The sequence below is a fragment of the Paramisgurnus dabryanus genome, chromosome 14 (genome assembly GCF_030506205.2).
Source record: "Paramisgurnus dabryanus chromosome 14, PD_genome_1.1, whole genome shotgun sequence".
Classification (NCBI taxonomy): Eukaryota; Metazoa; Chordata; class Actinopteri; order Cypriniformes; family Cobitidae; genus Paramisgurnus; species Paramisgurnus dabryanus.
Window position 1 is genome coordinate 13,168,527 of NC_133350.1, and position 72,089 is coordinate 13,240,615.

The 72,089-nt window shown below is 35.0% G+C and overlaps 5 protein-coding genes across 5 annotated transcripts; all 5 read left to right on the forward strand.

Annotated features, from left to right (window-relative positions):
• The first annotated feature begins 11,006 nt into the window (after window positions 1-11,006).
• On the forward strand, window positions 11,007-17,222 carry LOC135740686 (F-box only protein 2-like). The gene is made up of 6 exons (XM_065259165.1): window positions 11,007-11,089; window positions 11,617-11,679; window positions 14,854-14,956; window positions 15,054-15,146; window positions 15,225-15,354; window positions 16,833-17,222. The coding sequence occupies exons 2-6, from the start codon at window positions 11,643-11,645 to the stop codon at window positions 16,971-16,973; spliced, it is 504 nt and encodes a 167-aa protein (XP_065115237.1). The 5' UTR covers window positions 11,007-11,089; window positions 11,617-11,642; the 3' UTR covers window positions 16,974-17,222.
• A 6,015-nt stretch (window positions 17,223-23,237) lies between these two features.
• Window positions 23,238-27,198, forward strand: LOC135740689 (F-box only protein 2-like). Its single transcript, XM_065259168.2, has 5 exons — window positions 23,238-24,009; window positions 25,399-25,501; window positions 26,399-26,491; window positions 26,569-26,698; window positions 26,845-27,198. Exons 1-5 carry the CDS (start codon window positions 23,973-23,975, stop codon window positions 26,983-26,985), a joined length of 504 nt encoding a protein of 167 aa, XP_065115240.1. The 5' UTR covers window positions 23,238-23,972; the 3' UTR covers window positions 26,986-27,198.
• A 2,427-nt stretch (window positions 27,199-29,625) lies between these two features.
• On the forward strand, window positions 29,626-35,203 carry LOC135740688 (F-box only protein 2-like). The gene is made up of 6 exons (XM_065259167.2): window positions 29,626-29,705; window positions 30,656-30,710; window positions 33,337-33,439; window positions 33,562-33,654; window positions 33,733-33,862; window positions 34,825-35,203. Exons 2-6 carry the CDS (start codon window positions 30,674-30,676, stop codon window positions 34,963-34,965), a joined length of 504 nt encoding a protein of 167 aa, XP_065115239.1. The 5' UTR covers window positions 29,626-29,705; window positions 30,656-30,673; the 3' UTR covers window positions 34,966-35,203.
• Window positions 35,204-40,888: 5,685 nt separating this feature from the next.
• On the forward strand, window positions 40,889-44,583 carry LOC135740687 (F-box only protein 2-like). Its single transcript, XM_065259166.1, has 6 exons — window positions 40,889-40,978; window positions 41,415-41,469; window positions 42,615-42,717; window positions 42,819-42,911; window positions 42,993-43,122; window positions 44,200-44,583. The coding sequence occupies exons 2-6, from the start codon at window positions 41,433-41,435 to the stop codon at window positions 44,338-44,340; spliced, it is 504 nt and encodes a 167-aa protein (XP_065115238.1). The 5' UTR covers window positions 40,889-40,978; window positions 41,415-41,432; the 3' UTR covers window positions 44,341-44,583.
• A 4,205-nt stretch (window positions 44,584-48,788) lies between these two features.
• LOC135740690 (F-box only protein 2-like) lies at window positions 48,789-57,102 on the forward strand. The gene is made up of 5 exons (XM_065259169.1): window positions 48,789-48,845; window positions 52,063-52,165; window positions 52,266-52,358; window positions 52,437-52,566; window positions 56,749-57,102. Exons 1-5 carry the CDS (start codon window positions 48,809-48,811, stop codon window positions 56,887-56,889), a joined length of 504 nt encoding a protein of 167 aa, XP_065115241.1. The 5' UTR covers window positions 48,789-48,808; the 3' UTR covers window positions 56,890-57,102.
• The last annotated feature ends 14,987 nt before the right edge of the window (window positions 57,103-72,089 follow it).

Here is a 72,089-nt window from a genome sequence, read left to right on the forward strand (position 1 = left end):
CGGTATAAATCTCTGTGTGCATTAACCACTAATTACCTCTGTATGTCGTATAATCATTTGAAAGACAATAATATTTATGTTAGAGTTTGGGCCCTATTTTAACCATCTAGTGCATGGTGTGAAGTGCATGTGCACTTAGGCCATGTCTAAATCAACTTCTGCTAGTTAAACATCGGAAATAATGAAAAATTGTTTTGGATATAACGTACAATAAACGAATCAGAGTCTCATCTCTCATCTCCCTTAAAAAGCCAGTTGTGCTTGCTTGCAACATGGTGGAAAAAGATTGAACACTTCCCAAGAGAGGAAACCAATTGTGTTTGTCATTACTTCAAAAAGGTAATTCTAATACATTCAATGAGTGTCCATTATGACATGTAAGCATTTTATGTACACTCGTTCCCTTCTCAGGGAACAACAGTTACATACGTAACCCGAGACATCTGTCAAACACAACTATGCAAAAAAACATTTTGGTATGAATCAACATTCGCATACAGAAGATATAAGCATTTAAAGCCAACAGTTTAGCACGTGTGCTTAAAGGAACAGTATGTAGGATTGTGGCCAAAACTGGTATTGGAATCACACAACTGGTGGCCAATACACAAAATGACAACATAAACATCGGTTGAGGGCTGCAACTCCACTTTTTAAATGACAATATCCTGGCCAGACCACTGTTGTCAGTGATATAAGTATTTGAAATGAAAATGATTTCTTAATGTCTAGTGACATATCAGGGCCATTTTATGATCAATTTATATAAAATTCTTAAATACTCATTTAAAAAGTCTAGAAAACTTCTTGCATAAAATAGATTCAAGCACTTTCAATGACCTGTGTAGATGTATGTGGATTTTCAAAAACTTCCCAGGGACTTGAATTGTTCCCCCAGATTCACAAACTTTCAAGGATTTTAAGGACCCGTGGGAACCGTGAATAATAATCTTTTATATTTTAATCTTTCCTGCGCCATTGACTTTAGACCAGCTCCTTGTTGGTCAATGGCACAATCGTTTTCATTTGCCTCAAAATAGCAACGCGCCAACAATGTGCCTGAACACAACTCATTTTCAGACCAGTAGCCCATGGGGGAACAGATGGGCACAAGTGCATTTGCCATTTAAACAAAGTGACGCTGGATATGAAAATGATAACTGTATCGGGATAAAACTTGCAAAAGCTAGTGGCTCACATCCTGCTGGTGTCTTCTAGGAATAAAATAAAATCTTGAATCAAGAGACCAAAAACGAATTTTCTAGTGAAAGTCTGTTATTTTAGTGGGTCAGTGGCATGTTTTAAATGGAAGAGCTCAAACGTGGATTGACAAAGAATCATGGTCAGATTATAATGTAATGTTATATAAAAACTGTACACATGTAGTTATAAAATGTAATAAAAAATTTTTATTCTAACACATAGAAAACAACACTTCAGAATTTATGTTTTTTTGAAGACTGAAAGTGCATCACCAAATAATAAAAAAGCAAGTGATTATGATTTTGATTCTGATTATCCTATAATCATTATCATATAACTAAAGTGAGATTTTAAGTTAATTTTTTTTACTTTTCACAGTGTAATATCTGTTTATCAAAACAAACATTGCATGTCATAAAACATTTTGTTCATCATAACTGACAAACTATAAGTAGTGATAATAATAAAATCATATCAAACACTAGGATTCAACATAATATAAAATAAATTAATTCTTCATCCATGTGTATGCACCAAGAGTAGCTTTGTGACGATACACTATGTACTTTTTAGGTGTCATTATAGCTTTGTAACGGTTAAATAAATACTGATCAACATCTGATATGATTGCACACACATTCAATTCAAGCCTGAGCACCAATACAAGCAAACATTCTCCAAAACATTGTGGTTTATATCATCGTCCTTAATCTATTAACTGAATCAGGAGCTAAGCTCGAGATGTCCAGGAGGACTGAAAACCTGATTTAGATGACAATAATAATCATAAAAATAAGTTCTTGTTCTTGTAATTAACTCACAGCTAGTTTTTAAATTGTTCTAACTTGTTTTTCCACATCATTTTTTATTTTATTCAATCATAGACACTGGTTTGCACAAACTCTTAAAAACATTTAACTTTTTTATTTACACTTGTCAGGTTGCAGCAGACAACTAGTCTTAGCATTTTAACCAAAACGCCTTCTGATTGAAACAGCAGGTAAGATAATGCTAGTGAGTAGAGTCTATTTTGACCTACAGTCATGACCAATAGTGTTGGCACCCTTGGTAAATATAAGCAAAGAAAGCTCTAAAATTATTTTATAATGTTTCTTCATTTCTTTATTTTTTTCTTGAAAATAATTTTTAGCAGTTTAGAAAATTAAATAGTTTATAGACAAAAATATATGCACTACAAAAAATTATTTTCAAGAAGCTTTCAGTTTGGACAGCTCTTACATTTATTTTAGTCTAGGACTAGTCTTCAGGGAAACCACCCAATGTTAACAAATGAGACCTTATCATAGGTGTGATTGGCGAAGGACAAAAAAGCAGGAAAATATACGGCACACCTACCATGATGTGGCTACATACATATGCACGCATACACGCACATACACATATAGATAAAATGAAATACAGTTGAAATATAATTTGGCCTCGAAATTGATCGATCTGAATGGCGAATCGTCAATCTGCGTGGGCAAGTGCCACCCTGACCATTATATAGCCTTGCCACTGCATCAGACTGAACAAAATCATTTTGTGCATTTAAAGGTAAATATATCAATGTGGTGCATTTTGAGAGTTAAATAAGTGACCACATCTATGAGGATTTTTATGTTCTTGTAAACAAATTTGTGCCCTTTTAGTAAAATCTTTGGTTGCATATTGTAATAATAATAGGGCACACAAACCATATACACAACTTGATAAATGAGATTCGCCATTGGTCAAAACATGTTTAATGTTTATAGAATAATTAGTGGGGGCATTTAATACAGATTAATTATTGATTACAACATTTGAACGCTGAATTTAAAGTGGATACTGTAACATTTAAGTTACTTAATTCAAATGATGTTGTGACTTTCTGGAAAGGCAATCAAGTGCATTTGTCTTTTGTATAGTTCTTTTGGCAAAGAATCCAACAGTAAAGAGCTTCGCATTTCACAAACCAGATCCACGAATGTTTGTGTTTGTCATTATATTATTCTGTAATCGCAAGCGTTACTGCCAGATTCACCAACCATTAAGAGAAGCAAACGTACGTGTGTGTTCGCCAGGATGACGTTTGATTTGATTTGCGTATATGCATGCGTTAACGTATGTGATTACAGAATAATATAATGCAAGCAAACTTTTTGACAAAAAAGCAACTTTATATTGATATCGCGAGACAGCATTTCACCTCGATGAGAAATCTGATATTTACATTACTGGCATAGCCTGATTTAAAACGGACAGTTTTGTCAAAGCAGCAAACACCTGGCAGGTTCTCTTAAATTCTTACTAAAATGCTGTTTGTCTCTGCCTAATCCTTCTATCCATGCCCAGCACCACTGATTTAAGTAATTTATCAATTAGGTCGTCTGCTTCATATACTTACTCTTCATCCTGCTGACAAAGTTAACTTATTATGACTTCTCCGCGGCCGCGCGGCATCTGCAGCTAGATCTCAGCCACACCTCAAAGACCCCTCCCTATTCTACTTCTTATTGGCTGGTTTGTTAGTTTGGTTGAGAGTGAAATATGTCTTCCTCTCATATTATTTGTAGGCGAACACATGATTTTTTTTATTCGCAGCCACTACCACACCACACGCCGGAGATCCGACTGCAAGCTTAGTGAGCTCTGCTTTGAATGAAGTTCCATCGTGACAAATAAATAAGACTACTTGCGGAGTGATATGCGGTCATTTATAACGGTGCCTTATACACACACACACGCACTCAAAAAATGGATTTGCATGATTCACGAAAGCCTCATTTTCAGGTCGGAAAAGCCGGAATTCCGGATTTATCCGGAAGAATCACACCCCTGCTTATATTAAAGTGTGACCAATAATTGCATAGGCTTATAGAAATATTAAGACATTTTGGGGGCTTTGTGATATCTCTATAAAATGACTTTTTGCAGTTTGGGATGTCTGTGGTTGTGTTTTAGTAAATGAATGTTTGTGTGACTATTTCTATAGTATTACCAGCTAACTTGAAGCTATCAGACAAATAGCTTCCTGATGTGTGTAAACTAATTTACTTTAATGTAAATGATTATATTGACCATTCACACACGTTTTACTTGAAGCTTTATTTGTACAAATAACATAACACAAAAATCGATCTAAATTTCATCAGCTGGTTGCTTCGCCTGGCTGAGCTTCTTCCAAAAGCGTCTGCTAAAGGTTTATGTTTTATTAACCAACAGATGGCGATGTTTTCATCATTTTTAAATCTAAGTCGGATACAGCCATGAGTCTCAGTTCTTGACTTTTTTTCATTAGTAAATGTTGTCCCTGAGCACCGTAAAGACTTCCCTCATAAAGGTTTGCAACTTTACAAAGTAAACAATGATGGGGAAACACGTAGCCTCTTTGCTAATTAATACACAAAATACCATTGCTATGCTACTACTGCAGTTGTACCCACATTCTGGACACTGAATATAACCACACTTTTATTTCTTCTTTCATAGGTGACACACACATTTACAGGTTATGGTCCTGGTCTATGCTTCATCTCTTTTGAACATGGTGGTCAAGACAATAAAAGTTGGAAATGGAATAGGAGTCACTGGAAGTTCTGTCACCATACCCCCAAAACCTAGCGTTATCGTACAATTACACCGAAAGTGACAGGAGTGCAAACCATAGACTGTAAAAAAGATGAAGCCAAAAGTACCCGACCATGATCACCGCCATGTTACGTAAAAACATCAGTTTGGAGCCAAGGCATGCACAGAAGGAATCGTCCGTGGAGCCAGAGGCGGAGCCGTGGTATAAACTTCCGCCCAAACGCTTGCGCGTCCAATTCAACCACGCTAATCATAACGACACGCCCCGTTTCAATAGCATCAAATTACTCGCTAAAATAAAATTTATCACAAAAATGAACAACTAAACATATATCAGTGTGATAACAACTACCTCAAAGGACCAAAAACATCTTTCGGAAAATATTGGAAGTGTAATTAATTATTATTTAATTTAGAGTCCCATTTGTTTGCATGGAGAGGGTGGGGTTTATGACTTGTATATGATGCTAGAGCATCTGTTTCTCAAAACGGCTTTACAGGGGGTATGGCTTAGCTAAATGAACTGTAAATGAGCCCTATTGTGTCCCCCAGCTGGAAAGAAGAGTCCCTTTCGTCTCGATTTTCTCGGTTTGAATATTTCTGAGTTCCTATATTCAAATGGCCACAACTTCTCCAAATCTTATCAGATTTCCATGTGGTACACATCGTTGGAAAGCTTAGAAACTGCACTTTCAGAATAACTGAATAACTCAAAATGGCCCAGATCCAACTTGTGTCCCTGCTTTCCGTGACTGGTCACTTATTAGTTTTCTTTTGTACTGCAAGTCAATGGGTAGTTTGAGAAATAACAGTAAAATCTACTTCCAAAGATGTAAACAATTGTAAACTTTTCTTGAAGTACAAAATAAATATAACACATTTTTTTACATACTGTATGTACTCCTTTTATTGAAAATAATAAGTCATGGAAGCCGGCGCCTGTGTATTGTCCATTTGCATCTAGATACTTTTGCCTAATGTGCCACATAACACAGCTTGCTATGACCATTCTGTTGCCCTCCCCCAAACGCCCATGTTGCCAGAGCACGAAAGTCTGTAAGAGCGCTGCTCTTTGCCTGGTTCCTGGACCTCATCGACTGCAAACATGTCATTCCATGCAGCACAAGCAAGACGCAGAACTACCTTATCCAGGATGTAGAAGTCCTTGCGTGGTAGTTTCCTAATGCAGCTGTCTGGAGGCTGACCACAGCAGAGTCTCTCAATATCTGTAGGCATGTCTCTACAGTTTGAACACACACACCAATGCATACGTCAGGCTACACAAGGTATTTGAGGATTGTCTTGCAGTGCAAGGAGATCAAACAGCAGTCCAGGTAAACTGTCTAGCACTAATTGAAGCAGAGCATCTCTTTGGTCTGCTTCAAGTGATTGTAGTCTGGCCTAAGATGCATAAAACAAATTTGTCAACATAGTAGTCTTATAAATAACAGTATAAATAATAGATAGTGTACACTATCTCCCTCGTCCACGGCCCCTCGCCCTTGCTCTTCCCCCGGCTCTCCCTCGTCATCCTCATCTTCCTCTCCCTGTTTTGGGTGGGGCCTCGGAAGATTCTTCAAGCGGCGAACAAAATGATGACTGAAAGTAAAGCCATAAACATCGGCATAAAAGTGGATATATAATGCATGTAAATTGTGTAAGTTACAACATACTGCGGTTATTTGTATGCTTCAGTTTGTTTGTCCTTTTAGACATTCATATATGTGTATTATTAGTGATTTATACGCTTTTATATATTATATATATTTATGCATTTGGCATACGCTTTTATCCAAAGCGACTTACAGTGCATTACAATTTTAGATACAAATGTGTAGCCTATTTATTATTAGAGGCTTATATGATTTTAGATTCTAAATCATAGTTTACTACAGGGAAAACACAAATAAGATGACGTAAGTCCGATCTAAAAATAAAATGAATCCAAAACAAGCACAATGACAACTTCTACATCTTGCTCCTGCCAAACGACTGTCATGCACAGTTTATCTACAACCCTAACTAAACACACCTCAAGCAAACAATAAACGTCTTCAGCATTACTTGGTCTATTCGACTTACCTGATCAGACATTGTTTTCTGTTCAATGTGAAATTTATTTATTCTGTGGATGTCTTCTTTTCCTTTGTGACAGTGCGGCGGAGCATGTGGCCTCTAGGGGCACTAGACGTAAAAAAATCATGTCTAGCGGCCCCTAGTGGCCAAAAAGTTCTGCAGTGTGCCTTTAAGTGATTTTGTGCATAAAAACTTTGAAACTTTTTTTTAAACACAACACTGCAAAAAATTATTTTCAAGAAAAAGAATTCTAAGTATTTTTGTCTTGTTTTTAGTAAAAATATCTAAAAATAATCTTAAATTAAGATGTTTTTTCTTGATAAGCAAAACGAACCAAGAAAATTAGTCTAGTTTTTAGACCAAAAATATAAAATTCAAGTGATTTTGTGCATAAAACAAGCAAAAAAATCTGCCAGTGGGGTAAGCAAATTTTTCTTGAATTTTTCAGTGTTAGTGTTTAAGAAAAATGTTCAAATGTTCAAGATTTTTGCTTACCCCATTACCCCACCAAAAAAAAGCAACTTAATTTAAGAATTTTTAGATATTTTTACTGAAAACAAGACAAAAATACTAAGATTTTTTTTCTTGAAAATCATTTTTTGCAGTGTAAGCTATGGAACTCTCTTCCAGCTGACATACTTTAGAGACTTTAAAATCTCTTCTTAAAACATTCTATTTTAGGATTGCTTTTACTTGATTATTGATTATTTATTTATTATATTTTCTGTATTTTAGTGTGTTGTTTTCTCTGTAAAGCGCTTTGAGAAAGCCACTTTTAAAGGCGCTATATAAAATAAAGGTATTATTATTATTATTATTATGCGTAAACTGTTTTATTTTATCTGGTAAAGCCCATAAACGGCGTCTGCAAAGAACAATTGGCACAGGAAGTCTATGTTTATTACCCAGATTTTGTGTTGCATGTTAACACCTTATAAGACACCTCCAATAATAAAAAATAAAAACGTGAATGCGTGTTACATTATTTAGTTACACAAACACAGTGGCTTTGTTCATGTGTGCATGTCCCAGGTGTGAAAGATAAATGTCACACGTGAATCGCAAAGTAAAGCATAAAAATCTGTGCTCGACTCATGCAGTTGGCAGAGAAACTGTGAAAAAAAGCTTGTGTTACATTTCCAGGTTCTGCAGAGTGCAGACATGAGAAGAGATATAACAGTATCTCACAGGCAGCCATGTCCTCGTGCTCCGAATCGCACACACCAACAATGAGTGAGCAATGGCAGGTACAATGAGCTGCAAAGTAGTGTTTGCCAACTCTGGCCAATTGCATAAACCTTTAAGACTAGCCTTAAAAGTTAGTCATGAATTTTTTTCTTCAAGACTGATCATACCTGTTTTAAGTATATTACATAGAAAGGTAGATTATATTAAATTATATTATTAAGCCAGAATGGGCAGAATACAGCTATTTATCTAAACCAAAAACTTTTGACATTTCGCAAATTACCCCAGATAAATAAATAACAGGAAGTGCCACGGCAGGAAAGTTAACTTGTGTTTGTGAGAGAGAGAGAGAGAGAGAGAGAGAGAGAGAGAGAGAGAGAGAGAGAGAGAGAGAGAGAGAGAGAGAGAGAGAGTCATTCTCCACCCTGATTGGCCGAGAACACATAACAGGAGATGAGATAAAAAAACATGTGTAACACACAATCACCTTTTTATTATTTATTATTGGAGTACATCATTGAATACAAAAATGGCACGGTCTCAATATAGCAACTGTATATCAAACTGTGACTCACATAGACGTAGGATCCACTGCTAGATCAGTGGGTATAGAAGCCTTATGATTGCAACGCCCATTATTTGAAGTGTCAAAATTATTGTACATTATGGGATTTTTTTTCAAAATTGATCATACAGAGGTAAAAATAATGGTGCAAAACGACAATTAACGTAGCCTATGTCTGGCAACACTGATCTCAATCGCAAAATTCTTCCAGTGGACTGGAACATCCGTTCCCTAAAAATTCCCACAATGCAACGCAAAAACCAGTAAGCATTGATGGTCCTTATGTTCGCTTACTGGAAATCACGTGACCTTTTCTGAAGCTTTTCAACCCAAAATCGTGCGAGCCAACCCAATAAATTTCATCAAATGTGACATATGTCAGGGAAAACTACGAGTCGAGTCTCATGCGAATGAAAGGATATTTAGAAAAGAAGAGGAAGACAGGGTAGAGAAAACACAATAAATCCTCAGTCCACTGGAGTTGAAGGATACCACATGTGGCGTCCAGCGATGTAATCCTCACTGAAGGCAGGAAATCCGAAGGAAATGGTAAACCACAAAAATCTGCATGAAAGTCTCAGACAACTGGAAAGGCTGGTGAACTGCCCAGCTGGAGAACAGGACAGAGTTCAGATGAGGACAACAACACAGTCACACACCGGCTGTGGATCCCGGGCAGATCTGAGGCATCCAAGACAAGACCAAAAGAGCAACAGAAACTACGAACAACTGACTGGACGCGTGACTACGATCGACCATGACAATATGAGCGCGTGACAGGAGACAGAACGAAGGACTATAAATAGAGATAGGAAACAAGACACAGCTGGCGGATGATTATAGAAACGAGCTGGAGGGGCAAGTGCACATGTGAGGAACCGTCACCAACAGTTTTCAGTAAAAAAATTCGAAAAATTCTTAAATTAAGATGCTTTTTCTTGATGAACAAAACGACCCAAGAAAATAAGTCTAGTTTTTAGACCAAAAATATCACATTTATGTGATTTTGTGCATAAAGCAAGCAAAAATTTCTTGAATTTTTCTTGAATTTAGTGTTTAAGAAAAAAGTTCAAGATTTTTTTGCTTACCCCACTGGCAGATGTTTTTGCTTGTTTTAATCACAAAATCACTTAAATTTGATATTTTTGGTCTAAAGACTAGACTTATTTTCTTGGGTCGTTTTGCACATCAAGAAAAAGCATCTTAATTTAAGAATATTTTATATTTTTACTGAAAACAAGACAAAAATACTAAGAATTTTTTTTCTTGAAAATCATTTTTTGCAGTGCACATCACAAATTTATTTTTTAGCATTAATTTTATGCAGTTTATTCAGGTTTGGCATATGATGTTGGCATTGTTGTTTCTCCCAATGACAATTTTTCTAATTTTATTGCTAAAAACACCTGCATTGTGTTAAGTGGATGGCAAGCCATGGAAAGACAGTTTAGATTAAATGGTTAAGTTGATTTCAGCTCTTTTGTTCACTTTTATTTGCTTATAGACAAAGATAAATTCCCACCTGCAATGCCTTTGATTATTTTATCAACTTCTCTGATGGCACACACACACGCACGCACGCACACAGACACACACACACACGCAGACAAGAAGTTCCTAATGCATATTCCACATTTTATCATAAGTGTTTAAATGCAGTGACTTGCAATGGTCTTGGTCTTGACTCAGTCTCGACCCTTTAAAGTCTTGGTCTTGTCTCGGTCTCGGCCCGTCTTGGTCTTGGTCATGACTTGGTCTCGGTTTAGGTGGTCTTGACTACAACACTATCACAACCTCGGGAGCAGACTGAGACAGTCTTGAACTTTTTTTTAAAGTAACACAATAGTTACCTTCCCTGGTAATTAGTTACTTTTATAATTATAACACGTTTACTAACTCAGTTATTATTTGTGAGAAGTACCTGTAACTAATTACTATTTTAAAGTAACATGCGCAATATATGCACTCGGTTTCTTTAATTACTGTATGGTGGTTAATCAGTAAGCTATGTGGTTGTTTGGGAAGTGCAGCCCAGATAAACATTGCAGGAGTTTAATTGACTTGATGCTATACACTGATTAAAAAGCAATAATGTTTAAAAAGCTGGATATAGAATGCACTGCATGTTGCAATGCTTATTTTGTTCAAAAGCACGATTAATGCCAGACGTGTCATAAGAACAACAAACTACGCTTCAACCACAGCTCAACAGCAACACTTACAGCCACAGAAGCTTACGATGCAGTTTGTGAATGTCTGCACGATATTTCAAGTAAAAACCCTAAACTATGCTTAAACGATGGAAATTGTGACCCCAGTTGGCTAACAATGTTTTTGGGAAACACGCCCCTGTTTGTAAGGCGAGCACTGTTACTGGTACAAAACTTCACACGTTACATCCCATATTGGATTTCAGGAAGTTTGCACCCAATAAATACTCTACGCAGTGCTTTACTGACACCAGAAAAGCTCAACTCACTGTAGGTAAGTATTGCACATTTTATATAAGCCATTGTTTTAATGAGTGTACTGTGATTAACTTGCATTAGGTGTGTGTACAGTCTCATCATGGGACAGTCATCGATTGTCTATTTCTGCCGAATAAATTCCGCAAAGCAAACATTAAACCAAGGAGACTGATAGTCTAGCTGTTTGGGCAGGGAATGTGATTGGTCGACATGGTTGTAATGCCCTTGCTGCATCAAAAATTCTGCATTTCTTTTTCTGTGAAAATCATTCAGTCTGAGAATTACAAGCTGCAATGCTAATAAATTAATAACTTGCACCATTGTGACTACATGCAGTCCTGTCTCCATTTTTTAAGTGTGCCTTGTTTTGTTTACTGCTGGTTACTAGATTACCAATACCACCATCATTCTCTCAAACACCTTGATGGAAACGCACCTAATTCACATTTGTTTGTTTTTATTTTTTGCTAATTTTTAAAAGATTTGCTTCATGTTTGGATGAAAACCCAGCTAATGTTCCATATGACCTTTTTCTCTTTTAAGTTGTACAGGAAAAGCAAAACTTAAAAATGCCTAAAAACCTCCTGAAAAATCCACATGGTGATGGTAAGTAAAATAAAATGATAAATATATACATATATATTTGTGTGTAAGGGAAAATGTATGTTGAGCTCTGCTAACGCCACCTCATAATGTGATAATATTAACCGACTGCTCACGGCACGTTTTATACGTATTACGTTCATAATACTCCCTGAGGTCATTCAGAAATACCAGTTTGTTGGCAGAATCCAGTAAACGGCATGTACATTTTTGAGCCAAATCCTCTAAGTCAGTGGTTCTCGGCAGTCTTTCTTGGTCAGTCACTTTTTGGCGTGTGCCCCTCCTTGTGGAGGGTCCCCTCACAGCCCCCCAGAGAAAATTCATGACATAAAACAGCCTCAAACTTAAAATTTGTGTTAAACAAAACATAATATAATGTAGTGCTGCTTAGGGCTCGACATTAACACCCACCATTTGCATGCTTCAGGCAAATGGAAATGTGTGCAAACTCTCTGGGCAAGAGCGGAAAGAAAATCATAGAGTTCAGCACATATCTGAGAGTTCGTGTCCAGGGAGGGCAAAGGAAACCCTTGAGGATCGAGGTTCACGCTTGTGCATATTTTAATGTGCTTTTGTGATAATAATGCCCTTTAATATGTCTCAGTAAATAAGTGCCTAAAATAAATTCTAACAGATCACGCTTTATCCGGCATGATCACGCACTGCATGATAAACAAGTTGACAGTAAAATTCAGGTCTTAAGCAGTTTTCATTAAAATTTTAGATATTTGTTTCATGCATATTTCCAATACATATGAAGAAAGTTTATTCCTTGTTTTTAGTGCAGAGCTTTGTTTTGTCTACTTACAGCACTACAGCATTTATTGATGTTGTTAAATATTTCAAGTTTTTGTCTATGCTTTTTGTTGATCTTTTTATTCAATCTTATAAACTCCTGATCACCTTTATTATATCCATTAAATCCTACTCTTATTTATGCTTTACTAAACTGCAGGTTTTCCATGCATCTAAATATATGATATTACTTTACCTGTAGTGATATTTACTATTATTTATTTGGGTGTTCAGTCTGCATTTGAAAGTGTTTAAAATCTAACTAAAACAAGTAAAATGACTCTAAACCAAGTAATTTAGAATGCCGAAGCAACTTTATGGCCAGTGAAAATGCTGAGGCTATAACTTTGGGAAACCGCGTTAACCACTGTGGCTGATAAGCAAAAAAGATCATCTCAAGCCCTGGTGCTGTTGGTAAGTATATTTATCGGAAGTTTAATTACACAAAGTTTATTACAAATTAATGTATTTTATAAAATTCATAAAACTGAGGCCCTCCCCAATCGCTTTTATTTTACCTTTATTTAAAAACTCTTTTACAAGAAAGACCTGGCCAAGGTAACAGCCAAACACTAAGACAATTTTAAAATACAATAGGTACATTACAACAATATATAAACATATCCTCTCAACAAAAACAATAACAAGCTTCCAATACCATTCTCCTTATAATGCCTTTAAATTTACCAATGGACACAAATTGATCTAGTTTTAGATCTTTTTGCAAACTACAGTACAGAGATAAGCTGGAAGTTTACATTGTTTTATAAATAAAAATGTAGCAGTGCTGTTTTCTATGTATAGCTAATAATGTCCAACCCACCATCTCATATGAATTACAATGATTAGTATGGGACTTTGCATTTGTAATAAAACGTAGTGAAGCATGGTATACTGAATCAAGACATGTTAAAATTAAAGAGGCTGCATGCATGTATAATATCTCACCATAATCAAGCACGGTTAAAAGGGAAGCTTCTACAAGTTTCTTTTCGGTCTTTAAAGTTAAGTTAGAGTTATTTCTAAAATAAATACGAAAGTAATCAAGTACTTGTGCCTGAGCTTTTGAAAAAAAACAAAAACAATAAATTTTATATTTTAAACTAACCAGAGCAGAGGCGTCATGCCCATTCAAACATGCCCCCTCGGTTTTTTGAGCCAAATGGATTTTGCATGCAACCTCAAAATCAAAGAAGCATCCATTAATCTTTTACTTGTCTTTTAATCTGTTTAATACACAAAATATTATTAATTCTGTGCTCCATCCTTGTCACTTTTCAGAGATTTTTGCCATTTTTATAGTGTTTTGATCACGTTACATTACTTTTTTCTGGGGGCAGGCGCTGCAGTCAGCGCAGTCACAGACGTCATCAGCGTCTGAGCACGCTCACGAGCTCTTCGCTGTTGCTGCTGCATTTTGCTATCTGAGGAATTAAAACGTTTAGAACCGCTCACAACAACATTTCCAAACCCCAGTACGGTAATGTGCAGTTAACCTCCTCTGTGTAGAAAATGTATGGTTTAAAATGTGACCGTCTTGACGTTATATTAGTAGATTTCTAGATTAATCTTCTTGGTACAACGCCAAAGTTCGCCAGAGTTCACGGGGGCGTGGAATCACACATGCTCACATGAGGTAAAATTTTATGCAAAAATCCGTTACTGTAATAATTTTATCTAAACATATTTGTTTTAATCATTATTGAACATTAAACTCAATCACAAGGCTATAGCTTATGTCATTTTCGTTGTTTATATACTTAATGGATTTAAAATTACATTAATTTTATAGGATAATGCAGTTGTTGTACAAAATGCATTAATGTCACAATTAAACAAGTCATTAAACAAAACTTAAATAAATAAAACATGCCGTTTCAGATGTAAGTATGCCAATATGTAATTATTCCGATTGAATACTATTTGATATGAAAGTTAGTCAACACTTTTATTTTGGAGGTTTTTGCATGAAGGCAAGGGCGCTCAGATTGTTAGAAATCTAAGTGCCATGGAAAAGAAAGTATGTAAGAATGTTATATTTCGTTTGATGTCTGTGTATGCATAAATTTCTGTGAGCTGTGCACACTGTGCCCCCTTAAAAAAATGGTGCATGATGCCCCTGAACCAGAGCATCTTCCAATGAATGAAATGCAAACTGAAGCTTTTTCACCGCCTGTAGATGGAGTAAATGTATAAATAATAGTAGTATCAGCATAAAAGTTTTTTTTTCTTTTTTTCAATTACTGACTAATAATCTTTTCATTGCCATTAAAGTGAAATGACTAAACCTAAACATAACAGCCCATACAAGAAAATATGTCATTGACCAGTAACATGTAGCCATCTTTGTATATAAACAGCTTTTTTTCATGTGTTTTTAAGAGGATTTTAGTAACTGGGAGTTGACGAAGAACGGTGGAGACAAATGGTGTATTGAACAGGTGCCAGATGATGCAGTGGCTTCATACTTCCGCACCTCATTTCAGTAAGAATTTTTTTTCAGAATAGACAACAATAATGTATAAATGTGAGTTTATGAGCATACTCTGGGTCTCAATGTTCATTTCTGTACAATTTTCCAGGCCGTGTCTAAAAAAACAAGTGATCATTCTGCTGCAAAGCGGTTATGATGCTGATTATTTAGATTCTGCGCCTGAAGTGACTGTGAGGGACTGGTGAGTCTTTAGCATCTACTTCACTATTGTCTTCATTTAATGTATAGTAGCTCATTTCGTTTGGATGTCTCTGTGTAGGTACAGCACTCATAGTGCATGTGGGGGTGTTTATAGGCTTATTGTGTCACTGCTCAATGAAAATCGAGAGGTCATTGCTACATTTAAGCCGACTGATGTGACTCTGCCCGATGGTTCCACTTGGACACAGGTAAAATCTGGACGAATTAATTATTTACAATAAAACCAAGAACTCGTTTAGAAAGGAAATCAGGTCAACTTAAATATCATGTTAGCTTCAAAGTTTTAGTACATTAATGTTTGTGTGACTGTTTCTATAATATTAACAGTTAAATTGAAGCTATCAGACGAATAGCTTCCTGATAATCAAACCTATCCACAAGTTTCCTATTTAAAGATACAGGAGGGTATTTCAGATACAGCCAAAGCTGTGAACATTATTCTGTACAATATAAGATCAGATCATATGAACTCATACTGGAATGTAGTGAGTGAGTAAACTTTACATTAAACTAATTTAATTTATTAATATTCACACATGTTGTACTGCTTTATTTGTACAAATAACAACATTAACATTAGGGATTCACAATGTTTGGCAAACAAAATTATTCGGCCTGAACACCATGCAGCATATGAGAAAGACACAATGGTGGCGATTAGTATTTGTCTGCTGAATGCACACGCACAAAGAATGAGAGACTTTAGCTCTTCATCTCATGTTATAGACCATGAAGAGCTTCAGCAATAAAACTTCATAAACAGTAAAGTCCTACAATGACAAACACGCCTATATTAAATGAGAAATAAAATGTTTATTAACAATAAGGTTTTTGTTAGACTGCTTTGTTGAGTGCTTTTTTATTTGTCATCTCCTGTCAATCAATGTCAAGGAAGGATCATCGGAAGCCAGAATTTCGAGGATGCTACGTCATCGACATATGTGTAGCCTTCGTGCTCTGAAATCACCCACAATCCTATGCACGCTGCGCCGAAAGCGCACCTTTTCACTGACGTAATGACACAATGACATGGTGCACTTGCTAGCCTGTTCCATTTACGTGTTCTCCGAATGCTAAAGAGAAGCCTCACTTAGCCTCTGAAGGAAGTGACTTGAAAGGGCCCGTCCTGCCAATGAAGTATGCTTGACATTGGGAAACACCTACTAGATAACTACCTACTACAAAAATAATTGTTAATTAAATGTGAAATAAATAATAGTAAAAAGGACATTCTGAAAATGTAACTTGGTGAGAAAATTGACTAAATAATTAGGAAAATGAAAAAAATAGGTTTTTCGGTATTGGCCAAGAAATTTCCTTTTGGTGCATCCCTAATTAAAATCCATCTGAATTTCATCAGCTGGTTGCTTTGTCCGATGGAGCTTCTTCAAGAAGCGACTGCTACAGGTTTATGTTTTATTAACCAACAGATGGCGCTGTTTTCGACACTTGAAGTGTTGAATCTTAGTTCAATACAGTCAGGAGTCTCAGTGCTTCACACAAAATACCATTGGTATGCTACTTCTGCTGCTTTATCGAAAGTTTTACCCACATTCTTTATTACAGTAGCAACCCCCCCCCCCCAAAAAAAAAACAAACAAACTTGTGTGTAGTTTTAAGTTCATGGACGCTGAATATAACCGCACTTTTATTCCTTCTTTCATAGGTGACACACAAGTTTACAAGTTACGGTCCTGGTCTGCGCTTCATCTCTTTTGAACATGGTGGTCAAGACAATAAAAACTGGAAAGGCTGCTATGGAATAAGAGTCACTGGAAGTTCTGTCACCATACTCCCAAAACCCTAATATGTGATTCAATAATGTTACTGATTGGGCAGCACTTTGCTTTTAACCATACTATAACTACAAATAATATTAAAGTAACATTACAAAATCTACACGGCTAAACCTTGCTGAAAAAGCAAAGCCTTTGCTTACTTTCTAAGATTTAAATGCATATTCATAAATTTATCTTTGAATGAAAATTATACATGTGGGGAATTAATTGAAATTATTTTCTGCTGTCAGCTTAATAAAGTCTCCCTCTGGTTAAAATCAAGTTTTTATTGTTGTTTATATGTCTGTGTGGTGTTTTTAATATGCTTTAAGACAAATCATGTGCAAGATAAATCTGTCTGAAATGCTTTTCTCACGGTGAATGTGTGATACCCGAGAATAAACTTGTTTTTCCACATAATTTTTTATTTTATTCAATCGTGGACACTGGTTCGCACAAAACTCTTAAAAACATTCAACTATTCTATATTTAGCAACACTTATTAGGTTGCAGCAGACAACTAGCCTTAGCATTTTAACCAAAATGCCTTCTGATTAAAACATCACGTAAGATAATGCTCAGTGAGTCAAGTCTGTTCTTGACCTACAGTCATGACCAAAAGTGTTGGTACCCTTGGTAAATATACAAGCAAAGAAAGCTATAAAAACAAACAAACAAACACAAAAATATGAGTTTTCATTGAAGTAAACAATTGGAATTGCTGGGTTGGGGATACATCATAAAATAATTTTTTTTTCTATTACACACTGGATGCGATAATTGGCACCACTAGAATTTTTTTTAGTAAAATATCTCTGTAGTATATTAACATTGATATTAACATTTTCTTAGCAAGCATGGTGACTAGAAACATCCAGTCATGGCTTCTTGTTTCACAAGAAAATAAAAATTAAGTAACACAAACCCCAAGTCCCATAATCAATCATCAGAGAAAACCAAAGACTATAGTTCTCAGGCATGTGATTGGCCAACACCAATCACCAACACCCCCCTGCCCTACACGCAAAAAGAAAATGCACACAATAACACACATATATACAAAAATACATTATAACCATTATAATTATTTAATTCAGTTAGATTATACATTTAAACTGTAAGTATGTATTTTACTAGTAGCCGGAACAATGTTTATGTGTTACCCTTACTATTTTACATCTGCAATCATTTCATTTTGTGGTAATCTGTACATCAGTAGCAAGGCCAGACATTTTTAACTGAGTGGACCTTGGAATCTGGTGGACCTCAATGTCTACATGTACTCTTATATAAATGTACAATGCACTGGTAAATTAATTACGTTATGGTTTTTGAGTCATTGATTAAATCATTTTCAAATCAGCAAAAAAGTGATGGGGTAATATAAAAATAGAAAATAACAAAGTTACAAATAAAGTAAGATCTAACAGTAGTAATAAGGTACAGAAATAGAATCAAATGAATAATAATAACACTGTTTTAATTTTTTTAAAGCTCTTAAAGTGATTTTAAATTTGTTTTCTGTAGTTCGATTACAGTTTACAGATGCTAGGACACATTTCTCAATACTCAATAAACAAAAAAGATTAGTAAAGTAAAATAAAATAAAAAACTTTTGTTTAAATGTAGCTTAAATAAATTGATTGCAACCACTTACCTTAAAAAAATTATTAAATTGAATGAATCATTTTTTTCAGTGTAACTCACAAAGACTTCTGTTGTGCTCACTGTGTGAAGTTTGGTAAAACTTTATATTAACTGCACACTGTGACGCATTAGTAAAGCAGTACTAAATAGTCAATTCATCATTTATTAAACATTAATAGACAACATTAGCAAGTAGTTTATAAATGCTTTATTCTTGATTTATAAGTATATATATATATATATATATATATATATATATATATATATATATATATATATATATATATATATACATATATATATATATATATATACATATATATATATACATATATATATATACATATATATATATACATATATATATATATATATATATATATATACATATATATATATATATATATACATATATATATATACATATATATATATATATATATATATATATATATATATATACATACACACATATATATATATATATATATATATATATATATATATATATATATATATATATATACATATATATACATACACATATATATATATATATATATATATATATATATATATACATATATATATATACATATATATACATACACATATATATATATATATATATATATATATATATATATACATATATATATACATATACATATATATATACATATACATATACATATACATATACATATACATATACATATACATATATATATACATATATATATATATATATATATATACATATACATATACATATACATATACATATACATATACATATACATATACATATATATATATATATACATATACATATACATATATATATATATATATATATATACATATACATATATATACATATACATATACATATACATATACATATACATATATATATATATATATATATATATATATATATATATATATATATATATATATATATATATATATGTGTTTAATAATTGTCTTTTCATACTTTATTAATGATCAATTCATCATTGCTAAAAAAAGTATTACATTATTTACAGACCAGTTATTAAGGAGTTGTTAGTGGTTTATAAGATCATTTAGGAAGTGTGGGTAAACGATTAATAAACTATTTAAACATTCATTTATACAGCTTATTATTTAGATGTACAGATGTCAGTGTGTTAAGAAATGCTTCATTAACACATATTCCTACTGTAATTCACGATTAATTCAGGTAGTTATAAAACATTTAGAAGTGGTCAGTTAACTATTATGTAAGCTCATCTAAAGTGAGGACTATTTATGCTTTGTAAAGCTTTTAAAAGGAGATTTAAAGGCTCAGTTATCTTTTAAACAGAAAAAGGAAACAGGTGGACATTAAAATGTATTATTATTATGATGCATAGTTGGAAAAACTAACTACCTAGTCAAGACTGTTTCACGAAAACATAGTAACTTCGCAGATTCATCATTGTAACCATGTTGGTTCAACAATATAGTTAAAGAAATCACATGGGAGGTGGAGTACTTATTTAAAGTTCAAACTTGTTTTGTAATTAACTCTAACTAGTTCTAAACTGTTCTAACTTGTTTTTCCACTTGTTTTGGACAAAAGTGTTGGCACCCTAGTAAATATGAGCAAAGAAAGTTATAAAAATTAATCTACAATCTTTCTTCTTTTAAGCTTTAATTAAAAATGTTTCATTGAAGTAAATCAATTGAAAGTGTGTATGAAATAAATGTTTTTCTTTAATACACAAGAGACGCAATTATTGGCACCACTAGAAATGTTTATGAGTAAAATATCTCTGTAGTATATTAACAATGTTATTAACATTTTCTCAGCAAAACATGATGTTGTCCAGTCATGGCTTCCTGTTTCTTGAGAAAATAAAATTAAGTAACACAAACCCTTAATCAGTCACAGTAGATAAAACCAAAGACTATAGGTTCTGATGTGCAGCAAAAGATTGTTGAGCTACGCAAACATAAAAGGTGGCTTTAAGGAAATAGTTAAACCATAAAAACACTTTATGTTAAAAACATAAGAAACTCTTTTAAATACAAAAAGTGCAGACCATCAAACATTAATAAGTCTTATGTATTCATCCTAGAAATGCATAAAATAACACCATATTAATACATTTACAGTGTCTCTGTAAACTAAGTGAATGACATCTGTACTTATATGTGCCATGTTGGGTGTGCGTTTTCCAAACAACAACATAATTCAAAGTTGAACCACCATAGTATGATGCATAACTGGAGAAACTAACCATTTAGTCAAGACTGTTACCCGAAAACATAATAACTTCGCACATTCATTATTTAAACCACGTTGGTAAAAAAAATATTGTTAAAGATATCACCTGTGAGATGAAGTACTAATTAATCTGTTCAAATCGATTTAATGTCAGATTATTGACATAAACTGGATATCACGTGACCTTTTCTGAAGCTTTCTATCCGAAAATCGTGCGAGCCAACTCAATAAACTTCATGAAATGCGACAAAACTTTTATAAAGAAAAAAGTATGTTTTAGTTTTATTCTAAACACACATTGCTAGACAGTAAGGGACCACAATCTACTAAATATTTTAATGTAATATTCCTCCAAATGTATGCATGGATATGTAAGAGAATAATCAAAGCGTTTTTTATAATATACTTAAACACGTTTAAAAAAAAATTAAGTCAGAGAGATGTTGGTTTTTGCCGGATGTTGATGAATAATAGCTGTGCATTTTCACAACACGCTTAAAAATAAGTGAACAGTGTCCCAATGTGAAGTGAGCTAGGGTCCTTACCAGCGCCCGAACCTGCATTCACAATATACTGATTCAAAACCTCGGGAGCAGACTGAGACAGCCTTGAACACAATAGTCACTTCCATGGTAATTAGTTACTTTTATAATGATGTAACAGTTATTAACTAATTTAGGCTACTATTTGTAAAAAGTAACTATAACTAATTACTTTCTTAAAGTAACATGCCCAACATGCCCATGTAAACGCACTTAGTTTCTTTGTATCATACTTTTTCTATGTATCGTACTATGATTGTTAATCGGTAAGCTATGTGGTTGTTTGGGAAATGCACCCCAGATAAATATCCCAGGAGTTAACTGACTTGATGCTATACTTTAATTAAAAAGTGCTCCCTTAGTTGTTTTGAACAGTGTTTCCCAAATATTTTACAAGATGTTTTGTTCAAAAACACGATTAATGCCAATCTACATGTCATAATAACAAGGAACTACACTTCTAACCACAGCTTATCAGCAACAGTTACAACAATACATGTCTGCTGGAACGATGGTTCAAGAAAACATCCGAATCGGTGAACTATGTTTAAACGACGATACTTGTAACCATATTTGGCTAACAATGCTTTTGGGGAACGCAGCCCTGTTTGTAAGGCGAGCACTGTTACTGGTACAAAACTTCACATGTTACATCCCATATTTGATTTTAGGAAGTTTGCACCCAATAAATACTCTACGCAGTGCTTTACTGACACCTGAGAAGCTCAACTCACTGTAGGTAAATATTGCACATTTTATATAAGCCATTGAGTGTACTGTGATTTATTTACATTAGGTGTGTGTCCAGTTTCATCATGGGGCAGTCATTGATTGTCTTTATCTGCAGCAGGATAGAAGAATTAAATCTCTATAATCCACAGCTATTAGAAATCATGCCTCTCATTTACATTAAACAAGAATCAATATTGTTTTTATTTAGTGTGAAAGATGTGTTTAGATAGCACTGCAAACTTTACGTTATTTTTCTGAATTTTAAAACAGAGAGTCATTTTTGGTGACACTACTGATGGTGGTGCATAAGATTAAAGGGGTCAGGTTTTGAAGAATGTCTATATTAAGGATACTTAATATAACTACAATCACCAAAATTGAGAGAAGTCAAAAATCCTCATGAGGAACACTGCAAAAAATGCTTTTCAAGAAAAAAATATGGTAGTATTTTTGTCTTTTTTTCAGTAAACATATCAAACAATTCTTAAATTAAGATGCGCTTTTTTTTGATGAGCAAAACGACCCAAGAAAATAAGTCTAGTTTTTAAACCAAAAATATCAAATTTAAGTGATTTTGTGCATAAAACAAGCAAAAAAAATTGCCAATGGGGTAAGCATTTTTTTGTTGCATTTTTCCTGAATTTAGTGTGTTCAAGATTTTTTTGCTAACCCCATTGGCAGATTTGTTTGCTTGTTTTATGCACAAAATCACTTAAATTTGAAATTTTTGGTCTAAAAACTAGACTTATTTTCTTGGGTCGTTTTGCTCATGAAGAAAAAGCATCTTATTTTAAGAATTTTTAGATATTTTTACTGAAAACAAGACAAAAATACTAAGAATTTTTTTTTCTTGAAAATCATTTTTTGCATTGTAGAACAACACTGCAAAAAATTATTTTCATGAAAAAATATAGAAATATATCAAATTTAAATGTTTGTGCATAAAACAAGCAAAAAAATCTGCCAATGTTTTAAGCAATTTTTTCTTGAATTTAGTGTTTAAAAATTTTTTTTTAAAGATTTTTTGCTTACCCCATTGGCAGATTTTTTTTTTTTGCTTGTTTTATGCACAAAATCACTTAAATGTAATATTTTTGGTCTAAAAACTAGACTTCTTTTCTTGGGTCATTTTGCTCATCAAGAAAAACATCTTAATTTAAGAATTTTAAGATATTTTTACTGAAAAAAAAGGCAAAAATACTAAGACATTTTTTTCTTGAAAATATTTTTTTTTGCAGTGAAGACACTCCATGTTTCCATCACCATGATTACAAGTGCATTGTAAAGTATTGCATCAAAAACAAGTGATGGAAACAACAGATTTCGAATAGAAGTACCTTAATTTGCAAAAAAGTTTTTACGCTTTAGGTGGTTTTTATTTATGTGAAAAAGAGTAAATGCGAATAGTGGGAGATGGAAATGCATTTGCCGAATAAATTCTGACGTAGCGAACATTAAACCCAGGAGACTGATCGTTTAGCTGTTTGGGCGGGTAATGTGATTGGTCAACGTCGTTCCAAGCTCTTGCTCCATCAAAAATTCTGCATTTCTTTTTCTGTGTGCAGCATTCAGTCTGGCAATTACAAGCTGCACTGCTAGTAAATTAATGACTTGCTTCACCATGACTACATATAGTCCTCTTTCCAATTTCTATGCATGCCTTGTTTTGTTTACTGCCGGTTACTAAATTACCAAAACCACTGTCATTTGTTCGAACAACTTAATTTGCATTTACTTGTTTTTTGGCGAATTTTAAAAAAAGATTCGCTTCACATTTGGATGGAAACCCAGCTAATGTTCCATATGACCTTTTTCTCTTTTATTTGGTACAGGGAAAGCAAAACTCAAAAATGGCTAAAAACCTGCTGAAAAATCCATATGGAGATCGTAAGTAAAATAACATTTATATATATATATATATATATATATATATATATATATATATATATATATATGTGTGTGTGTGTGTGTGTGTGTGTGTGTAAGGGAAAATGTATGTTTAGATAAGAAGGGCTCTGCTAACGCCACCTCATCATTATTGAGATGTTATTAACTGAATGCTCTCGGCACATTTATGCATTCATCAAATACTTTCGCTTCAAATCCGCTTAATCCCTGACTCAGGCCATTCAGAAATATCAGTTTGTACACCATGTACATTTTTGAGCAAAGTACTCCAAGTCAGTGGTTCTCGGCAGTCTTTCTGAGTCAGTCACTTTTCGGCATTTACCCCCAATTGTGTGAAAATTCATGAGATAAAACAACCTCAAACTTAAAATTTGTGTTAAACAAACATAATATAATGTAGTGCTGCTTAGGGCTTGACATTAACACCCACCAAATGTGGGTAAACACTTCAGACGAGGGTAAATGTGAGCACAATCTCTGGGTGAGAGCGGAGAGAAAATCATAGCGATTAGCACATATCTGAGAGTTCATGTCCAGGCAGAGGCAGAGGTTCACGCTTGTGATTTTTTAATGTGCTTTGGTGATAGTTATGCCCTTTAATTTGTCTCAGAAAATAAGTGCCTAAAAACAGAAACCATGATTACGCTCTCTGCATGATAAAGTTGACAAAAAAATTCAGGTCTTGTGCAGTTTTCATTAAAATTTTAGATATTTGTTTCATGCGTATTTCCAATACATTTGAAGAAAGTTTATTCCTTGTTTTTAGTGCAGAGCTTTGTGTTGTCTCCTTGCAGCACTACAGCATTTACTGATGTTGTTCATAAATATTTCAAGTTTATGTCTAGGCTTTTTGTTTATCTTTTTATTTAATCTTATAAACCCCTGAATCACTTTACTTTTATCCATTAAATCCTACTCTTCTTTATGATTTACTAAACTGCATGTTTTCCATGCATCTAAATATGACATGACGTGTGTGTGCTTCTCATGTCCTCGTTCAAAAAGTGCAGCTTTTGACCTAAAGAGTTGCAATTAGTACCTCAAAGATATATATTAGTACAAACCAACTACTATCTGTACCTTAAAGGGGTCATATCAGGAGCATTTTAAAGGTTATCGCCGCAGTGACAGCTTGGGTATATTTTGACAATTTTTCTGACAGTGTACAGTTGCCTTTTTATTTATAAGGTCCTGATGACGAATTTTTAACGCTACAAATATCTTTTTGTAAGTAATTCAATACTGTATCATTATTATATAAGAGGAGTGTTAAAGAGTTTTAGATAAAGTATAGACAATGTATGTCATTGACCAGTAACATGTTGCCATCTTAGTATATAAACAGCTTTTATCTCATGTGTTTTTAAGATGATTTTAGTAACTGGGAGTTGACGAAGAACGGTGGAGACAAATGGGAAATTCACAAGATGACAGAAAATGCAGTGGCTTCATACTTCTGCACCTCATTTCAGTAAGAGAAAATTATTCAGCACTACAGGAATAGACAACAATAATACACAGGTCGGTTGGTGTGACGATAACTCCTTGATACTCAATGGAACAAAGACGGTTGAAATGATTTTCGATCCTAGAGGTGTAGGAGACCATAGTCCTGTAATGATACATGGTAATATCATTGCACAGGTTCCTTCATACAAGTACTTGGGAGTCTATATGGATAACTCACTATGCTGGTCTTCTCATGTCAACAATCTTTGTTCCAATTTACAGAAGAGGTTATACTTTCTACGAAGGCTAAAATCGTTCGGAGTTAACCAAAAGATCTTGCACTTGTTTTACAAGTCTGTTTTTGAGAGCTTGATAAGATATGGTATCACTGCATGGTATGGAAATTTGACTGTCCAGCTACAATCCAGGTTAGGACGTCTGGTGCACAATGCTTTTAAAATTATAGGAGGCGAGGAGAAATCAGTACAAGAGTTGTTTGATGCCGCCATTTTAAACCATGCTAAGAAAATTGTGAGGGACGAGACTCATATCCTGAAAGATAACTTTAAACTACTACCATCAGGAAAGAGATATAGGGTCTTGATGAGCAGGTCAAATCGATTTAAATACTCATTTGTTCCCATTGCAATCAAAGCTTTAAACAGAGAAAAAATACTGTGAATCACCATTGTGTTTTATGTATTTATATTTATTTTATTTGTATGTGTTTTTTTTTTTTTTTTTTTTTTAATGCATGCTGTGTTATTATTATTATCATTATAAGGTTTGTACTGACTTGCACGCTGTCCAAGACAAATTTCCCAGCGATGGGACTAATAAAGTATAAAGTAATAATGTGTGAATGTGAGTTTATGAGCATACTCTGGGTCTCAATGTTCATTTCTGTACAATTTTCCAGGCCGTGTCTAAAAAAACAAGTGATTATTCTGCTGCAAAGCGGTTATGATGCTGCATATTTAGATTCTGCGCCTGAAGTGACTGTGAAGGACTGGTGAGTCTTTAGCATCTTCTTCACTATTCTCTTCATTTAATGTATAGCAGCTCATTTCTTTGCATGTCTGTGTTTAGGTACCGCACTAGAGATGACTGTGGGGGCGTTTATAGGCTTACTGTGTCACTGCTCAATGAAAATCGTGAGGTCATTGCTACATTTAAGCCGGCTGATGTGACTGTGCCCCAGGGTACCCCTTGGACACAGGTAAAATGTGGACGGGGTAATTGTTTACAATAAAACCAAGTTTAGGAAGGAAATCAGGTCAACTTTAAAACGCCCCCTGAGACTTGTGGATAGTTTTAAGTTCATGGACACTGAATATCACCACACTTTTATTTCTTCTTTCATAGGTGACACACACGTTTAAAGGTTATGGTCCTGGTCTACGCTTCATCTCTTTTGAACATGGTGGTCAAGACAATAAAAACTGGAAAGGCTGGTTTGGAGTGAGAGTCACTGGAAGTTCTGTCACCATACCCCCAAAACCCTAATATGTGATTCAATAATGTTACTGATTGGTCAACACTTTGCTTTTAACCATACTATAACTACAAATAATATTAAAGTAACATTACAGAATCTACACGGCTAAACCTTACTGAAAAAGCAAAGCCTTTGCTTACTTTTAAAGATTTAAATGCATATTCATAAACTTATCTCTGAATGAAAAATGAAAACGAGTGAAGGATTAATTGAAATTATTTTCTGCTGTCATAGAGCTTAATAAAGTCTCCATGTGGTGAAAAATCAAGTTTTATTTTTGTTTATGTCTGTGTGGTGTTTTTAATATGCTTTAAGACAAATCATGTGCAAGACAAATCTGTCTGAAATGCTTGTGTCACGGTGAATGTTTGATACCTGAGAGCCTTGTTTTTATCTGCCTTGAAGTAGGGGAGAGCGGGGCACAACCTAATGCTTTTAAGTTGCATTAATATCTTTTTTACACAATCAACACACACCTCTATGCTACAAATAAACACTTAAAGTTTGCTTGTGGGACATACCGATATCGTACAATTACACCGAAAGTGACAGGAGTGCAAACGTTACCCCATAGATGAGGTTCATTGTAATAAACAGAGGGTTTGTTGTTGTAACACCTGCTAGAAAATTTAGTTTAAACACAATAATTCAATCAAATTCTGTCTATATACTACAGGTAGATATTGTTTATATATCTGCCTATAATTGATACATTTTCACAAATCCACCCATGATCCTTCATCTAACCATCCTTATATTAAAGAGACACTCATTTCCCAGCTCCCCTGGAGTTAAACATTTGATTTTTACTGTTTTGGAATCCATTCAAGCTGATCTTCGGGTCTGTCAGAACCAACATGATCTCACGAAGTTCCGTGGGATAGTCACGGAACTTTTTTGCTCATTTTTCCGTGGCATTCTCACGGATCTCCTCATATTTCCGTGGCCCTGACACGGACTTTCTTTTCCGTGGCATTCTCACGGATTGGTTACTCAACTGTTTTTTCCTATTTTCAAACCATTGTCGCTTCGGTTTAGGGTTAGATTTGGTGTTTGCGTTAGTATTTCACTTTAAGTATTGGTTTATACTATTTTTTTGATGTATTCTTTTATATTTTCTAAACTTTAATCAATTGTCACCTGGCGTTGGGGTTAGAGTTGGGTTTGGGTAGGGATGTCATTTTATGTAAATCTAACCCTAAACCGAAGCGACAATGGTAAGAAAATAGGACAAAACAGTTGAGTTACCAATCCGTGAGAATGCCACGGAAAAGAAAGTCTGTGGCAGGGCCACGGAAATATGAGGAGATCCGTGAGAATGCCACGGAAAAATGAGCAAAAAATTCCGTGACTATGCCACGGAAATTCGTGAGATCAGGTTGGTCAGAACATCAAACATTAATGCATTTTATATTTTCATTTTAGAAATGCATACAGAGTCTCTGTAAACTAAGTTAAGTGAATAACATTTGTGCTAACATGCTGGGGTGCAATTCCCAAACAATGAGGTAAATCACAGCCGAACCACTGTAGTATGATGCATAAACTAACTACTTAGTCAAGACATGTAAAAGTTAAACAATGTAAGCAATAGCCAATCGGCACAGGAAGTCTATGTTTATTACCCAGATTGTGTGTTGCATGTTAACACCTTAACTGGCTTTTTGTTCATGTGTGCATGTGTGAAAGATAAATGTCACACGTGGAAGTAAGCACAAAGTAATGCATAAAAATCTGCGCTCGAAAACTTCGAAAAATCGAAATCAGCTGTTGCACTTGTTTTACTTGCGCTTTCTTAGTAATTAACCCGCATATCTTACCACTCCCATTGGCGCATCTTTGGAATTGCGCTCTTGTGCTAATTTGCTGTGTTTAGTAAATCTGGCCCTTAGTTTCTTTAAAGTAACACCAAAGAGTTTTTTACCTTAAAATAATGTTTCCAAAAAAGTTTCAGTGGTTCATCCACTCAAAACAGGTTGAATGGCACTTTCAAATTCGCTTTGCAGCCCTCTATCGGCCAAAACCGCACAAAAGAAGTTTCCAACCATCGGGCAGTGGTCCTGTAGTTCGAGTGAAAACTACAAAAACTTGCTTTACGGCAGACCTACAATCCAATCAGAGCCAGCTATGCTGCAGTATTTACGACAGTGCTAATGAACAATTACACTTCTAACCTTTAGGGGGAGCAAAGAGCAATAACTCTTTAGTGTTGCTTTAACTATGTATCATACTATGGTGGTTAATCAGTAAGCTACGTGGTTGTTTAAGAAATGCACCCCAGATAAATATCCCATGTGTTTAGTTAACTTGATGCTATACTCTGATTAAAAAGTGATGATGTTTAAATGCTGGATATAGAATGCACTGCATTTTGCATGCTTATTTTGTTCAAAAGCACAATCAATGCCCGGCAATAATAACAAAGTACTACGCTTTCACAGCCCAGCTAGCTAACCACAGCTCAACAACAACAGTTACAACCACAGAAGCCTTCAATGCAGTTTGTTAATGTCCACTGAACGATGTTACCAAAAACACCCTAAATGCTGAACTATGCTTAAACATCAGAACTTGCGGCCATATTTGCCAACAATGCTTTTTGGAAACCCACTGTTACTGGTACAAAATTGCATGTGTTACATCCCATATTTCGATTTTAGGAAGTTTGCACTCAATAAATACTCTACACAGTGCTTTAGTGACACCTGAAAAGCTCAACTCACTGTAGGTAAGTATTGCACATTTTATAAAAGCTATTGTGTACGAGTGTATTTTGCATTAGTCTGTTCATGGGCCAGTCATTGATTGTCTATTTCTGCCACAGGATAGAAAAATTAAATTTTTATAGTCCACAGCTATTAGAGTTCATGCTTCTCATTTACATTAAACAAGAATCAATATTGCTTTTATTCAGTGTGAAAGATGTGTTTAGATAGCACTGCAAACTTTACATTAATTTTCTGAATTTTAAAATAGAGAGTCATTTTTGGTGAAACTACTGATGGTGGTGCATAAAATTAAAGGGGTCAGGTTTTGCAAAATGTTTATAGGATACTGAAATCACCAATATTGTGGAAAGAAGTCAAAAGTCATCATGAGGAAAGAGCTTATAAATAAAAAAATCCAAAAATCCAAGTTTTTGTTACTCAAATTAAGTAAAATAATTTCAACCTGTTTTTAAGTTATGCCAACTATATAATACTAAAAAACCTAAAATAGTAGGTCCAACTGACTTTGATAACCAATTTAATTAAAAGACACTTCATGTTTCCATCACCATGATTTCAAGTGCATTGTAAAATATTGCATGAAGGAAACACCAAATTTTGAATAAAAATTCCTTAATTCGCAAAAAAAAGTTTTTACGCTGGCTTGAGGTGGTTTTTGATCTATGCAAAAACAAGTAAATGTGAATAATGGGAGATGGAAATGCATTTTCCGAATATTAAACCCTGTCTAGCTGTTTGGGCAGGGAATGTGATTGGTTGACATCGTTGCAATGCCCTTGCTGCTAGTGCCTGCATAAAAAATTCTGCATTTCTTTTTCTGTGTAAAGAATTTAGTTTGGCAATTACAAGCTGCATGGCTAATAAACCAATACCACCGTCAATTGCTTCACAATTGGATGGAAACCCAGCTAATGTTCCATATGACCTTTTCCTCTTTTATTTGGTACAGGGAAAGCAAAACTCAAAAATGGCTAAAAACCTCCTGAAAAATCCATATGGAGATGGTAAGAAAAATAACATTAAAAATATATTTGTATGTGTGTAAGGGAAAATGTATGTTTAGATAAGAAGAGCTCTGCTAACGCCACCTCATCATTATTGAAATATTATTAACCGAATGCTCTCGGCACATTTTATACGTTCATCAAATACTTTCGCTTCAAATCCGCTTAATCCCTGCCTTTCAGAAATATCAGTTTGTTGGCAGAATCCAGTAAACCCCATGTACATTTTTAAGTCAGTGGTTCTCGGCAGTCTTTCTGAGTCAGTCACTTTTCGGCGTGTACCCCCAATTGTGTGAAAATTCATGAGATAAAACAACCTCAAATTTAAAATTTGTGTTAAACAAACATAATATAATGTAGTGCTGCTCAGGGCTTGACATTAACACCCACCAAATGTGGGTAAACACTTCAGACGAGGGTAAATGTGAGCACAATCTCTGGGTGAGAGCGGAGAGAAAATCATAGAGTTTAGCACATATCTGAGAGTTCATGTCCAGGCAGAGGCAGAGGTTCATGCTTATGATTTTTGAATGTGCTTTGGTGATAGTTATGCCCTTTAATTTGTCTCAGAAAATAAGTGCCTAAAAAGAAACCATGATTAAGCTCTCTGCATGATAAAGTTGACAAACAATTCAGGTCTTCAGCAGTTTTCATTAAAATTTTAGATATTTGTTTCATGCATATTTCCAAAACATTTGAAGAAAGTTTATTCCTTGTTTTCAGTGCAGAGCTTTGTTTTGTCTACATGCAGCACTACAGCATTTATTGATGTTGTTCATAAATATTTCAAGTTTTTGTTTATGCTTTTTGTTTATCTTTTTTATTCAATCTTATAAACCCCTGAATCACTTTTATTATATCCATTCGAAGCTACTCTTATTTATGATTTACTAAACTGCATGTTTTCCATGCATCTAAATATGACATGACGTGTAGTGATGCTGTATTCTTAATTTGGATGTTCAGTCTGTATTTTGAAAAGGTTACGTAAACCAAGTAGATTTAGCATGCTAAAGCAACTTTAATTAACAACTTTACCAACACTTCAACTTCAACAACAACATTGTGGGCAGTGAAAATGCTGAGTGACTAGTAACTTTGGAAAACCACACTAACCACATGTGGCTGGTAAGCAAAAAAGTGAAAGTCAAGCCATGGTGCTATTTGTTGGAAAGTATATTTTTCTGAAGTTTAATTACACATTTATTACAAATTATGTATTTTATAAAATGTAATGCCCCCCAATCACTCCTCTAAGTGCACAGTAGACGAATGTTAAACAGCCGTGCATCACATTCAAACTTGAATTTCTTGAGAGTACTTGGACCTGAATACAACACCACAAACATCACAGCGCCCCCTAATGTGTGCTTCAGTTTCTTTATTTCACAGTCTGAAGTTCATCATTTGCAATGTTTCTAGTTGCATCTTTAGTGATATTGCAACTCTTTACTATGTTTTGTCCAAAGAAATTGATTTTTTTATAAAACTCTTTTACAAGAGAGACCAATGGACACAAATTTATCTAGTTAAGATCTTTTTGCTAATTATTTTGCAAACTTGAGTTATGTTAAAAAGCCAACACTTGTAAGAGCGTAGCTGGTAATTGCCAAAACAACGACAAAGAAGAGTACAGAGATAAGCTGAAAGTTTACATTGCTTTATAAATAAAAATGTACCAGTGCTGGTTTCTACGTATAGCTAATAATGTCCCACCCACCATCTCATATAAAATACAATGATGAGTACGGTTGCATGCATGTATAATATATCACCATAATCAAGCACAGTTGAAAGGGAAGCTTCTACAAGTTTATTTTCTGTCTTTAAAGTAAAGTTAGATTTATTTCTAAAATAAAAGCCAAGCGATTAGAGTAGCAATAATTACATTAAATAAAAGCTAATCATCCAAATGCCCAAGTAAAAGGTAAATAACTTTACCATCAAATGTAAAAATACTAAAATGATCAAGTACTTGTGCCTGAGCTTTTGAAAAAAAAAAAACATAAACTTTGTTTTCTGTGAATTTTAACTAACCAGAGCATCTTACAATGAATGAAATGCAAACTGAAGCTTTTCCACCACCTGTAGATGGAGCAAATGTATAAATTATAGTATCATCAGCATAAAAGTGTTTTTTTCAATTACTGACTAATAACATTTTCATTGGCATTAAAGTGAAATGACTAAACCTAAACATAAGAGCCCATATACAAGAAAACATGTCAGACTCACTTGAGGGGTTTTGTTTCTGAACTTCTCACTGTGGTACCCTTTCAAAAAGTACAGCTTTTGACCTAAAGAGATTCAATAAGTACCTCAAAGATATATATTAGTACCAGCTAAATACATAGCTTTACCTAAATGGTGCATATCAGGAGCATTTTAAAGGTTATTGCCCCAGTGACAGCTTGGGTATATTTTGACATTTTTTCTGACAGTGTACAGTTGCCTTTTTATTGATAAGGTTTTAACACTACAAAGGTCTTTTTGTAAGTATTTCAATACTGTATGATTATTATATAAGAGTCGTGTTAAAATAGTTTTAGATAAAATATAGACAATGTATGTCATTGACCAGTAACATCTTAGTATATAAACAGCTTTTATCTCATGTGTTTTTAAGATGATTTTAGTAACTGGGAGTTGACGCAGAACGGTGGAGACAAATGGGAAATTCACACGATGACAGAAAATGCAGTGGCTTCATACTTCTGCACCTCACATGAGTAAGAGAAAATTATTCGGCACTACATGAATAGACAATAATAATAATGTGTGAATGTGAGTTTATGATCATACTCTGCTGTGTCTTTGGGTGTCAATGTTCATTTCTGTACAATTATTTCAGGCTATGTCTTAAAAAACAAGTGATCATTCTGCTGCAAAGCGGTTATGATGCTGCATATTTAGATTCTGCACCTGAAGTGACTGTGAGGGACTGGTGAGTCTTTAGCATCTACTTCACTATTCTCTTCATTTAGTGTATAGCAGTTCATTTCTTCTGCATGTCTGTGTGTAGGTACGCCACTCGACATGACTGTGGGGGCGTTTATAGGCTTACTGTGTCACTGCTCAATGAAAATCGTGAGGTCATTGCTACATTTAAGCCGGATGATGTGACTGTGCCCGCTGAAACCACTTGGACACAGGTAAAATGTGGAATGGTGAATTGTTTACAATAAAACCAAGTTTAGGAAAGAAATCAGGTCAACTTTCAAACTAAACTAAATACAAGAGATAAAGATCCTCATTTATAAAGTGTGTGTACGCAAAGATTTTATCGTAAAGTGTGCGTATACAAAAATCCACGCCAAAGTCTGTGGGGCTCATGCGTAGAAAATTTTCTATATTTTGTTGTACGGATTAAATTTAGTATGTGCGTAAGTAAAAAAAGTCTGTATTTATAAAACGAATGCACATCAGTAAGTAATCCTTGTTGATAAATCCCACATGTTCTCAAAGGAACACGAATTTAGCTTATTCACCGTATCCCCCAGAGTTAGATAAGTCCATACATACCTTTCTCATCTCCGTGCGTGCTGTAACTCTGTCTGCCGCACCCACCACTAGCCTAGCTTAGCACAAAGACTGGAAGTGAATGGCTTCAGCTAGCATACTGCTCACAATAAGTGACAAAATAATGCAAAAATGTTCCTATTTATGTGTTGTTATTTGTATAGTTACACCGTTTACAAATAACAAGGTGATATGAGGCACAGCTATCTTTTAACAGTATACATACAGGGAACTATATTCTCAGAAGGCGAAGCACTGCTACTGAGTGATTTGCACAACTCTGACCGAACTCTCTGCTCCTCACCAGGGGCTTCTCGGGTGCTGACCAACCTTATCTCACCTGACCCAAACCAAACCATGGGGTACTATTTAATGGAAAAGCGCCATTCGTTTGATACAATCAGGAGTTTTAGTGGTTGATTTATCTATCACTATTACATTTTTTCACTCATAAAGATTTGCACATTTACAAAGTAAACAATGATGGGAAAACACGTAGCCTCTTTGCTAATTAACACACAAAATACCATTGCTATTCTACTTCTGCAACTTTTAAGTTCATGGACACTGAATATAACCGCACTTTTATTTCTAGGTGACACACACATTTACAGGTTATGGTCGTGGTCTACGCTTCATCTCTTTTGAACATGGTGGTAAAGACAATAAAAAATGGAAAGGCTGGTATGGAATACGAGTCACTGGAAGTTCTGTCACCATACCCCCAAAACCCTAATATGTGATTCAATAATGTTACTGATTGGTCAGCACTTTGCTTTTGACTATACTATAACTATAAATAAATAGTAAAGTAACATTGCAGAAACTTCACGGCTAAACCTTGCTGAACAAGCAAAGCCTTTGCTTACTTTTTAAGATTTAAATGCATATTCATAAACTTATCTCTGAATGAAAATGATACATGTGGGGAATTAATTGAAATTATTTTCTGCTGTCATTATAGAGCTTAATAAAGTCTCCATGTGGTGAAAATCAAGTTTTAATTGTTGTTTATATGTCTGTGTGTTGTTTTTAATATGCTTTAAGACAAATCATGTGCAAGACAAATCTGTCTGAACAATGTGATCTCATAAGAATGTGTGTATTTTTACGTTTCAGTGTGGTTGTACAATACGTACATTTACTTACGTTTAAAACACACTGAAACGTACCATATCGACGTTTTGACAGGACTAATGTGTAAATTATTTACGTATTTACAGCTTTACAAATGTACAAATTTGTACGTAAGTTATTCCTATTCATAAATATTAAAATCGCATTTAAAATATAAAAATATATATATATTAAAATATAAAAAATTGGCGTTTCTTACTCATAACAATGACATGTTTTCAGTCATATTTTCTATTTAAGACAGTTTACCTATTTACTTAATGAAATGATTATGATATTCAGAGAATTTCACAATATATCCACAATTTAACATTTTAAAACTTAAAAATGAATAGCATTTCTGTATTTATTTTTAGTTTGTTTGCCATGACACACAAAAACGCGTTTTCTCCTCCTGTCTTCTATGCAATACATTATTATTACTAAGCAATAATTACAAACAAAATACAACATAAATTCACAAAAAAAAAGACTTTTATTCATTTGCTGTAATCCACATCTTTAAAATTCATATGATTGCAAGGAACAGATCCAAATTCAGCCCTTTATTCAGCAATCTTGATTCGAGTTCTCATCAACCAGCGTAAAGTCAGATCGCGCGTTCGTTATTGTGAATTCAAATATTCCGCCTCAAGAAGCTTTACGGCAGTGATATCAAAAGCTCATTGGCTCTTTGAGTGCCACGTGACATATTTGCGTCATTTCCATTTCCGTTGGTGTACGTTTGAAATTAAAAAAGCGCGCCGTGACAGAGGGAAGCCGGATCAACGCTGATCAAACTCTTGGATACTCCAGAGAAACTTTGGCTACAGCACATCTTCATTTTAACTACTTTTGGTACTGATTTTAATATTCGCAGTAAATAATTTGTTGTGATTACTTGTCTGTCTGTTATGATTTTTTAAACAGTAACTTTAAATGATTTTAATAAACTCTTTTGCGTAGGACTGTAGCACCTTAAAATATCTTTTGAATTCTATATTGTTACTAATATGTTCCTAAACATATCTGTCCATTACGTTGCATAATATAAAAAGAATAGATTATGTATTTAAACATTTTTTTATAAAAAGAGTTTGGGTTTAGGGTAGGGTTTGGGGTAGGGTTAAGGTGGTAATATATCGCTAAAATGGTTAAAGGGAAATTATACAGCAATCTTTACGGAATGAAAGATATGTAAATGTTTTATGTTTTTTAGCTGTCAAGACGTAATAATGCTACGTTTAAATGTTGTAAATACGTCTAAATTGTACGTTTTAGCATCTTTTTAAACATACAAAAAATATGTTTTTTTTTTACGTTTTTAAAGTTACGTGTAAATACTACGTATTAACAGTGAGACCAGGCTGGTCTGAAATGCTTGTTTCACTGTGAATGTGTGATACCTGAGAGCCTTGTTTTCATCTGCCTTAAAGTATTGTAAATGACAGATTTCACAATGTACAGTAATAATCCAGGATAGAAACCGTCCGCAAAGTACAAAACAACAAAAAACACTTTGCTTAAAGGTGACATAGAATGGTTGAACGGAGTATTTATATTTGTTCTGTGATGTGACATGTAGACAAAAAAAATTTTGTTTGGGTCTGTAATGCCTTAGAAGCTTCCTAAAAACCTCTCTCAGATAGCTCTATTATGGTGGGGGATTTTAAACAAGTGGTTTTGCACCTATTTGGCTCCCCCTACTGGCTTAACTTGCAATCTCATTACTGATTGGCTGACTTTGCTGCCACTCAAAAAATGTTGCCAATTATTTTAAAGTGGAGGGGCAGTTAGATGCCTGTGATGTCATAAGCATCAGTTTTTCAGATTGGGCCGTTTTCTGGCTGACATTTCTAAAAGAGGAATTTCTATGAGACTGAGATGTTTAGCATGTCTAGCACTTTTTGGATGTTTGTGAATGTGGGTAGACTACCATTATTCAACAAAGACAAGATAAAAATGATTTTTCATTCTCTGTCCCCTTTAAGCTTAAGCAGAATAATAAAGCACTGTCTGGAACTACGTTCACGTAATGTAAAAGCTATAGGGGCAGATTGAGATCTGCCCATATAGGTCTCTATTAGGGCGGAAGAGCACTTAGTTTGCAGCAGTTCAACCTTGGTAATAACATCATCACTCCTAACTACTCGCCCTCTCGCTTAAACTTCCATTAATATTACTGCGCTCGATGTCGAAGTGCTGCAAACTAAGTGCTCTTCCGCCAAACAATTTAGTTCTTGTTTTTAATCCCCTTAAAACGTGGCCACGTTTTATTTTGTGCCACCATACTCAAATTGCTTAGCCTATAACCAAATTATCATCTAAAAGTGTATGTTTTGCTTTTTCAATGGTTTGACTCAGTTCATTTTAACACCAACAATCGCGAGGATGTCCAAACAGTTTAGCACTATAGATTTTGTGTTCTAGTTTGTGCTCACCTTTCTTTAAAAACAAGTCTTTCAAAAGAAGTTTTTTCCTTCTCCTGTCTTTCCTTTCTTTTTTGGTGGCCTGATTTAACTTTCTTTACGCACCGCAGAAGTTTGCGCTCCACCAGACCCTTAACATAAACAAAATGCGCGTGCAGATGGACTAAACCATGTGCGCATTAGCAAGGGGTGGGACTGTGTTTTAGATCTTGCTTTACATTATTCATTGCCAGATCTCCAGTTTATTGTATTTTGAAATCTAATTTTGTTAATGCTGAATTATTGTTATTACACAGGCCTGCACTTTGTTTCTTCATTTATTTAAACGCTTTTTATGCTCAAAGATTCATATTTGAAATACACTGATACACTTGTAATACCAGATGTTAAATAATCAACTTTGGGTTGTTTATGGAGAGACATTGTTAAACAATAAAACTTCGGTTGGTGCCATTTGACCCTCGGGTGGGGCTGTTGACATGCATTCGACCCCCAAGCCTTCAGGCTCACATCATTGGGTATCCGCTGAATATATATGATATTTTGTATATATGATTGCAATTTCATATGCATGTGTGGTTTCATTTTAAAGGTCATGGTGAGATGGGTAAAAAGGTCTAATTTCTGTTATTTTAAGATAAAGTGAACCAAAGTTAAGAATTTAGAGCATAATCTGCACTCTTGCTAGAGGTGTGTCTTCCTAAGAAGATCTAGTTTACAGATGCTTAACAAGCAGGACCTGACCAACCAAATCCTGATTTGTCCTGTCTGTGTATAAAGGTGGCCCAAAATACTTGGGGACGCATTCTGTAACCAGACACTCTGTGTATATATAAACATCATGGAAGCATTCTTAAGCAAGAATCTTCCGAGGCCACTTTGTGTGTCTTTGGTTGCCAGGTATTTCTTTTCTATGCTGATCTTTTAATTGTTGATGAATTTGAATAACCAAATGATTGATTTAATTGTAACCTGCCTGCCAAAAAAAAGTTAACATCTACTCATTTTAAAAATGGTCAAGTCTTTTGTTATGTTTTATAAATCTAGCAGAGGGGGGTAAATTAGGAATTACCCTGACTGAAAATATAATGAATACCCACCGTTGTAGATTGGAGGTAATAATGAATCAATCTCAACATATTTTTCTAGTGTGTTTGGATAAACCTCTGACATTAGGTTAGAAGGAGAAATGCCTCTACACTGTATGGAACTGCCTTAAGCACCTCCAGAGAAACATCATATTCTCCATATGAATGTCATTCATTCTAAATAATTAAGAGAATTAACATATAATAATAGTGAATATAAACTGTGATCAGCATAAGAAGAGTATTGATAAATTATAAATTGGAGTCAGATTATAATTTAACCACAGAGGTCAAATAAATAAATTGAATTGGAAATCTTCTTCTAGAAGCGCTAAGGAAAACGAGAACACGAAAATCCCCTCGCCAGGCCATTGGATACCTTCATTTGAGGCCACGAGGGCCGGTCTGATAATAGTTATACATTACAAGTTATATAAGTGGCAGCTTTCTGCTGGTCAACCCGTTCGGCAGGTCCAACCTGTTCGGCACGTCCAACCCATTTGGCATGTCCAGGATTTACAAAAATACGGGGATCAGTGAGCGGCCCCTCCCCAAATGGCATAGCCTGTCTGCTTTTTATGTAAAAAGCCACCGAATACCTGTTTATTGCAGTTTGTATGCCGTCGGATCCAAGTGCACTGCAGCTGCTGACCGCCGCTTCTGCGTATAAAATAATCAAGTGATTTGTTATGATCACATAAACAATACTTTAGATATTATTTGATAGACTACTAAGTGTGGATTAAGGATGTTTAAAATCTCTAGCCTGGTGGTCAGGACATGAACCGATCAATTCAGCAGATTTGCAAAGGTTTATTTATCTCCACATATCATAAGTAAAAATTAGCACGGTAACTTTGCAGTATACCACATTATTTATTTCCTACTATGTATATATGATTTCCATATTATATAAATAGGTATTTAACGGCAATAAACGTCTCACATGGCAATAAATATCCTTACAACATTATTATCTCTCAAAACTTTATATGACAAAAATATATATTTAAAATAAATATTCTTATAGTACCGAGCCCCTAAGGTGACATTGGAGTAAAAAAAATCTAAAGTTTAGTTTCATGTGCTCACGCGAAACCTTCATGTGCAGAATTTTACAAAAAAGTTTAGCAAAACTAAACTTTAACAAAAATTCTGCACATGAATGTTCTGTGTGAGCACATGAAAGTTTCACGTGAGCACATGAAACTAAACTTTATTTAATTTTTGCTCCATGTCCCCTTAGGGACTCCGTATTATAGTTATTCAAAGATGCACACATTATTCCATGTATTACTTCCTGTTTATGAGAACGTTCCACCCTATTTTTTATTAAAAAAAAAAAATTTGACCACCGGGGGCTAAAAACAATGCATAGTTGAATGCAAACTAACTATCTAGTCAAGACCGTTTCCCGTAACTTAGCACATTCCTTGTTTGAACCATGTTGGTTCAACAATATAGTTGATGATATCACATGGGAGGTAGAGTACTTATTAATCTGTTCAAATCGATTTAATGTCGGATTACGACTGTAATGATGTACATTGCATCGTAAGACTTTTCGGGAAACAATCTTGCCTAGGTAGTTCGTTTCTCTAACTATGTATTGTACTATGGTGGTTAATCTGTAAGATACATGGTTGTTTGGACAATGCATCCCAGATTAATATCCCAGAAGTTGAATTGACTCGATGCTATACTCTGATTAAAAAGTTTTCACTTGATTGTGTTCAGCAGTGTATTTAAAATGATGGAAATCAAATGCCAGTCTACATGTCAAAGTAACAAGAAACTACACTTCTAAAAACCAGTTAAAACCGCAGACGCTTGAATGCAGTTTGTGAATGTCTGCTGGAATGTTAGTTTCAGAAAACACCCGAATCTCTGAACAATGCTTAAACTTGTGACCATAGTTGGCTAACAAAGCTTTTGGAAAACGCGCCCCTATAAGGCAAGAACTGTTACTGGTACAAGATTGCACATGTTACATCCCATCTCAGTCTGCAGTGTTCAATTTCAGGAAGTTTGCACCCAATAAATACTCTTCACAGTGCCGTACTAAACCTCACACCTGAAGAGTACCTCACCTGTGACACCTGAAAACTCACTGTCGGTAAGTATTGCACATTTTATATAAGCCATTGTACTGTGATTAATTTGCATTAGGTGTGTGTGAAAGATGTGTTTAGATAGCACTGCAAACTTTACATTCATTTACTGAATTTTCAAATAGAGACTCATTTTTGGGGACACTACTGATGATGGTGCATAAGATTAAAGGGGTCAGGTTTTGCTAAATGTCTTTATTAAGGATACTTAAAACTAATTATCACCAACACTGTGGACAGAAGTCCAAGTCCTCATAAATAAATAAAAGTTTTTGTTAAACAAATTAAGTTAATAGTTTCCTGTTTTTAAGTTATGCCAACTAGATTATAGTCAAAAACTGAAAAGTCCAACTGACTTGCATAACCAATTTTTTAAAACTTGACCGCAGCACTGCAGCATTTTTTTTTTTATATGACCTTTTTCTCTTTTAATTGCTACAGGAAAAGCAAAACTCCAAAATGCTTATAAATCTCCTGAAAAACTCACATGGAGATGGTAAGTAAAATAACATTAAATATATTTGTGTGTAAGGGAAAATGTATGAGCTCTGCTAACGCCACCTCATCATTAATGAGATAATATTAACCGAATGCTCTCGACACGCTTTATAAGTTCATCAAATACTTTCACTTCAAATTCCCTTAAAGTAGCATTTCACCCATAGAAACATTAATCTTTATTAAAAGTGTGTCATATTTGTAGTGCCTATTTGTTGCCTATTTGAGCGAGAAAAGGGGTGTTTGTAGTCTCACTCCCTCAACAAAGATATTGGACTTCCTTCTTTCAATGATGCAAAATGATGATTTTTACATCAATGAAAGAAGGAAGTTCAACACTGAAATCTGTATTTCAACCCGTAGGAAATGATGCATGACCATTCAAACTTCAACTTATTTATTTATAAAGTACATTTTCATGCAACTATGTTGCCCAAAGTGCTGTACACACAAATAAAAATCCTAAGCACACACTAATAAGAGACGTAAAAACATAAACCCAACGACAAGTACAAGAAATAAAACATTTTAAACATTCAAAAACATGACTTGGGTTCTAACTATACAAAGCTTTATGCAAATGGGTGAAGTGTCCCTTTAATCCCAGCTTGGGACATTCAGAAATATCTGTTTGTGGTAAAACTTTATTCGATAGTCCACTTTAGACATTTTACTAATTATAATTAACTTTGTAACTACTTATCAACTACCAATCTTTAGAGTATTAGTAGACTGTCTACTAAATATCTATTAACACTTTATTGTGATGATTCAACTGTCTATAAGTATCTTTGCAGGTGCATGTCAACTTATTCCACTAACCCTAACACTTACAGTCTACTAATACACTGATGACAGTTAGTTGACATATAGTTGCAAATTAGTGAAAGTTAGTTGACATGCAGTTGCAAAGTTATTTATAGTTAGTATGTCTAAAGTGAACTATGAAATGTGATGACAAATGAATTTTTAAAACTACAAATATTGTTTGTAGTCTCTCAAGTATTCAATACTGTACATTATTATATAAGAGTGGTGTTAAGATAGTTTTAGATTCAAGTATAGACAATGTAAATCATTTTATGGCCAATAACATGTAGCCATCTTAGTATATAAACAGCTTTTATCTCATGTGTTTTTAAGAGGGTTTTAATAACTGGGAGTTGACGCAGAACGGTGGAGATAAATGGCAAATTGAACCGACGCCTGATGATGCAGTGGCTGCATACTTCTGCACCTCACATGAGTAAGAGAAAATTATTCAGAATAGACAACAATAATAATGTATAAATGTGAGTTTATGATCATACTCTGGGTCTCAATGTTATTTTCTGTACAATTTTCCAGGCCGTGTCTAAAAAAACAAGTGATTGATCTGGTGAAAAGCGGTTATATTGCTTCATATTTAGATTCTGGGCCTGAAGTGACTGTGAGGGACTGGTGAGTCTTTATCATCTACTTAATTATTGTCTTCCTTTATTTGTATAGCAGCTCATTTCTTTTCCATGTCTGTGTGTTTAGGTACAGCAGTCGACCTGACTGTGGGGGCGTTTATAGGCTTACTGTGTCACTGCTCAATGCAAATCGAGGTGTCATTGCTACATTTAAGCCGGCTGATGTGACTGTGCCCCAGGGTGGCGACTGGACAGAGGTAAAATATGGACGGATGAATTGTTTACAATAAAACCAAGAACTTGTAAAACCAAGAGTTTTGTTGCAAAATGAGATAACTTTGTTTTTAACATTTTTGTCAAAACATGTGTATTATTATGTTATCATGTTATTATTTTGTTTTATGGTGCTACTTAGCTGTATTTTTTAAGTTATGAAGGTTTAAATTAAAACAAAACAACTGCAGTTGAATTGATATTAATTGGAATGCACAACCAAAAAATGAGATTTCTGAAAAATTAAAAAAACTGATTTATCTCGTTTTGCAACGAAACTCTTCATTTGTCTGCTGAATGCACACGCACGAAGAATGAGAGACTTTAGCTCTTCATCTCATCTTATAGACCATGAAGAGCTTCAGCAATAAAAACTTCAACAACAGTAAAGTCCTACAATGACAAACACGCCTATATTAAATGAGAAATAAAATATTTAAGCATTGTTGGAAGTTTGTTAAGGCAGAATAATGAATAGTTTTTTTTGCGTTTTGTGCGGAAATAGAAGATCAGATTAATATCCTTTTAGCCAAGACTCATTTATGTGGTAGAATTTAAATTGAACAGTTTTAACAAGTTTATCTATAGCTATCTGATCAGAGACGTGACCAGGTGTAAAAAAGCCCTATGTCTGCTGGAATGTTTAAAAAAAATGGTTAATTAAAGTGAAATAAATGATAGTAAAAAGGACATTCTGTAAATGTAACTTGGTGAGAAAATTGACAAAACAATTAGAAAAATGTAAAAAACAAAATTTTTATTTTATTCGGTTTCGGCCAATAACTTTGCTTTCGGTGCATCCCTAATTAAAATCCATCTGAATTTCATCAGCTGTGACTGCTACAGGTTTTATTAACCAACAAATAGCATGGTTTTCGACACTTGAAGTGTTGAATCATACTTCAATACAGTCAGCAGTCTCAGTGCTTCATTTAGCTTTCACTAGTACATGTTGGCCCTGAGCGACAACATTATTTTTACAGTAGCACCCCCAAAACTTGTGGATAGTTTTAAGTTCATGGACACTGAATATAACCACACTTTTATTTCTTCTTTTATAGGTGACTCACAAGTTTACAGGTTATGGTCCTGGTCTACGCTTCATCTCTTTTGAACATGGTGGTCAAGACACTAGAAACTGGAAAGGCTGCTATGGAATACGAGTCACTGGAAGTTCAGTCACCGTACCCCCAAAACCCTAATATGTGATTCAATAATGTTACTGATTGGTCAGCACTTTGCTTTTCACAAAACTATTAGTAAAGTAACATTAAAAAATCTTTAGAGCTGAACCTTGCTAAAAAAATGCAAAGCATTTGCTTATGTTTTTTAAAAGATTTAAGAATACAAACACATAAACTAATATCTGAAAGAAAATTATACATGTGTGGAATTAATTGAAATAATTTTCTGCTGTCAGCTTAATAAAGTCCCCCTGTGTTGAAAATCAAGTTTTTATTGTTATTTATGTGTCTATGTGGTAGTTTTAATATGCTTCAATATGTGTACATTTATTATTCAACACAATTACTGAGTGTTTTCTGCAACCAATCAGTAGTTCAATTATGTATGGATGACGCATAGACCCTGCACAGAAATGATCACAGAACAGCTGCTTCATGTACGTGTGTGCTTTAACATGTTAACATCAGCAGAGGAAAATATTTTGTATAACTCATGTATGCATCGTGAAACTGTCAGCTACGTGTCTGGATCTGCAGAATGCAGCATCTATGTACATATATATATCTATGGTCCGAGCAAGTTGAGTTATTCACTGATTATAGATACTAAATAAGGGAAGGTTGTAGAGTTACATTCAAGCCATTTTAAGGCATGGTGAAATTATAAAAAAAAACTTGCATGCTGTATTGATGCTCAAAAAATATATTTAATTATCGACTACAGGGGTACTTTAACTTTTATTTAACCCAGTATTAACCTTGTGTGCATTAACCACATGGCACATTGCATGTCATAAAACATTTTGTTCATCATAACTGACAAACTATAAAGTAGTTATGATAATAAAATCATATCCAACACTGGGATTTAACATCACGTAAATAAAATAATTCTTCATCCATGCGTATGCACTGAGAGTGGCTTTGTGACGATGCAATATTTACTTTTTTGGTGTCATTATAGCTTTGTAATGGTTACATAAATACTGATCAACATTCATTTAACAGATTTAATATTGGGGGCATCCAAGTTATTTGACATATTTTTGGGCTGTGTCTCAATCAGCTCCCTTGTTTAGTAGTCTGGGCACTGATCAGGGAGTCAGCCATTTTAAGGGCTGTATTAATCTGTGTTGCCAGATTGATAATGTCCAAGGATCATATCAGAAGCTCAAAATTATGGTATTATCATACACAAGTCAAATGGGGAGAATACAGTTATTTATCTTAACCAACAACTATTGACAGCCTGCAAATTACCCCAGTAGATAAATAACTAGGTGTACCTTAGAGGAAGGGGTTCAAACAATTGACTGGAAAAACTACTGACTAAGTGCCACGGCAGGAAAGTCAACTTGTGCTTTTGAGAGAGAGAGTCATTCTCCACCCTGATTGGCAGAGAAAACATAACAGGAGATGAGATGAAAGATATGTATACCTTCCCTGGTAATTAGTTACTTTAATTATGATGTAACACAGTTACTTACTCAGTTACTATTTGTGAGAAGTAACTATAACTAATTACTATTTTAAAGTAACATGTGCAACACTGTTATAGACGGTTTCATCGGACGCACGTGATACACGTCTGGATCCGAACCTTACTTCCGGTTTGGTTTTTTTAATGGTCTGACTAGTTGCTAAACTGATCTCCTGAACAAATGCCTCGTCGAATATAACAAATGTTTTGGTTTCCTAGGTAATCTATGTGTTGTTTTTTGCTTCTTATATAAATAAACTACGTTTAAAGAACTTTGTTGTTTTTTATTTTTAGCGGAGTTTACCGGAAGTTAGGTGCGGACCACGACAGCTGCTTGTTTGTTGTTAATGCTGAAACCGTCTATATGCACTCGTTTTGTTTAACTACTGTATGGTGGTTAATCAGTAAGCTATGTGGTTGTTTGGGAAGTGCAGCCCAGATAAACATCGCAGGAGTTTAATTGACTTGATGCTATACACTGATTAAAAAGCAATAATGTTTAAAATGCTGGATATAGAATGCACTGCATGTTGCAATGCTTATTTTGTTTAAAAGCACGATGAATGCCAGTCTACATGTCATAATAACAACAAACTACGCTTCAACCACAGCTCAACAGCAACACTTACAGCCACAGAAGCTTGCGATGCAGTTTGTGAATGTTTGCACGATTATTGCAAGTAAAAACCCTAAATTATGCTTAAATGACGGAACTTGTGACCATATTTGCCTAACGATGCTTTTGGGAAACACGCCCCTGTCTGTAAGGCGAGCACTGTTACTGGTACAAAACTTCACACGTTACATCCCATATTTGATTTTAGGAAGTTTGCACCCAATAAATACTCTACGCAGTGCTAAACTGACACCAGAAAAGCTCAACTCACTGTTGGTAAGTATTGCACATTTTATATAAGTCATTGTTTTATTGAGTGTACTGTGATTAACTTGCATTAGGTGTGTGTCCAGTCTCATCATGGGGCAGTCACTGATTGTATTTATCTGCCGCAGGATAGAAGAATGAAATCTCTATAATCCACAGCTATTAGAGTTAAGCCTCTCATTTACATTAAACAAGAATCAATATTGCTTTTATTTAGTGTGAAAGATGTGTTTGGATAGCACTGCAAACTTTACATTCATTAATTGAATTGTCAAATAGAGAGCCATTTTTGGTGACACTACTGATGGTGGAACATAAGATTAAAGGTTTTGAAAAAATGTCTATATTAAGGATACCAATCACCAAATTGTGGATAAAAGTCAAAAGTCCTCATGAGGATAGTTTTTGTTAAACAAATTAAGCAAAATAATTTCAACTTGTTTTTAAGTTATGGCAACTTTAAGTCAAAAACCTAAAATAGTAGGTCCAACTGACTTGGATAGCCAATTGAATTAAACTTGCACAGCATTGCAGCATTTTTTTTTCTTACAGTGTATAGAACAAGACACTCGATGTATCCATCACCATGATTTCAAGTGCATTGTAAAGTATTGCATCAAAAATGAGTGATGTAAACAACAAATTTAGAATAAAAATCCCTTAAATCGCAAAAACGTTTTTACGCTCGCTTGAGGAGGTTTTTGGACAGACAGTCTTGCTGTTTGGGCGGGTAATGTGATTGGTCGACATCGTCATAATGCCCTTGCAGCATCAACAATTCTGCATTTATTTTTCTGTGAAAATCATTCAGTCTGGCAATTACAAGCTGCAATGCTAATAAATTAATAACTTGCCCCATCGTGACTACATGCAGTCCTGTCTCCATTTTCTAAAGGGGGTCGCACACCAGATGCGCAGCTCAGTGCCGCGCCGTTCTAATAAAATCAAACACATTGTTTCCTATGAGTGTACGCACACTGGCGCCGACAGGTGGTGCCTATCTGCGGGGCCCAGCTACAACTCAGGAAGTTGCTCAATTCCCTGTCGCGCCACAGAGCGCCACTCACATAGTTTAACATTAAATAACATCATATTTGTCCCAAATCATTAACATCAGTTTCAGTTTCATTTTATTTAAGCAGGGACAATGCACAAAGTTAACATTAACCTTGTATAAAAACAAGGAGAGATGCCTTGTGCCAGGTTGTTGCACAAGTGCTAACAGCACATTGGCTGCTAAAGTATATTTTGCATTTTGACGTAGATGCTTTCTGACTAAGCTCGCCCTATTTAATGCGCACTTCCGGTTTACGATACCTCAGAGTTGTCCTAGACGTGACTTGACGTGGCGCTGAACTGCGCGTCCGGTGTGCGACCCCCTTAAAGGGCGATTTATAGTCGTGCGTAGGTCCTACGGCGTAGGTTCCGCGTCGGTTTTCATTTATACTTGTGCGTCGCCGTCTGCGTCGACGTGCAAACACACGCGAAACCGCTGGTTGGCAGTAATCACGCGTGTAACCACAGTAGCAGCAAAAGTCGTCACAGAAGAAGAAGCTAAGCAAGTAAACCCACAAACGAAGAAGAAACAGCAACTTGTGTATAATTTGAGAAGACCAGCAATGATGGAAGTAAATAAACAGCAACTTATGTTTCAGTTTGAGTTAAATCACTCCTCAACTTGGCTCATCTTTGTTTTCACCGTCTCAAACGGAAATACCTATGACGCAGTTTTTTACCTGACGGAAGGGGTTCTGGTGGACCAATCACAGCGCTTACGGTCCGCGTAGAGCCGACGCGCTGTTAGAAATTTTGTGAGGTACGCGTCAGGCTACGCAGAGCTACGCACAGGCTACGGATAGCCTACGCCGTAGCTACGCCGTAGGACCTACGCACGACTATAAATCGCCCTTAAGTGTGCGTTGTTTTGTTTACTGTTGGTTACTAGATTACCAATACCACCATTATTTCTCAAACACCTTGATGGAAATGCACCTAATTCACATTTGTTTGTTTTTATTTTTTGCAAATTTTTAAAAGATTTTCCTCATGTTTGGATGGAAACCCAGCTAATGTTCCTTATGACATTTTCTCTTTTAAGTTGTACAGGAAAACGAAACTCAAAAATGCCTGGAAACCTCCTGAAAAATCCACATGGAGATGGTAAGTAAAATAACAGCTCTGCTAACGCCACCTCAAAATGAGATAATATTAACCGAATGCTTTCGGCATGTTTTATACGTTCATCAAATACTTTTGCTTTTAATCTGCCCGAGGCCATTCAGAAATACCAGTTTGTTGGCAGAATCCAGTAAGGGACTGTTCGTTATTCATTTGAGGGGCCACCGGAGGAGTTTTGAGATCTGTTGACAAAAAAGACATGACCCTTCCTTCGCCTGCAATAAAGTTTTCTGTGACCCTCCATAATGATTGTGAAAAAATGCATGACCCTCCCCGATAATTTATTGCTTTCTGTACTGGTTCGCGCTGGCTTGGCAAATATCAGAAGCCATTGTTTTTTACAGCTATAACAAATTACAAACCTCTGCGTACGTTTACTCATCATATTATGGTCATTTCAGTAGATTTACTCACTAACATTGTTGTGGAAACACCCAACTTCCTGCAGTTACTACTCATCTAACGTTAACTGTTCACATGAAATATATAACACTAAAACATTGAGACCATTCAACAAAGCACAGTGGGTATAACAAATTCAACACATTTGGTTGCTATGGACTCCTCAGTCTTTGTATATTTTAGCATTATAGCTAGCAGCTATTACCTTTAAAAGCTGCCGAAGCTGAACATTATCCAAAACTCCATTTCTCAGACGAGCGTAAATTTGGGAGCTTGCATCCTTCCTTCTCAAATGCCTTGAACATGTTGTTTTTTTGCACAATTTCTAATAACCGGGACTGAAAAGATATTTAAAGAGTTGCCTACGTATAGGCGCCAGAAATTACATTAGCTATTTGCTGCTTATCAGTGGTTTTCAAACTTTTTCTAGAGCAACCTTTTTTTACAAGGTGATTTGTTGTATGTGGGTCATGTGACACATGGAGTATTTATTTTGCATGTACTTAAAAGATTTTTCAGCTCATTTAAGATGGCAAATATTCCTATATATTTTGCAGACATGACTGCAATGATACAGGCTAGCAAACAAATAAAAAATTAGCTAAATACCTTTTGAGCTTCCACGCTGGATATTTTATGAAACAATGATTTTAAGTTTGCAGCTGCCTCCGTGTGACCTGTACAGCACAGGCGCTCGCGCTCTTCTCCACTCTGACTTTACGCCACTGGCGGTTACGTCGCATGCGCAGAACAGCAGAACTAATCAAATGCTTCATAAACTCGTTATTCTTTTTCCCCTAAAGGAACTGAATTTTGCGTTCTTAAAAAAAAAATTTAGGGGGGCTAAAATACACAAAGTTTATTACAAATTAATGTATTTTATAAAATTGTATGCCCCCCAATCACTGCTCTAAGTGCACAAAAGTTGAATGTTAAACAGCCGTGCATCACATTTAAACTTGCATCCCTTGTGAGTACTTGGACCTATAAATACAACACCAATGTGGCAGCCACAAACATCACAGCGCCCCCTAATGTGTGCTTCCCTTTCTTTGTTTCACAGTCTGACGTTCATGTTTGCAACGTTTCTTGTTACATCTTTAGTGATCTGATATTGCAACTCTTTACCATGTTTTGTCCAAAGAAATTTATTTTTATTTTATTTTACCTTTATTTTAAAACTCTTTTACAAGAAAGACCTGGCCAAGGTAACAGCCAAACACTAAGACAATTTTAAAATACAACAGGTACACATTACAACAATATATAAACATATCCTCTCATATCCTATCTTTTTGCAATTATTTTAAAAAGCAAACACTTGTAAGAGCATAGCTGGTAATTGCCAGAACAAAAACAAAGAAGAGTACAGAGATAAGCTGGAAGTTTACCTAACATTGCTTTATAAATAAAAATGGTAAACCGAATCAAGACAGAAGATGGCGCAAGCATGTATAATAAGCACGGTTAAAAGGGAAGCTTCTACAAGTTTCTTTTTGGTCTTTGAAGTAAAGTTAGATTTATATAAAAGCCAAGCGATTAGAATAGCAATATTTAAAGCTTATCATCAATCCAAATGCCCAAGTACTTATAAAAAGGTACTCTTTCAATAACTTTAACCATCAAAAGAAAAAATAATTAAATGATCAAGTACTTGTGCCTGAGCTTTTGAAAAAACCATAAACTTTGTTTTCTGTGAATTTTAACTAACCAGAGCATCTTCCAATGAATGAAATGCAAACTGAAGCTTTTTCACCACCTGTAGATGGAGCAAATGTATAAATAATAGTATCATCAGTGTTTTTTCCAAATAATAACCTTTTCATTGCCGTAAAAGTGAAATGACAAACCCTAAACATGGTAAGAGCCAATATATAAGAAAACATGTCAGGCACACTTGAGGGGTTTTGCATCTTAACTTCTCATACATCACTGTGGTACCCTTTCAAAAAGTACAGCTTTTGACCTAAAGAGTTCCAATTAGTACCTCAAAGATATATATTAGTACCAACTAACTACCTATATGTACCTTAATGGTGCATATCAGGAGCATTCTAAAGGGTACAGTACTGCCTCAGTGACAGCTTGGGTATATTTTGACATTTTTTTCTGACAGTGTTCAGTTGCCTATTTATTTATAATAATTTTTAACTCTACAAATATATTTTTGTAAGTAATTCATTACTGTATCATTATTATATAAGAAAAGTGTTAAAGGGGCCATGGCACAAGACATTAAATAAATCTTTGGTGTCCGCAGAGCACATATGTGAAGTTTTAGCTCAAAATACCATATAGTTATTTATTATAGTATGTTAAAATTACCACTTTGTAGGTGTGTGCAGAAATGTGCCGTTTTGGGTGTGTCCTTTAAAATGCAAATGAGCGGATGAAGTGCAAACACTGATCACAATGATGGTGGTTTGTTGAAATTGGAACTCAAATGTGCTGTGAATTGTTTTTCTCTTTCTCTTTCTCTCTGCACTAAATGGCAGTGCTGTGGTTGGATAGTGAAGATTAAGGGGTGGTATTATTATATTAAGAGCTCCTTATGACATCATAAGGAGGGCCACATTTCAACGACCTATTGTTTCATGTGGTTGTAAAGAATGGTTTACCAAAACTAAGTTACTGGATTGATCTTTTTCACATTTTCTAGGTTGATAGGAGCACTGGGGACCCAATCATAGCACCTAAACATGGCCCCTTTAAAATAGTTTTAGATAAAGTATAGCATAAAGTATAGACAATGTAGCCATCTAAGTATATAAACAGCTTTTATCTCATGTGTTTTAAGAGAATTTTAGTAACTGGGAGTTGACGAAGAACGGTGAAAACCCATGGTGTATTCAACTGATGCCAGATGATTCAGTGGTTTCATACTTCTGCACCTCACATAAGTAAGAGAATAGACAACAATAATAATGTGTGAATGTGAGTTTATCATCATACTCTGCTGTGTCTTTGTGTCTCAATGTTCATTTCTGTACAATTGTCCAGGCCGTGTCTAAAAAAACAAGTGATTGATCTGGTGCAAAGCGGTTATGATGCTGATTATTTAGATTCTGCACCTGAAGTGACTGTGAGGGACTGGTGAGTCTTTAGCATCTACTTCAGTATTGTCTTCCTTTATTTGTATAGCAGCTCATTTCTTTGCATGTCTGTGTGTAGGTACAGCACTCGAGGTGACTGTGGAGGCGTTTATAGGCTTACTGTGTCACTGCTCAATGAAAAACGTGAGGTCATTGCTACATTTAAGCCGGCTGATGTGACTCTGCCCCAGAGTACCCCTTGGACACAGGTAAAATGTGGACGGGTGAATAAAACCAGGTTTAGGAAGGAAATCAGGTCAACTTTAACATGTTGGCTGTAAAACTAAACTAAATACAAGAGATAAAGATCCTCATTTATAAAGTGTGTGTACGCACAGATTTTATCATAAAGTGTGCATACGCAAAAATCCACGCCAAAGTCTGTAGGGCTTAATTATCAACCATCAACAGTGCCTAAAAAATGTTTTATATTTTGTTCTACGAATGAAATTTGGTATGTGCCCAAGTCCAAAAAAATGGCAAAGAGAGCAAAAAAGAGGAACTTTACAGACACAGAAATGGAGTTACTGGTTGATGAGGTTGAAATAGGGGCATAGCAGCCATTTCAAAAGTGGGGGGACAGTTGTATGGTGATGTGACCCAAAGCTGATGTTCATAATAATAAATTCTAAATAAGCACTATTCGGACGGGATTAGTTTTCCAAACGACGTTTGAGTTTCAGCGTGTCCCCCAGGACGTCTGTGATTTTATGTACCGATTCGGACGGGATTAAAATGATGCAGGCTATTCCAGAGATGGGAGTGTCTGTTTCATGCATTTGGGCGTTGCAGTAGCACGTGCTCTGGATACACGTGTTTGTTATGTTAAATATTTTTCTTTAAATGTAAAATCATGACAGAACATGTAATTTATTAATTTAATTTTAACAAATCAAAATAAAATATACAAATCCTACTAAAGTAACATTAGCCTACGTGTTTTATATAACTGTCTGCTTATAACAAACACAAAATAATGAAGAAATAATGATTAATACAATTTAATATCTTTATTAATTAACATTACCATTCCGGAGTTGAACAACTTTGAACGGAGTTTCTTATAATGTTAATGATATATCAGTGTTTAGTCTTAACAGTGTATGATATTCAGCTCATCTTGATTTAATTACTTTATTTTGCCGAATGCGAAAAAACATCCATATCTGAATGAATGGGACTCAGGAAATACAATATAGCCTAAGCGCATTAGTAAGACCTTACGGCAGATCAAGTTGGCCAAAACACGAAATGAACCGCGTTTTCAAAAGATATTGCGGGCAAACACAGACATTTGCATCCGGACGGGATTAAATTTCTCAGAGGACCTCTGAGTTCGGCGAAAAACAGTAGGTAAATTGCTCTGGAATTTTTACGGAGGTCGTCAGAGAAAAACACAGACATGGCCGATTCGGACGGGATTAAAAACACAGAGGACCTCTGAGAAGCACGATTTTCTCAGAGGTCCCCCTGTAAAACTAATCCCGTCCGAATAGGGCTATAGACTACAAATTGGCATTTTACAGCACCCTAGTGGCAATTTTGAGAACATGCCATACAGGAACCTATTTTTGTGAAATCTACTCACAATTTAAAATACTGCAGGACTTTGAGACCAATGTGAGACCATCTATAGTTTTTTATGAAATAAAGATATTTTATGACATTTACAACATTTCAGTTATACAGTACTACATTTGAACTTTTCTTACTTCTTAACAGTTGAACAATAACAAAGTGTTCAATGAGTATACAGATTACATTTACAGTAATTTTATATGAAAATATATAAACCTAAATCAATGTATTTACAAGTTTTTAATATTTTCAAGATTGAAGTGAGATCTTTAATCAAAACTTCCAAACTTTTTACATAAAACTATTATCTTTAATCCTGTTGCTGCATTACTTTAAATTTTTTGCATTACTTTTGTTTTAAATCTCAGTTAGGGATTAACTTTAAACTTGCATATGAGGAGGTTTAAATATTTTTTTTAAAATTAAATGTGTGGCTAAATCATTAGAAATGGACTATTTAAAGATGTGTTTATTATAACGCCTTAACAGAGTGCGTTTGGTGGCTCGAAAAGATTATTAACACTACCATTGCGTTTGGTTGCACTAATATAATATACGTATATGTCTGGCCAATTTATATTTGGCCATCTGCAAACGTCTTTTATCCATTCCACTATGTAGTACACAGATCTGATAGCTGTGCTGAAAAAGTTGATGTCAACTTTTTTAAATAACTTTCTCTGTCTGTGTTGCTTCACTGTTGATTCTTGCCATACTTCCGTTGCATGCAAAGGGTCTATAACGCAAGATAAGCCACCGCACTGTGTCAAGCATTTGTCAAAAAAAAATTAAAAATAAAAAAAAAAATGTAATGGGGTAGACACCAATTTGACGACAAATCACCACAAAGCGTTTTTTAACACCTGCTTGTGGATAATAAATATACACTGGGGATGATCCTGTGTAGTATCGCTATTCTACCACTAGACTCTGTACGTAAGCATGCTCAGAGGTGTGCGTATATTTACACACATTTCTACATTATGTGCAAGTGCAAGATGGTAAATTCCACACTTTGCGTAAAACTGTTCTTATGCACACAAGCAAGGTTGATAAATGAGGCCCCATATTTATAAAAACTCTCTTTGACGTGGAAAAGTGCTTAGCGCCATGTCAGGGTCTGAGCCAGAGACTGTAAAAAAAATATGGACGTAGTGTCCGTGACGTCACCAATTGGTTTGTGAAGATCGTTTTTGAAGCTTAAAGTAGGTGTTGCCTGCGGTCGCCATCTTGGCCACGCGTCACGGCAAATCATTTGCAGAAAACCGAAAATGTGTGAAGAGGCAGGGTGTGGGTGAAGCTGAGGTGGCTGTTTGCTGAAACCACGCTCGCCTAGCTCGACCCAAACCGTTGGGTACTATTTAATGAAAAAGCACCATTAGTTCGATAGAGTCAGGAGTCTTAGTGGTTGATTTATCGATCACTATTACATTTTTTCACTCATAAAGATTTGCACATTTACAAAGTAAGCAATGATGGGGAAAACACGTAGCCTCTTTGCTAATTAGCACACAAAATACCATTGCTGTGCTACTTCTGCAGTTGTACCCACATTCTTTTTACAGTAGTGCCCTCCAAAACTTGTAGATCAGGGGTTTTCAAACTTTTTGTGTGTGTGGACCACTATTTGTAATCAAGAATTTTCGCGGACCACCTTATAATACTTATTATAAAATATGTCCACACAAAGTCCTGAATTAATCTGCACATCTAAATAGTCTTACTAGCACTAACACTATAACTGGTCATCACATCAGTACAACAGGTTTCTTAACCTTATATCATAATTATTTATATACATATTCTTAGTGTTGGGAAAGTTCACTTTCTACATGAACTAGTTTAGTTCACAGTTCACAAATTTTAAAATGAACTAGTTAAGTTCATAGTTCATATTTGAAAATGTTAAACTAGGTCACAGTTCCAAAAATGTTTATAGTTATTTTTTCCCATATTATTATTTTTTAATGATTGCCATTATAGCCATATAGAACCACCACAGACGGCAATTGATCAGTTTTAACACTGAAGCTAAATGCGTCAGATTTAATCTTCATGTCCAACTTTAAATCCTTATCCAACCAGGGTTTACATTAGCATTGACTGTCTTTTAATTTTTGTATTTGCTTACACATACCTTGAAAGGCTAGCTGGGTGGGGGTCGCACCCCGGGCGAGAAGCGCTGCGAGGCATTGCGTGTATGACAACTCCCAGGTATTGCACACCACACGTGCACGTTAAATAGCGTGAGCTTAGTCAAAGTCTAATTCAAGATCCGGAATATGCGTTAGCAGCCTATGTTAATCGTTAATGATTTAGGACAAATATGATGTTATTTAATGTTAAACTATTTGAGTTGCGCGGCAGGAATTTCAGCAGCGTCTGTGTTGTTGTCATGACGCAGGCAACGTGACTGGTGAAGACCGAGTGGTGGCGGTGTTGCCAGATTGGGTGTTTTTCCGCTACACATTAAGGCCTGTTTACAGTGTGTTTTAGGTGGGTTTTCGCCTGGAAGAATATACAAATCTGGCACCCTATTGAACGACGTTAAACTGAGAGCGCGTGCCGTTCACACAGGCACCAGAATGAATGAGTTCACAGTAACGTTTTGGCAGCAGTACACGTTCGCCCAAAATATGAACGAGTTTGTATATTAAAATATACATATTCTTATTGTGCCTTTTCACGGACCACCTGCAGTACCCTCACGGACCACTAGTGGTCCGCGGACCACAGTTTGGGAATGGCCGTTGTAGATAGTTTTAAGTTCATGCACACTGTATATAACCGCACTTTTATTGCTTCTTTAATAGGTGACACACACATTTACAGTTTATGGTCCTGGTCTACGCTTCATCTCTTTTGAACATGGTGGTCAAGACAGTAATAGTTGGAAAGGCTGGTATGGAGTCAGAGTCACTGGAAGTTCTGTCACCATATCCCCAAAACCCTAATATGTGATTCAATAATGTTACTGATTGGTCAGCACTTTGATTTTTGCCATAATATAAATCAGGGGCGTAGCCAGAATTTTATTATTGGGGGGTCCTGTCCTAAAATGAGGGGGCAACTCATATATATATATGGCTATGCCCCTGCTATGAAGATAAATAAAGTAACATTAAAGAATCTACATGGCTAAACCTTGCTTTTTTAAGATGTAAATGCATATTCTGAATACAAATACATAAATTAATGACAATGAAAACATGAGGGATTAATTGAATTAGTTTTCTGCTGTCAGTATAGAGCTTAATAAAGTCTCCATGTGGTGAACATTTTTATTGTTTTATTGTTGTTTATATGTGTTGTTTTCAATATACTTTAATACATTTCATGTGCAAATTCATCATTCAACACAATAGCTACAACCCAGTTAACACAGTTGAATGAGTGGATCAGTAGTTCATGCCATTCACACTGACAATATGAGACAATATGAAACAAAAAAGGATTTCCTTAATGCTTAATTGTGGACATGCTGAACGTGCTAAAAGTTTACATATCACTTTATGCATGGGCACAATACATAAAAAACTGACAACTTATTCTTCCTCACACAGAGGGTTCTGAAGTTTTCTGACATAGAAAAAAAACTAACAAAAAAATGTAATTATTTTAATTTCAATTAATGTTTTTGCAGTGGCATGGACCAAACGCTGCATGGAGTAACCCACCATTAATTTTAGGTAAATCTGTCTCCAAATGCAATAAAATATAATTTTATCAATTTTAGTTACTATTATTATTTTTATTGGATGATTGATTTTATTTCTCTAACACCTGGAGGAAACAAACAACAAAAAAAGTCAATGATGTTCAAAATATTCATGATGCTGTTATAAAACTATTTGACAGAGTATTAACACTTAATGACATTTTAATGACAAGTTCAATTTGTATCACTGGTAAAAAGTGGTCAGACACAATTTTAATGGCCTCATCATGACAGCCAGTGTCAAAACCAACCACATGAAACTTTATAAATGTTAACCCATAAAGCTAGCTAGTTTCTTAACTTTGATTATCTGCTATGTCATGTTTATGACAAGTTATGATGTATTGGTTTATGTCAAGTTGTCATAACAAAGACATCTTAAACAATGTCATATTTGTATTAAAAATGACATAATTGAGTGAATGGCACTTAATGACAGTTGTCATGTATGCACAAAATCTCCTTCTTGTTCATGAGACGTGTCATGTCATGATTATGAAGATGTCATGTCAGTCTTATGAGCACCCCTTCAAGTAAAGTGTTACCATTAAGGGTTAAAAATTCTGTGTATATATGTAGAGGAGAGCAGGGCACAACCTTATGCTTTTTGGCTCAATCATTCAAAAACAACATGATCTCACAAAGTTCCGTGGGATAGTCACATAATTTCAATTTCAAAACCATTGTCGCTTCGGTTTAGGGTTAGATTTGGTGTTTGTGTTTGTATGTCACTTTAAGTATTGGTTTATAATTTTTTTTCTGATGTATTCTTTTATATTTTCTAAACTTTAATCAATTGTTGCCTGGTGTTGGGGTTAGAGTTGGGTTTGGGTAAGGATGTCATTTTATGTAAATCTAACCCTAAACCGAAGCGACAATGGTAAGAAAATAGGACAAAACAGTTGAGTAACCAATCCGTGAAAATGCCACGGAAAAGAAAGTCCGTGACAGGGCCACGGAAATATGCGGAGATCTGTGAGAATGCCACGGAAAAATTAGCAAAAAATGACTATGCCACGGAAATTCGTGAGATCAGGTTGTTCAAAAAATATTTGAGTTTGATTCATTATATTTTTACACAAGCAACACACACACACACACACACATCTCTGCTACAAATGAACATTTGAAGTTTGTTTCTATTACTTACCTTTCTTGGACAATTACACAAAACATGACAGAAGTGCAAATGTTACCCCATAGGTGGGGTTCATTGTAACTGGCAGGGGGTTAGTTGTAACACTTGCTTATAAATTAAGTTTGCAGGCAAATATTCCATTACTATTTTGTCTATACTGAATATACTTGAAGTGGATATTGTTTATATATCTGTCTATAATAGACAGGTATCCACACTGTATTCATTCATCACTCATCTAACCATAGTTCAATTATAAATGGATACAAATATCTAAATATGTGAGAAAAAGCAGCACAATTATGACAATTGTTTTAGACCCAGTCTGTAAAAACCATACTAAAGTCTCAAAATCAAATTCTGAGATAATAAAAAATCAAAGTCTGATTTTAGCCATTCATTTCATTATGATTCAACACAGCATTACAATTAACCCTTCTGGGTGAAAATATTTTATGCCTACCAAAAAATTTGCTAAGAGCTGCAGACATATTTCAAAACGATGCTATGTTTTTTATCAATAAGACACTGATTAGGATGACATAACATTGGTTTTGGTATCTTACACACCCAACTTAGAAAAAAAAACATGATGAAAAATTTACTTACATGCCACCAAAACATTTGTTCATCAATAACTCTCTGGAAAAACGTTATACATTTCCATAATTTTGCCGTCTTTTGGCAGCAAGAAAACAATACTGGAAAAACAACTTGCTTAACCCTGTGCAACAATGTAAACAGTCCGTGTTACAATTAACCCAGCGTTAGTTGTTCTCTGCAAAAAAATCTGCCAATGGGGTAGGCAAAAAAATCTTGAGCATTTTTCTTAAACACTAAATTCAAGAAAATTCAAGAAAAATTTGCTTACCCCATTGGCAGATTGTTTTATGCACAAAAAAACTTGCATTTGATATTTTTGGTGTAAAAACTAGACTTATTTTCTTGGTCATCAAGAAAAAGCATCTTACTTTAGGAATTTTTAGATATTTTTACTGAAAACAAGAAAACAAGTGCTTAAAACAAGATTGTTTTATGCACAATTTCACTTACATTTGATTTTTGTTGCCTTATTTTTATAAGACTTATTTTCTTAGGTCATTTTGCTTATCAAGAACTTTTAGATAACTGTACTTAAAATAGGACAAAATACTTAGAAAATAAGTCATTTTTTGGGTGTAACTAATAAGGGGAAGTGTGCAGGTTGTTGTGAAATCTGAAAATGGGCTTACTGGCAAAATCTGAAATTACAGTGAATCCGAGTCATTGACATGAAGAAAGGGTTTATTGTTACTGAAATAAAACACAGAAATCAATCCATTTCATTACAATTGAACTACATGGTACAGGTATGAAATATGAATTGTTTAGTTTTGTATAATAATGCTGCATCTAGTGTTGCTTTCGTCAACGAAAAGTATGACGAAATATAGTCGTCAACGAACCTTTTTCACGTGACGAAAACGAGACGAGACGTAACGAAAATGCTGGTCATGTGACGATGACTATAATAAAATGTATAATGCAATATTGTTGACGAATAAAAACGAGACTAAAAGTGGTTTACAAAATAAAAACTAAGCTAAAATGTCTCTTCATTTTCGTTGACCAAAACGAGACGAGACGAAATGTTATAACGTTATTTCGTCTTTTACCCATCTCAGCATCTCCGCGCCCCCACCACCTGACTGCAGGTGATCGCCTGTGTTGTTGGCGCTGCGTAGATCAGTCAAAACATGAAAGTACCGCGAGAGTGAGTAGAAAACATGCGGAGCAGTCTGCTCTCGCGATGCTTTGATATCATACGCCTCCATTTGCACGTTAATGGGCATTTCAAACAGTGTACGCGGCAACCGCGAGACATGCGGAAAGCGGAGAAACGGGGGCGGTTACAGAGGTGAAGCGGAGTTGGTCCACAAGCCTTGCTCGTGCACCTAAGATCCTATCCCTTTTACGGACACGACTCTTCATGGCAGTCGCTGTTGAAGATAAACACATTTCCACTAAATGCTGCACAAAACGCTTCCAATGCATGAGAGAAGCTGTAGCCACGCGGCGATTCCGACCGGGAAGATGCAGCATTCTGGCTCCAAATGTAAAAGAAAAGTCCAAAATAAATCCCGTGCATCACTTTCAGGTCAGTTCAACAAGCCTGTTGAAATCTATAGCTTTGATTGCTGACACCACCAGTATAACAATGTACAAATTTATATCATGTAACAGTTGTTTAAATGACATTGTGCTGCGTTGCGTTTTGAAACATTGTAAATATATCTATGCTTAAGACATTCGTTGTTTTGTATATGCTTAATAACTACACTTATTTATTATTTAAATAAACAAAACATACTTCGCTGAACACTTGAGTATTAAATCAATCAAACACCTGTACTGTTGAGAACATAACCATACATACCAACTTTGCTTTTCTTAATAGACATCTAATGTTTTCTTAAAGCTGACTTTTAATTTACTTACAAGAAAAACATTTAGTAATTCTCCAAAATTGCTTGGATTTATACTGACATTTAAGATCAGCTTTGTCACATTAGATTAAGCCAAAGTCCATTAGGTACACTGGTGGTAACGTACAGATGCAGAAATATAAACTATAATAATATATAATTACATATGTATGATTGTAGTTTGTGCTGCTGTCAAAATACAATTATAAATGTTAACAGTAGCATATTTCTATTCTCACACATACTATAGTTGTGTGTGACCCATTTGACCTTGTGTGTGTGTGTGTGTTTGTGTGTTTGTGTGTTTGCTTAGACTACTTTTGTTTTGATTATGTAGACTTTTATGTAGACTCTTACGAACAGTCAAGTCACTCACTCAGAGGATAGTAAAATAAATATCTATTCAAATCAGAGCATCTTCCATGTCTGGAATGGATGTATTCTTGGGTCTATAAGGTAACAATAATATAACTTTTGTTTGAAATGGGATTTGGCTAAAAGAAAATATTGTTTTGTCTATAATACTATTAGGTCATTATACTATATGGGTTAAATAGAATGCATTACTAAAAAGAGACTAAATACAATTTCACTGACTAAAACTAGACTAAAATGTCATCAGTTTTCGTCGACTAAAACTAGACTAAAATAGTAATGGATAAGTCTGACTAAAATAAGACTAAAATGGCAAGAATTTTAGTCGACTAAAACTTGACTAGACTAAAAAGAGTATGACGTGACTAAAACTAATAAAAACTAAAATGACAGCTTGACACAAAGACTAGACTAAAACTAAAATGAAAACAGGCTGCCAAAAACAACACTAGCTGCATCAAGCATTTAGAGTCTTTGCTTGCATTCTAAGGTCATAAATCATGCTTTAAGTATAAAATACCGAACTTGTCCTTTAAAACCACCACTGGGTCAGCATCCCCTTATCTTCACTTGCTTATTCAGCCTTATGTTCCCTCTCAATCCCTGCACTCTGTCACAGACCGACGGCTCTATAACCATCAGGGTGTGACAAAAACAAGAAGGAACAGCGTTTAAAGTTGTCAGCAAGAGTTGGAGCTAATTAGTGCACTACTAGGGTCCAAATACCGTCCTGTAGAATGAAGGACAAGCTGAGACTTTAAAGCCGCTTACAAAAGGCTGATTGTCTTAAGAGTGGCCAAAAACATTATAGTGGGTTTGTATTGGGTGTCTGTGTTGAGAAAAACACAATGGCCCTCATTTATCATTCTTGCGTAGAAACGGGCGTATATGTTGGCGTAAGATTATGCTTACACTCCTCTCACCGCCTGATTTATGAAGCTGTGCGTAACTTTGAAATTCAGGTGTAAGCAATACCTGCCCTTCATAAATGCCGCGGCTGAAAACGATCGTCATTAGAATAACACGCCCAAACAAATTCAAGCCTCCGCTTCCCCCACGCCCTCATTTTACGCCATTGACACACGAAAGACGGCAATGAAGAGAAACCAGGGAAGAGGAAAAACAAAATTGTTTTATTTGGGAGTTTAAAGAGCGGGATTAAAGACACATTAATAATTGCATGACAATTTGTAATATTTGTATTATTATTTTTATTATTAATAACCCTATTTGATATTTAGAAGATTTATTATTATTATTATTTACTGTTGCCTACATCTAAATTTATGTCTGCTTAATGGTTTGGTTAAGTTTTTATAATATTTTAAAATGATGTAGTAACTTTTGTAGTGTGTTGTTCTGTATTTACATACAGTTGTTTGTTAGCTAAGATCCAGTTTGATACGGAGCTCCAGATATAATTCAAATTAACTATTTGTTTCCACGACATCCACATGTTTTACTAGGCTAATTCATAATTTGAAGTAATAATAATTGTAATAGTAACTACGAAATATTATAATAATTAATTCCAAGGAACAAACTGTTGAATATTGGGAACGAATTCTAAATTTATGGCCATACTTTAGACTAAATAAGAACAAAAGAAGTGTCCATAATGTAGCATAAAAGATAATTCGTGGCCATGATTTTGTCCGCATGTCATCATGATCGGATTTATGTCTCCATTCACAAGCATTTTTACCTTACCTATTCATGTGTAGCTATTTATTTATCATCAAATGGTGTGTAACTAGCTTACCTTTTGATGCATTATTACCATGTTTTCGTAGCACATCCTTGTTGCTTTCTTGCAATGTGCCGCTTCAGATTCCCGGATGAATATTTGCTAACTTTTACAGTCTCTCCGCACTCCCTTTCAATGTTTTCTTACTGTCCAATCTTAACTTTGATTTTTACTTTACATTGTATAATGTGAATGCACCCTAAATCAATCGACAACAACAATTACACTCACGTGAAGAAAAATACCTCCAAGGTCAACATCAGTAGTCTGCACTACTTTACATTAGATTCGACAAAAAATGAAGTTAAATGCCAAATTTGCGGGGAAAAAAATGCATGTAATAAAACAACATTCCCAATGATAAAACAAAAAGGAGGTGACAAAGGATGATCAAGTAACAATTAACTAATCTGACGTTCCATTTTACGTCAGATACATAAGCAGATCAATTTGAAGGTTTAAAAGACAGGAATGTAAATCAAACTGCTCAATATATTATTAACGATTGTGGTTAGTCAGATTTAGGTAGCCTAGCCTCATTTACTCAGGAAGGGTTTTTATTTTTCCTAATCGTAATTCCAAAAGGAAGATGGGAAGGCAAAAAAAGCATTTGATCCAGTCAACAACAGTTTGGGCCATACCCTGGTAGGCGTTTACTCAAATTATTTATTGTAAGATTATTTGGTGTAGGGAAACTAAGCAAGTATACAGTAAAATCATCCCATTATTTCTGGTGTAACTTGTGTCAATAATAGTACTGTAGTAATTTGAGTCTTAGTTGGTTAGTAGGGGTGGGCAAAAAAAAAAACGATTTTTCGATTAATCGTTCTTTAAAACGTGGGCCATTCAGAATCGATTCTCAAAGAGCAGAATCAATTTTTTTTCCATATATATTTCTGCAAACATTGAACGAAAGTCTAAAAATATCTAAAAATTCTTGAAATTAAGATGCTTTTTCTTGAAAAACAAGAAAATAAGTCTAGTTTTTAGACGAAAAATACCAAATTTAAGTGATTTTGTGCATAAAACAAGCAAAAAAATCTGCCAATGGGGTTAGCACAAAAATTTGAGAATTTTTCTTAAACACTAAATTCGCAAATTGGCAGATTTTTTGCTTGTTTAATGCACAAAATCACTTAAATTTGATATTTTTGGTCTAAAAACTAGATTTTTGCACATCAAGAAAAAGCATCTTAATTTAAGAATTTTTAGATATTTTACTAAGAAATTTTTTCTTGAAAATCTGACTTTCTTACTTAGTATTTTGTCTTGTTTTCAGTAGAAATATCTAAAAATTCTTAAATCAAGACGTATTTTCTTCATGAGCAAAATGACTTAAGAAAATAAGTCTAGTTTCCAGACAAAAAATATACAATTTAAGTGAATTTGTGCTTAAAACAAGCAAAAATATCTGCCAATGGGGTGAGAAAATTTTGCTTAAATTAAGTGTTTAAGAAAAAAGAAATCTTATTTTTAGATTTTTTTCTCACCCCATTGGCAGATATTTTTGCTTGTTTTAAGCACAAATTCACTTAAATTGTATATTTTTTTGTCTAAAAACTAGACTTATTTTCTTACGTAATTTTGCTCATCAAGAAAAAGCATCTTGATTTAAGAATTTTTAGATATTTTTACTGAAAACAAGACAAAAATACTAAGTAAGAAAGTCATTTTTGCAGTGTAAGTCGCACAGGTATTGTTTGATTTTTCAGAAAATTTTAACCAAATGCTTTCAAAAAGTGGTGAGGACAAAATCAGCCATTTCAAAAAGTGGTGGGGACATGTCCCCAGCGTCCCCAGTGTAAATGACACCTATGAGTTGAATAGAGTATAAAAACCGGTCCGAGAACCAGAATTGAAAATTGAATCGAAATCGAATCGATTTGGTAGCTTGTGAATCGAAATCGAATCGATCTGGAAAATCTGAATCGATGCCCAGCCCTATTGGTTAGGTTATTTTTTGCACATAAGATTTATTTCTCTGTGTTTTATCTGACTCAGTGTTGTATTTATATGATTGTTCTTTCATTGTAGCTTTTTTGTGTAAAGGCCCTAAAAAGGTGTATATGTATAACATTAAAGGCCCTAAAAAAGTTTAAATGTGTAAAGGCCTAAAAAAAAAATTGTATTATCAAAAAATGATATGTTCCTGAACAAAATGCTTTTAGAATTTAACAGGAATTTTAGCTATAGTTTTATGATACTGGATGAAATAGATGTACCTGTCAGGTTTAAAATACTTATGAACCTTAACAAAAATAAGACACACTCAGACCACGAATGGGGTGTATAATATTCTGCAGGGAGAACCCAGATTGAGATGTCTCATCAGGAAACACTCAACTGTCTCTCGATCTGAGCTTTTCTGCGGACTGTATTTATTTAGGTTTTAATCACTGGTTTGGTTCATTCCGAAGGTCGAACTTCACAGACCTTCACAATGGTAGCAACATCACACATTTTTGTAAGTCTAGAAGAATGACTACATTCTACCAAAACAGAGATAGTAACTTGATGATGCAACTTGAATATGCAGTAATCAAAGGTCGTATGATAACAAATATTACGCTGTTAAAAAATAGCATTTTTCTGTAGACACTTAAAACTGAAGAAAATTCTTAAGATTTAACTTCACTTTATATTGAATTACTAATATTTAGTTGCATAACCCTTGTTGTTGACAACTGCTGCACATATGTGTCAAATCAAGTAAACTGACTTCTGGCACCTAGAAATGGGTATTTTAGCCCAGGATCCACAGTTCCTGTCAATTTTTAGTTTTTGCTTCAAAAACCTCAGGTAGTTGAGGTAGTATACAAATTAATTAATTGCTAAATAATTTACCATATTATTTTAAAAAATATAAATTTTTTGCAGGTGGAGGAGCGCCAATCAAGACATTCAAAAACTGCTCGTTCTTAGTTAGGCTTACATTTAGTTTGTTACTTACATTTATTGTTACGTGTAAACATGTTGTTTACACTGTTTAAAATTGATGAAAAAATGTTATGGCATGTTTTAAAGCAAGAGATGAAGTCATAATCACATAATTTTTGCAGCAAATAAGTAAGGGATAATCCACGGCTAGCCATGCATTAAAGGGTTTTAATGCACGACGTAGAGGCGAAGAACCACCCGACGCGTGCGAAGTGCATTAAAACCCTTTAATGCATGGCTAGCCATGGATTATCCCGCTTATACCTTGGTTATTTGCCAAGTTAACGCTGCAAATAATGTTTACAGTGTAATTTTTTAACAGAAGGGTAAAAATTGCGGTCATTTTCTTAAGTTAAGGCTCGCACTCCGTACGCTTTAAATAAAGTAGTGCCATTGTATTGCTTTTATTTAAATGAATTATCACATTTATTAAAATTCATTAGTAAAACAGTGAGACAGAGGAGAGAACTGAAAAAGGACCCGAGGGAGAGAGAGAAAGAGAGAGAGAGTGAGAGAGAGATGCGTGCGCGAGTTACCTGTGGCTGTGTGCGTCTCTTTTTTAAAGTCTATCCCCTCGTTGCTTCGAATGTATTTTGAAAAGTTGACTGACAAATATGAAACCGGACAAAAGCCTATGTAAACCTTTTAAATTAAGTTGTCTTATTTCATTGTGCTTTGGCTTTACTGCATACAGTCTGTTAGAAATAGACATAGGGCTAGGTCTTAAAAAATATCTAGCCCATAGAATACGTTTCTTTGCTGTCGGTAGCCTATGGGCTACTCCGTTTCTGCCACTCTGTTGAATATGCAACAGGTAGGGGAGGAGCTGACGAGATCTTATTTAGCTACGGGAAAGGAAACACTGATCTCAACAACGGTAACTTGAAAAAGTATCTTTAATATTTAAATCAGATAATTATAATAACGCATTATAACATTAAACGTAATAATATAAAACATAATACCATGAAACAAAGTAATATTTATAAAAACATCCCCAAAATAGCTCCTGTAATCTATTCTTACACTGACCTCATTATTCATTCAATTACAACAGCCAATGGCAAGTCTCCAGCAGCAATACGTTTATATTTAGTTTTAGATGTTCTGTTTATATTATGTTTTAGACGTTCTGTATGGTAGACATAAATAAGATGGTTATACAGTAGGTATACAGTATTGTAGGTTTATTTATCACTTGATCGTTATTCCTTCGGCGCAGCAGTTTAATAATCTAATTTTGGCGGTTCTGTGACATCAGCTCATTCAGGAGTAAAACTCACGTGCAAAAATCTACTTGTGATGAAAGATTAAAGTTCTTATGACATTTTACTCCTGCGACCCGCCGCGATTAGGTGAGTACACTTTTATATGCTACAGATCACGTTAATATTCTTATTATACACTTTATACACTCTTTGAGTGATCCCTGTATTTAATATGTCTGGGCTTAGCCCCGAATGTCCTTCAAAGCTGGAAACGCCTCTGCATATAGCTAACGTAATGATTCTTTAATTGATTTATTAAAATAATTTATGAATGACAGGCAACACTGACAGTGACAAGGCAATCTTTATTTGAACTAATCATGTCATTTATTTATGTAACGTGTGAAATAAAACCGGCGCACTTTAAAGAGAGACGCACTTAAGTCTCTCTCTCTCGCTCGCTGGCTCTGTCTCTCTCGCTCTCTCTGCAAGTGTAACTGTGTTACTATGGTAACCAATGTTTATAGTAGCGGATTAATTTCTAACTGTAATCAAACTGACTGGAACTACCTGTGCATTAAGCGGTTTTAATGCACACCTTCCAGCCAATCAGAATCGAGTATTTAAACAGACCATGGTATAAAAACTAAATATTGATGACTTAGTCGTTTTTTATACCTTAATAGGGCAACGTATCCTGAGAGATACAACTCATAAAATCCTGAATATAGCAGATATTTTTTTTTAAATCCAATGAACATCTTTTATACAAGTCTAGATGATACAAAAATTGACATGAAATGATTTTTTGCTTATCGTTTTAAATGCTTGTCTGTTCCTCTGAGCAATGATGAAATGGCCCAACAGCCCCTGGCAGGAGTTCAGCTGAGGCTGTGTGGGGAAGGGGTTCTCTGGGGACTAAGAATCAACATATCCTCCAACTCATCCGATTGCTTTGGTCGTTTGTTTATTTCACCAAATACGACCAATAGATGCATTTACTAAATTTACAATGAAGACAGTTTCTTCAGGACAAATGTCACAAGCACATTGGTTTAATCATTTGCAAAAATTAATGTCAGATATGTTATTAATAGACATTTATATTTATTTTTTATGAAATAATAAACTGGAAATGTTAAAATGATTTGCAGCATCTGGGTTTTTAGTTTTGAGGGATAGTTATCTGAAAAGTACAAACCTTGCAATGTCGCGACTGGCCAATCAGAAAATTTTAGAGAGCCATGTAATAAGAAATCCTCAATGTAACAATAAGATCAACATATGATCAACATGAATTATCACCTAAGCATGACAAATAACTGCACAGATTTCTTATAGAAGGGGGTATGCAAAAACACCCACAATGATGAACACTGCATGGGAAAATGAATGTCCAAAATCAAAAAGTTTAAATCCTGTCAACAGCAGCAAGCAGGGTGTATTGCTTTAGTGCCTGTCTGCCAAAACAACAAAGGTTTGATGGCACAGATCGCCATCTCCCAAGCTCAGTAACCTTGCAATAAACCCTTTATTCATGTCAATGACTCAGATTCACTTTAATTTCAGATTTTGCCAGTAAGCCCATTTTCAGATTTCACAACAACCTGCACACTTCCCCTTATTAGTTACACCCAAAAAATGACTTATTTTCTAAGTATTTTGTCCTATTTTAAGTACAGTTATCTAAAAGTTCTTGATAAGCAAAATGACCTAAGAAAATAAGTCTTATAAAAATAAGACAACAAAAATCAAATTTAAGTGAAATTGTGCATAAAACAAGAAAAAAATGCTCTTTTCGATATATGGTTCTGTCATTCGAAAACATGGCTTTTCCTACCACTGCTATGCGGACGACCCTCAACTCCACTTGTCGTTCCACCCTAATGATCCCACAGTTTCTGCCCACATCTCGGCATGCCTGAGGGACATCTCACTCTGGATGAAGGATCACCATCTCCAGCTTAACCTTGCGAAGACAGAACTGTTTGTCATATCTTCTGAACCAAAGATTCAGCACAACCTTTCCATTCAGCTAGGTTCCTTGACCATCACGCCTCCAGGACAGCCAAAAACCTGGGAGTGATCATTGATGATCAGCTTAGCTTCACGGCCCATGTGGCCAGCAGCGCTCGCTCTTTACAATATTAGGAAAATTAGACCTTTCCTAAATGAGCAAGCTACGCAGGTCCTAGTCCAAGCTCTTGTCCTGTTTGTGGAAGCAAGATGGCGCCGTTGTGTGTGGCTTGCCGTCTGCTCCCGTCTGTGTCTCTGAGTTTGTCTATGTTACTTTGTCTCTGGCTTTTATTTCAATTTGTTTCACCACTATTAGTGTATGATCGTGAAACTCTTTTAAATTTGCGAATCTCTACGTACGCAGTTTTTACAAAGGGTCAGAGAGGTCCATATTATTCCCCTCCCCCTTGGCTAACATCTCTACCGGCAAATTTACGCTGAACTCCGTGCTTTTTACCTACAAAAAGACGCCGGAAAAGACGAGGAAAACGAGGAGGCGTAGCTATAAAGATAAAATTCTTGCTTTTAGCAAAAAGAGACTTTAGATCCTGTTTGGATGTTTTAAATCATCATGGTGTGGATTATAGACGCTCTATCATATGGCGTCCATCGGATCCTGTGTGTTCCGGGATTATACCAGTTTTACCGTCGACCTCTGCCCAACTATCCTGGCCACATCCACCTCGTCTTTGGCGGGGCGGTGTACGTTTACATAATCTCCGCTCGCTATGTCGGACAACACAAGCGGCGGATGGTTCGGTGCAGGGAAGAATGGCGTTGGTAAATGCAAGATCAGCGGTGAATAAGACTTTCATCCTTAATGATTTCTTCACTTCAAATTCTCTGGACTTTTTATTTGCGACGGAAACGGTTTACGGCTGGGGATGTGAGTCCGTTTTCCGAACTATTACCCGACAACTGTACATTTTTTAAGTGGGGGAGGTGGTTTGGCAACCATTTTTAAAGAAAACTTCTCTAGTCGGGTCTTAAAGACGGATGCGTATAATAGTTTTGAACTTCAACTCCTGGTACTGGGCTCTGTAAATCCATTGGTAATTGCATTGATTTATCGACCCCCAAAACCTCATAAAGACTTTCTGGTGGATTTCTCTGCGTTTTTAAGTGGTATCATCCTTACTTTTGATAGACTTTTAATCATTGGAGATTTTAATATTCATGTGTGCTGTCCCACCAATGTGTTGGCAAAGGATTTTATTAGTCTTTTAGACTCCTTTGATCTGTTGCAACTAGTGAACAGTCCTACTCATTCACATGGCCATACACTTGACCTTGTGCTCTCCCGCGGCTTTTCAGTGCTGGACATTGAAGTAGGTGAATGCAGTTTTTCAGATCATAAGCCTGTTTTATTCACTGTCTCACTGTCTTCTCCTGCTGTTAAATCATGTAAACCAGCCTATATGACTCGTATGATATCTTCCACTACATCTGAGACCTTTTCTTTAATGTTTAAGGAGTTTTCTCAACCACTTGGCTCTTTTCCAGCTGATCAATGTGCTGATGAGCTTATACATTGTTTTAATGATGTTTGCACTAATATCCTTGACTGTGTATCTCCTAAGCAGCTTAGAAAATCGAAATCTAGGTCTGTACCATGGTTTAATGATGCTACACGTGCCCTGAGACAGACTTGTAGAAAAGCAGAAAGAAGGTGGAAGAAGGATAAGCTCCAGATTTCATTTAAAATCTTAAGGTCTGCTCTATCTCAATATCAGAAAGCCGTAAGACTGGCTAAGTCGATGTATTTGTTGAAGCTCATTGAGAAGAATGTTCATAAACCAAGAATGCTTTTTAATACTATAAATGCTGTGGTGAATCCACCTGTTTATAAGGACCTTTTTGAAACGACTGAAATGTGTGAGAGGTTTGGTCTTTTTTTTGTAGAGAAGATAAGGGAAATTAGGCAGAATATTAGTCCTGCTAATTATGATCCTGCTGTGTATTATAATCCCAAAGCCATTTTTAGCCAGTTTAGTCCAGTTTCATTTTCTTGTCTTCAGGACATTGTGAAGCAGTTAAAACCATGTGGGTCTCCATGTGGTGATGTTATGTCCCCTCGTCTTTTTAAAGAAGTTTTTGATGTGGTGGGTCCTGTCTTTCTGGTTTTTATTAATAAGTGTCTAGAATCAGGAATGGTACCTGATTGTTTGAAGCATGCAATTGTGAAACCACTCTTAAAAAGTCCAAATTTGGATCCTTTAATTTTATCTAATTTTAGGCCTGTTTCTAATATTTCCTTTTGCTCCAAAATTTTGGAGAAAGTGGTCTTTCAGCAACTGCAGAAGTTTTTGAATGATAACAAGATTTTTGATGTTTTCCAATCAGGTTTTAGAAAGTTTCATTCTACAGAGACAGCACTTGTAAAGGTTTTAAATGATATTTTAATGACTACTGATTCAGGTGACTCGGTTGTGCTGGTATTATTGGATTTAAGTGCGGCATTTGATACGGTGGACCATGAGGTCTTGCTTGCCCAGCTAAAACGAGTTGTAGGCCTCAGTGGAACGGTCAGGGCCGGCGCTAGCTATAGGC

Excerpts from the sequence above, each read along its gene's own strand:
- LOC135740686 (XM_065259165.1), top strand. The coding sequence starts at position 11,643 with ATGCCTAAAAACCTCCTGAAAAATCCACATGGTGATG. Across the intron at positions 14,957-15,053 it reads TACTTCCGCACCTCATTTCA|GCCGTGTCTAAAAAAACAAG; the intron begins GTAAGAATTTTT and ends ACAATTTTCCAG. Across the intron at positions 15,355-16,832 it reads ATGGTTCCACTTGGACACAG|GTGACACACAAGTTTACAAG; the intron begins GTAAAATCTGGA and ends CTTCTTTCATAG.
- LOC135740689 (XM_065259168.2), top strand. The coding sequence starts at position 23,973 with ATGGCTAAAAACCTGCTGAAAAATCCATATGGAGATC. Across the intron at positions 26,492-26,568 it reads GAAGTGACTGTGAAGGACTG|GTACCGCACTAGAGATGACT; the intron begins GTGAGTCTTTAG and ends GTCTGTGTTTAG. Across the intron at positions 26,699-26,844 it reads AGGGTACCCCTTGGACACAG|GTGACACACACGTTTAAAGG; the intron begins GTAAAATGTGGA and ends CTTCTTTCATAG.
- LOC135740690 (XM_065259169.1), top strand. The coding sequence starts at position 48,809 with ATGCCTGGAAACCTCCTGAAAAATCCACATGGAGATG. Across the intron at positions 52,359-52,436 it reads GAAGTGACTGTGAGGGACTG|GTACAGCACTCGAGGTGACT; the intron begins GTGAGTCTTTAG and ends GTCTGTGTGTAG. Across the intron at positions 52,567-56,748 it reads AGAGTACCCCTTGGACACAG|GTGACACACACATTTACAGT; the intron begins GTAAAATGTGGA and ends CTTCTTTAATAG.
- LOC135740687 (XM_065259166.1), top strand. The coding sequence starts at position 41,433 with ATGCTTATAAATCTCCTGAAAAACTCACATGGAGATG. Across the intron at positions 41,470-42,614 it reads GAAAAACTCACATGGAGATG|AGGGTTTTAATAACTGGGAG; the intron begins GTAAGTAAAATA and ends TGTGTTTTTAAG. Across the intron at positions 43,123-44,199 it reads AGGGTGGCGACTGGACAGAG|GTGACTCACAAGTTTACAGG; the intron begins GTAAAATATGGA and ends CTTCTTTTATAG.
- LOC135740688 (XM_065259167.2), top strand. The coding sequence starts at position 30,674 with ATGGCTAAAAACCTCCTGAAAAATCCATATGGAGATG. Across the intron at positions 30,711-33,336 it reads GAAAAATCCATATGGAGATG|ATGATTTTAGTAACTGGGAG; the intron begins GTAAGAAAAATA and ends TGTGTTTTTAAG. Across the intron at positions 33,655-33,732 it reads GAAGTGACTGTGAGGGACTG|GTACGCCACTCGACATGACT; the intron begins GTGAGTCTTTAG and ends GTCTGTGTGTAG.